Source organism: Puntigrus tetrazona, chromosome 18 (genome assembly GCF_018831695.1).
Source record: "Puntigrus tetrazona isolate hp1 chromosome 18, ASM1883169v1, whole genome shotgun sequence".
Classification (NCBI taxonomy): Eukaryota; Metazoa; Chordata; class Actinopteri; order Cypriniformes; family Cyprinidae; genus Puntigrus; species Puntigrus tetrazona.
This window is the reverse complement of record NC_056716.1, coordinates 15,115,391-15,187,479: the sequence shown is the minus strand read 5'-3', so window position 1 is coordinate 15,187,479 and position 72,089 is coordinate 15,115,391. Positions and strand designations below refer to the sequence as shown.

General features: G+C 38.6%; 1 protein-coding gene across 1 annotated transcript; it reads left to right on the top strand.

The window, feature by feature from the left end:
- The first annotated feature begins 39,239 nt into the window (after nt 1-39,239).
- Nucleotides 39,240-48,733, top strand: si:cabz01090165.1 (uncharacterized protein LOC100333421 homolog). The gene is given in 10 exon segments (XM_043216865.1): nt 39,240-39,303; nt 39,305-39,346; nt 39,348-39,455; nt 39,457-39,555; nt 39,557-39,740; nt 39,743-39,792; nt 39,795-39,816; nt 39,819-40,059; nt 40,061-40,612; nt 48,102-48,733. Coding segments are annotated over 10 exon segments (1,902 nt in total). The 5' UTR covers nt 39,240-39,243; the 3' UTR covers nt 48,646-48,733.
- Nucleotides 48,734-72,089: the final 23,356 nt, after the last annotated feature.

Here is a 72,089-nt window from a genome sequence, read left to right as displayed (position 1 = left end):
AGGTGCTTCAGGCGTCCAGAGGTGCCAGCTGTGTGCAGGAGAACGAGGATGGGAACAGGCGCAGTCGAGGCGCAGCGGTCATTAGGAATTGGACAAACAAAGATAAATGCAGTCGGATTGGATCCTAATGAAATCCCGTCGTGCTCTCATCGTGATGGCCCGTGCATATGCGTTTCGGCCTGTGCCTCTTCCGGCGGCGTCCTTCCTCTCTTTCACCTCCGCCGTTGGCAACAGACTCCATTTGCATGGGCTTATTGCGACCTCCCACCCCAGCTCCCGCTCTGTTGCTCGCTCTCTCTCTCACCCCGTTTTGAAATTCATTTATGCAGTTGCGAGGAAAGTTGGGGATCGAGCCGGCAGGGCAGCCTCGGTTACCGAGCAAGAAGGATAATTCAATGAATTAGCCGTTAGTGTCTGGGAAAGCGAGATAGCCTCTGCGTGTCTTCAGGGCTTCGAGACAGAGACCACAGTCATTCTTTTCAAGCATGCAGCACCGTGAAGACTGTACCTAATGGCTGTAGTTTGGTTCGTTGAGTGTTATAATTATAGCTTTGGTGATTAAAACGCGAGCACGTGTTCACAGGGCCGCTCCAGCCTCGCCTCTATGGGAAAGGGACCTCGTAATGCCTTCATAAAACCGCTTGTTTTGTTTTGTATTTTTTCCTCCGCTCTACATGCAGTATCGCATAATAAAAATGATGCATGCTAGGAACGGGGATTTCACATTGCTGGGTTTATGATAGATGCTTAATCATTGGCTGCAGTGACCCTTTGGGTTTTTCAGTGAGGAAAAAAATAAAATAAATAAAAAACAATAAAGATTGTTGTTTCGCAGCTGTAGAATGTTACGTGTTTGTCTCACAGCGCTTTTGCGTTCAGCACCGCCTTTATCGAACAGATTCAAAATTGCAACAGCATTCAAATCTTTGAAGTGTTTTAATATATTGCTCTCTGTTTTTAAGATGTGAAGTGCGTGTTACAGAATTGAACACAAAAGTAATAAAAAAAACTGTACTACTACTACAATTAATCATTTTAAATGCAAAGAAATTGAACATGTTGGGGAAAATGTTTGATGGGTTAAAAAATAAATTGATATCGCACAAAGAGGAGCTTAGATTATTTGTTAGCGACATTATTAACACACATTCATATCATTTGTCGTTTTTATGTAAAAGCCAACAAAAATATTTATGTACAACATGTTCAAAACTCTGCTTCTTGTAATAGTTGTTTCAGTGTTTTTATGTCCATCCATGTTTATGAATAATTAAAATGAAAACGTGTTGCTGTCACACCGTCACTTCCGCACCTCCATCATGAGCAGAAGCCACCACCTGCTCCCGATCCCAATCACCTGACTTCTAATCAGCCGCACCTGCAGCCACTCACCTGCCAGCCTTCATAACACGCTCACGGATGATCACGAGGTTACAGACCTGAAGCTCTGGCCTGGCCCTGAGGTTTCTCCTAGAAAGGAAAGAACTGATACTTGCCTAATTGCCTAATTTATTATATAGTTTGATCGTCTGGCTATACGCCACTTCCTGAGTTGTTTAATTAAAGGAAGTTTACCTTGGATTTCATCGAGTGTCTGTTTCCTCGACCAGATTGTGACCGTTGATGGCTTTAAGAAGGATATCGTACATGTGCGTGACATACAGTATATGTTCAAAGATGATTTGCATATACAGATGAAACCAGATGGGGTTTTTTTGCTAAATGTTATATAAGAGGGATCATACAACATTCATGCTTTTTTTTTTAATATTTATTACTGACCTGAATAAGATATTTTGCCTAAAAGACATTTACATGCTCTCTAAGAGAGTATTAGTGAGTTTTTGAACTTTTTTTTTATCAATTCAACTGATTCAAAAACAAAATCATTTGTAAATTTCACTTATTTTGTCCTCTGGGAAACATGCAAGTATCTTCTGTAGCTCCTGGAGGGTGGTACTACAAGGAAAAAAAACCAGTGATCCGTCTGAACGAATGGTAAATGAGATTTATTCTAAATAAGAAAAGCGTACACCTCTTCATTCTCTTTCTAAAAAGTTCAAATTGTTTCCTTCTGGAGCATCAGTGAGTTTTTGAAGCTTCTGTAATGGTTGTATATGAGTCCCTCAGCTGTCCTCGGGGGGAAAAGATGGATCTCAAAATCATACAGTCACTGTTGGAATGGGTTCAAATGCAGGAAACGGATGAAAAACTACTTGTGGTAGCTGAAGGATTTTTCAGAAGAACAGCAGGCAGTTTAACTGTTCAGGACAAACGGAGAAACATGAACTATCACTAAACAAAAACACAGCTGTGGATCATTCAGGTAACACAGTAATAAAAAAACAAGGGTGTGTAAACTTTTGAACAGGGTCATTTTTATAAATTCAACTATTATTTTCTATTATGGACTGTATGTAAATTATTATTATTTTTTTAAATATCTTATTCAGGTCAGTACTAAATAAAATGCATGTCTCTTATTTTGGTGAAATAACATTTAGCAAATTCTGTGAGGCGTATGTAAACATCTGGTTTCATCTGTATATGTGTAACATCTTTGAACATATACTGTATGTCACGCGCATGTACAGTGTCCTTCTTAAAGCCGACAACACCTTTTAATATTATTTATAAAGATATCATGGACAGACATAAAAACACTGAAACATGAACTTAAACAGGCGAGAGTCTTGAATATGTTGCAAATAAATAAATAAATAAATAGCTTTTACATAAAATAACGAATAATCATCTAATATAAATCATATGTGTATCATCTTTTATGTGTCTTATAAATGTCTTATATCAGTATTAAATAAAAAATAGAAAAAAATTTAGTAAAATAATGAATATATTTAATGAATATTTAGCTAATTCTGCAAAATTAGCTAAAAACTGTATTCAGGGTAAATTCACGTTGAATTTTTATTTTTTTCAATATCTATTAGGTTGCCACATGTTTTTACTTCACATGACAATCTCATATGCGTAAATGTAAAATATGTACATATATTATATTTGCGTGTGGGTTTGCACGCGCAGCACTGACTTTATTGACTAGCTTCAACGTGGAAAGAAACTGGAACAATGGCAGTCAACGCTTTGATCTGTCACAAACATGGCTGCAGATTCATTATAGAGAACTGTCGCCTGGCCGAAGTTTCTCTTTATTGTTCTCTGACCTTTATGTGTGTAATGAGACCGGACGCGTGGGTGTGCATATTAAACCTCCCCCGTATCACAGGGCTGTTTTATATCCCTCCATCCAATTCCTTGTTCCTCGTTTCTTAATGCATGTTATTGGTCTGGGTCTCTCTCCCGAACACTAATGGGCGCCTCCATTGGATAACAGTTGCATACATGTGTGCTCCCGGGTGCCATCAAAGATCATCACAGCCAGGGGAATAATAGAGGCTCGCTCTATTCCGGCTGTTAGGGACTTTTTTTAAGAGTCTACCAAACCAGTGGGAACAATTACCAAATCTCAACATGCAGCGTTAATAGAGCTGGGCTTTACGTAATGCGATGTTTCCCCCAGAGTTTAGTTTGAAAATGTCCACCAGCGTGACGTCGTCCCCAGGACTTGTTCAAATACGTTCTTCTATCCCAATTTACAAGCATAAGTAAGATTCGGGTGTTTTTTTCTCGTAAGGAGCGTAAACACTGTGGCTCTGTGCCAACCTGATGGCATCGGCTCAACCAATGGCGTGCGTTTGGGGGCGGGGCGTTTCTTTTGGCCGACCAATAACAGAGTGTTCTGGAAGGTTTACTGTAGTTCTTTTTGATGATTCTTGTGGCTCAAAGTGCCTTCCCTTCTAAAGTGATTTTACTAATGATGTGTGTTTATGTGGACCAGGCGCTTGTTTACCAGTGTTTTAACGATGATTAACGATCTTGCGCATCTGCAGATGAAACAGTCGGATATCGACTTCGAGAGGTTGTTTTATACTGAATGATTTGGTCATTTGCTGAACACGCTTCTTTGTAGTTTGCTCTCTCTCTCTCTCTCTCTCTCTGTCTCTCTGTCTCTCTCTCTCTCTCTCTCTCTCTGTCTCTCTCTCTCTCTCTCTCTCTCTGTCTCTCTCTCTCTCTCTCTCTCTCTCTGTCTCTCTCTGTCTCTCTCTCTGTCTCTCTCTCTCTCTCTCTCTCTCTCTCTCTCTCTCTCTCTCTCTCTCTCTCTCTCTCTCTCTCTCTCTCTCTCTCTCTCTCTCTCTCTCTCTCTCTCTCTCTCTCTCTCTCTCTCTCTCTCTCTATCATCATGCTCTCTTTTCAAAACCGTCATTCAGTTTGTTTGTTTCTGTAAGCGCTGAGCTGTTCTTAAACACAGATGGCTTATTAAAAGAAGACTTTTCTCTTGCCATTCATATTCTCTTCCACTTGTTTTTAAACACATCTTTGTTCTCTCTCTCTTTTCTTTCTCACTTGTATAATCGCTTTTTAGATAAATTTTAGGAATAAAGCATGTACATTAAATCAAATCTAATTTTGATATTGTATAATTAGGAGCTTGATGGTTATTTATATATGTGTTGTTCTTCTTGATTTTATTTATTTCCTAATCATAGATAAACTTGACAACCAGTGAGCATCATTTATTAATTTATTTGTTTGTTTGTTGCTTGATTGATCAATTAATCAATCAATCTCTCGATCTCTTCCAATCTATGCATGCATTTATTTATGTACAATGTAACTTGACAACGAGCGAATGCTTTTTCACCCAATTGAGAAAAGTAACGAGTTTTGAGCAATTTGTTTGGAAGTTTCATTCAAAATCCACCTGGACAGCAGTGCCGTTTGAAGACGCTCGACACATCTGTTCACAAATGTCCTTCATCTCCATCAAAGAAGTAATTTCATCATCTACGTTCAGCCTGACAGATTATAAACACTATTATATCTGCGGCGTCTCAGAAAGCAGGGTTCGTGCGGCTGGCGGGGCTCAACCCCTTAATGAAGAACTTGTGTTACACATATTGCATTTGAATAAGAATACCAAGCCCATATGTTTGCATAAAAAAAAAAAAATTGAATCTTACGCTGCAGTAGACAAGACTAAAGAGAGAGCGGGAGGGAGAGATGGATTGAGAAAGGGAAAAAAACCGAAGCGGTTGCTCTCAGCTCCCAGACGCCTCAGCCATCTGCTCCTCGATGGTCCTGCTGGTGGATCCTCCTCAGCCTGCATTCGCACCCGCCGGCTTCTGATTGGCCGCTGCTGCAGGATGACGCCGTGATGTCATGGAATCTGGTGACGAGAGTGGCTGATTCTCACCATGACAACAACCCTAAAAATCACAATCGACTGGATTGAGTAGGAGGACTCCTCGCTGTTAAGCGCTCCGGTCTGACAGACAGCTCGCTTTAAACACGCGTTCGATTCACTCATCTAATACGCTTTCTGACTTGCCCACATTTACACATCACTTTCAAACACTTTTCTTCTTTAACAGAAAAGAAAACCTGATAATCGGTTACATGCTACCCCATAATCAAACACCGTGTGTGTGGTTATTGATATATGTAATCTGAAGTAAAATGGAAATCTTTATATAAAAATGATTTCGGTTAGTTAAGTGAAAACACCGAGCATGCTACACTCAACACTTTTGTTTTTGCCCCAATATTTCATGAGCAGAACAGTTCTTTTTTTTTAATGCATACAAAAGGCCTGTTTCTTTCAAATATCAATCCTTTACCGAGACAATCCATCCACCTCGTATCAAGATGCTGATTAGAGAGCGTGATTGTTGCACAGGTCTCTTCCACCCAGTACAATTAATACAAAATTCCCAAGATTAATCTTTAACGAGCAGAAAAGAACGCATGCAACACTTCGCATAAAATTCAAGGCATCGATGTTTGCCTACAAATCAACCTCCAGCTCTGTACCCGTTTGCCTCAATTCAGTACTTCAGACCTCTGGAAGCTTCGCAAGAGAACGCTTGCTTTATTGTGCGTCCCGGAGAGAAGCAAAATCAGACTTTTTCATTATCTGTTCCCACCTGAACAACTCGGTTGAATCCTTAGCCGTCTTCAAGAAATGGCTAAAAACGTAGAACGTTTTATTTTTTTTACCTATCCATTCTATCTACTCGTTTCTTTCAAAAAGAAAAAGGAAATAAACACTATGTATATTGTTTTTCTATATTCTGCTAGGTTAACTGAGATGTGTCATGCTGTTGCTCTTTTGTTGGTATTGATTGCTTCCATTGTCCTCATTTGTAAGCGTCTAAAAGCGTCTGCTAAATGGTGAAATGTAAGTGTAAATGCATACTGTATGCATCTGATGAGCTCTTTCTGGCTTTAATTTCCCTCTGATAGCCTCAGTCCATTTATCTTACTGAATGCGTTTTATTTTTCGGCCGTGGTTGTGGTGTTAGATGAGAAAGCGTTGAGAGAGAGAGGCAGCTTCTCGAAGAGCACTGAGTGTGTCTGCATGTGTGTGTGTGTGTGTGTGTGTGTGTGTGTGTTTTAAGCAGCCCCACCGTAATCATTCAGGTGTGGTGAGAGCCGAATGCGCACAGCTGCAATCCTACAAGCGGCCTGTCAAGCCCGACAGAGTTTCAGATCCTCCTCCTAATCTGAGCACTAGCGCTGACTGCGTGCGATTCCGCTCCTTTCCCTCTCTGACATTATTCCCGACGCACAAACACGTGCATGTTGCGCTATTATGAATCCGATGAGCTGCTGAGTCAGAGACAATGGAAAACGTGCACGTAGGTGTTAAGTAGGTTTGGCAGGATGCATGCTCGGTTTTAAATGATGTAGTAGCTCAGAAGTGTCTGAAGTTTATTGGCTCTCAGAGAGCGTGTGAGGGTAGCCAGGGGACATCTTGTTTACTCAACTGCGTTATCCAACAACACTGAACTTAATGCAGAAAGCAGCTGGGGCTGATCCAGTGCTCTGGTTTCCATCCACTTCCTCTCCGACTCGCTCTTTCGTTATCTCTTCTGCCAGTGTGTCTCATGTATTTCTGAGGGCATCCTTTCCTCTCTTCCCTGCCATGGCTAGGTGGTGTGTGCATGTGTATCTGTGTTAGACAGAGAGAGAGAGAGTGTGTAACTCTCGGAGCTGGAGGGCCCATCTGTTTAAACACTGCAGAGAGCTAGTGAGAATCTCTCCCACAATCCCCTCTGCCTGGACGGAGAAGAGGATGTATAGACAGATGCTCTCATCCATAAAGCCCCGCAGTCCTAAAGCCTGAGGTTCTCCGTCTGCTTCGTACAGCTCATATCTCTTATGCTGAGAGCTGTGATGTTCAGAATCTCTGTAGCCCTTTGTAGCTAACAGTGAAGATCGGCAGAAGTCTCTGGACGCTGGAGTCCTGCAGCTGCCTCAAAAAAAATCACAGTACTTTCTTGCATAGGATGGGGTCACAAAGGCATGTGCTATATTTGCCTTTGTAGTGCACCTGCCCTGAAAAGTCCCTGGGTAAACTGTAAAGTTCTAATAAGCAGAATGTGTTTTATGGACCTTTTTATAGTCAATGTTTCATAATGAGTTGACGGAGAGAAAATTAGCATCTTATAACTTCAATAAGTGTAGGGATGCACATATCCAAATAACATCGATTATCGGCTGATATTAGTTTGAAATATTTAGATATTAGATAAATACAGCTGATTTTTTTTTTTTTTGTATCTGATAACTTCATTATGTTGACTTAGCTTAAATTGGTTATTTTAACTTTTTTAAAGAGGCTCATATCGGTACCATAGCAGTTATCGGCTTATAATAATTTGAGATAAGTAGATGTTTTAGTAGATATACTTGTATGTTAGAACGTCATTAAGTTTAATTGGTCATTTTGCATTTTTATTTTTTTTAACACCATACTGGTACTATATTGGTTATCGGCCGATTTTAAGTCAAGATATTTAGATATTAGACAATTACAGCTGATGGAGATAATATTTTTATTTCAGAACTTCATTATGTTGACTTAGGGTAAAGTTTGACGTTGTATTTAATCAAATGTAAAAACAATTTTTGGACTACGTGAAAAAAGGGGTTTTAGTCTGCAAGTAATTGCATTTTAAGTTACTGTGCCAAACTCGAACGAGTTCTTTTGATACATAATCCTCATTCGCTCTTCCCGAAGACCTCCAAAAACCCTAAACCACTCGCACAGCCACAAGCTAACCCGTGACTATCGATGTTCTCATTAGCTGCTTAACAGCCCTCCACTCCTGCTGCCATTCAGAGAACACGCCACGAACACCAGACACCATCTTCATTCTCACCTTCCCTGGTTTCCGGCACGGATGTGAATTTACACCTTGCTCTAAGTTGAACCCCTGGGCTCCTTCCTCTCCGCCGGGGCTCTGATAGCGGCCCACATCAGCGGATGGATGCGGGTCATGACTCCGGCGTCTCTGACATGGTTAAAGCTGGACTCAAACTCCTCACGCACCGAGGCTCCAACTGGGCTGAATTTAGGGCAGATCCCAGAGTACTCATCTGCCGCTGAGGGTTTAGTTCTGGTGTCCCACTGAGGGATGAGTACTCATCTACTGCTAAGTGTTGAGAACCGCTCTCCAGCTGCGGGTTCAAAGCTCATCTGCTGCTGAGTGTTTGAGGATAATGAATCAACCCGCATTAGCTGTGTTGAACAGCCTCTATCCATGGATTTTCAATTTGAGGTCCCATGACTTGGAGGACCTTATGTTAATCTTTTTTTTCGCACCTTGTTTTGTGGAAAGGCATTCGTAACCCAGCAGCGGAAGACTGTGGTCTGTCTTCCCCCTTGCACTCAAATCAAATGCTTTTACATGTGGAAATTTAATTTGGTCGAATCTTAGTAACAATGTTTGTGAAATGCATTTTGCATTCAAAATGACAATAGCTATGTTTTTGTCGCATATTTTTATGCAAATTGTGGGGAACTGCATAAAAAAAATGAATAAATAATCACTGGATGGAAATGGCAAGTGTGCATAAAAATCGTAAAATGCACAAAAATGTATTTGTAAACATTGAAAACATGCATAAACTAAGTTTTTATCAAACGGATGCACAAACAGATTCTTTTATAAACAGGAAGTTCAAATTAAAAGTAAAAATAATTTATAATTAATGCAATAAATAATAATAGCACATTTGTTGACTGTTGAATACATTTAATATTTATTTAGATGCAAATAAAAATTCATATGGACTATTGACTAAGAAAATATATTTTCAATTTATTGACTAAGAAAATATATGCGTGAACCTACGACACTACGTTTGCTTTATAAATTCCTGGATGCGCAACAAAAAGCTTTACCACGAAATATCATGTTATTGGATAATTGGACTGACTGGCTTCCAGTCTCATTGCGTCTTAAATGTCGTTTTAGTCATTCTGAAATGCCTGAGCAAAAGTGTGTAATCAAAATGATTCAATATAATCACCTCCCAGAACTCTCACATGTTCCTAAACATCAGGCATTCGGACGCAAGATAACATGACAGCGTTTGTCAGTGCACTTCATCTGAATGTCACTCAATGCATTATCACGACATTCAGGATTTGCTTGTGTTTTCTTGAACGCATTGGATTTATTTACAGATGTCCAATTTTTTGCAAGAAAGCATACGTCGTGTTAAGGTTCCTCCATTATATCATCCATTTACTGCAATCACTACAGTCACAGCCTTAATAATGTGTCTGTCTAACTAAATGCATAGTTTGTACCATCCTAGAGCTGCATATTGTTATGATATTACTTTTGCTAGACAGGGATGGATCCCATAAGACACTGGTTCCTTTCTAAGGTTTTTCAAGATTTAAAGGAAATGTAATGATTTAACGCAAGATTCCTAGTTCATTCCAGCCAAATGTCATTGCGTCATTGAGACATGTCTTTTCTTCGAATCTGCTTTGAAATGACATTCAAGAATTCTGCATTGTGGGAAAAAAAAGTGCTCCACAAATAAACGTGAACAGAATTGAACTGGAAGCTAAATGCTCCACATGTCAAATGGGCCAAGGAAGCAAATAGCATGTTTATTAAATGATTTTGGGAAGAGTTCTGTTTGGGCTATTTGGCTCCAACTGTGGAAATACAACACTTTATGACTTAATGATTTTAAAGAGCTGCCACCAAAAAGAGGCGATGTAAATTATATGTTCTCTGTGAGACGTGTAATCTGCACCCACAGCGCTCGACAGCAGCCAGCAGAAGTGAAAAATAAGAACATATTCCAGCAATAATAATATTTAGCATTGTGTTTTCGAATGCAAGACTCTTAGGTTTCGTTTCATCCTTAATGACTTTTTAGAATCGATATATAATCAGTTTATTAAAAGCAATATGCTCTCTATCGCCTCTGTTATTATTCTGAATGATGCATTAAAGCAGTTTAAATGTGTCTGTCATTAGACTTTAATCTCTTTGATTGCTTTTTTTGTTAATGCAAACTTTCTCTAAGTTTATTTGCCTATACAAGAAATTAAATGCGTTTATTAATATTGAGTAATATCGACTCAATATTCATTTTGATTTAATTAAAATATTATTAGTATTAATCGTATCGCATATATGTGCAATATTGTGATTTTGACTTTGCCAGATGCGTTTAATGCTAAACATCATTCCCAACCCCTCTATAAATATTTTAAACTCATCGTACTCCTCTTCAGTATGAAAGTAATCAGTTTGTGCTTGTTTGTAAATGAGGTCCGTGATACGAAAATGTCTGCTAGCATTTGCTTTGCCTAAAGCAGCCTCAGGCCTGTAAACTACCAGCTGTCAAAAACCTGAGACATCTAAAAAAAATCAATATGAGTGAATCAGTGAGAAGAATGAAAAAGTTTTAAACAGCGCCTTAAACGCGCTGATAAAGAATCGTGTCCTCACTAGTGAAGATTTAATAAATTGCTGGCCTTTTTAGGAAGTGTAGCATGAGGGAGGACATGAAGGAAGATATTGATCCTTTTGCAGTTGCACCATTTTTCAAGTGACTGAAAACCCAGAGAGAGAGAGAGAGAGAGAGAGGGTCTGGAGGGTCTGGAAGGGCTTTATCAGATGGGATGGTGCTCGGTCGGTTATTAGCCAACGGTATTCAGCAGAGAACGTCTGATCTTCATTAAATCTCATGTAAATGGGCTGTCATCAGTCTCTTCTCTCCCTCTCTTTCTCTCACTTACAGTCTTGTATTTGCGAAAGAAGTTTCCCGTTCAGTCGCAGGCTTTGGCTATATTTGAGCAGAGGTGATGATGTTGAGGTGTTGACGGTGTGCTCTGATAACACTTACAGGAGATGAACTGTGTTTCCTCTTCACTTCAGTTCTCGAGGTTTTGCGGTTTCTCCAGATTCGTTCAGAGTGGTTGAAGGATTTGCTTTGTTTGTTGAGAGAGAGAGAGAGAGAGAGAGAGAGAGAGAGAGACTATTGGCAAAAGTTGAGTCACCCTCTTCCAATGAACGTTCAATTAATGTTAAAGTATATAAAGATATTCTAGTGAATTGTGTTTCTAATTTTATAGCAATAGTTTGGACGGGACTCTTTCTATTCTAACAAGACAATGCCTCTGTGTATAAGGCAAGGTTAAAATTAAAATGGATTCAGTGTGTAAGAACATGACTGGTCTGCATCAAGCTAACTCTCAATCCCGGCTGAACACCTCTGCTGTGACTTTAAATGCAGTCCTTGAGCCAAACACCAATGACTTGTACATTCACTATGTGGACAAATGCACTGGGGCTTCTGTAGAACAGAAAAAGCACAACTGTGGCAACAAGATGGAAACATAAAAATGTATATCCATCTCTGTTGCAACAGCTCTGGAAGTGTCTAAAATGACGGCACGCTTATGTACAAGTCATCTGTGTTTAGTTTTTGGCTCAAGGACGTCACACCAGTGTTTAGCCGATTTCAGCTAAATGTTTATTAGCATTAATAAAACATAAAAACCAATCAATCAAAGCATATTTCATGAATATAATAACATTGTTGGCTTTTTTTTCAATGCACCGCTTGTGGATGCCTTTTATGATTTTTTTTTTCCAGCTCAAAAGCACTAATCTGAAACCTCTGTCATGCAGGATGCACAAAGAATCCGCCAGTGTCGTTGTTTGCAAAACACAATTTTATCTGCAACAAATTGCTTGTTCAATTAGCTAAAACAAAGCAGCTCTATCACGTTCCCCAGATATCTTAATGGGCTTGTAGTTCGGCTTTAATTGCGCTGCGAATCCCGGTTTTAAGGCGCATCTCTATCCGCCGTATTTACTGATGTATTTAGCTGTCTCTCTGCTGCTGTGTTCATCCAGCTTTAAGAGGAAATGCATCGGGGTGATGTATAACCTGCCAAGGGCGAGCACATCCCTGCCAATTTATCTTTAACCAAACACCTCGGCTGACTCGGAGAGTTTGACACCGCTATCGCTCTATTGACCACGGATCGTGTCGACTGAAAAAAGAGAAAATGAAAACAAGATTGATGCTCAAAATGGCTTTTTGAAGAGACTGGTGACAATTGCGTGTTTTCCTTTTGTTCTGCCGTCGCCGTCTGCTTCAAAGGCAGTAAACATCATCAACACTGGCCCAGATGGAATAGGGGAGAAGAGCTATTGAATTAACCAGAGCGGCGGGCTGTGTTTTAAGGAGCTGGGGAATGATCCTGCTTAGTCTCCATTAGATGACTGTCATCAGACGAGGAGAAAGGGGCTGGAAGAAAGAGCAGGAGAGAGTGAAGGTGGTCATTACACCGAGTCTATTAGGAGGTAATGATGACTTTACTCACCACCGTCGTTTCTCTGTACATGCGCTGGAATTGATCACGGAGAGACATCGCAATGTTTTCAACCAGCACCTTTCTGACTTCCTTACGATCCGTCAGAGTGGCTTGATGAATTCAGTCCAATAACGGCTTATGAGGCAGTTTTTTTAGACTTGGCCTGACAGCAGCAGGTCATCAAAGGAAAGGCAGGCTTGTTTTTATAGGCGCGCTAGTGCTTGGCACACTATATAGGGCTCGTTTATGGGAAAGGAGTCCCTGCGGTTCGGATGAGCTGGCCAGATATAGTCACGCTTTCATTGTAATTTGAAGCCGTTATTTGAGCCAATGGATGCTCAATTCAGATTGATTTCAGTCTGAATAATTACATTATATGATAATTGCATCATTGTTTTGCATGAGATAAAAAGCAGGTTTAGAAAGACATATGCTCGATTCGAATTATTAGTGCCTCATTCATCCGATTCGTTCAGAATCAGTGACTCATTTGATTCAAAACTCAAGATTCATTCTGTAGCGAGACACACAACAGTTCTGCTGAGCCAAAACAGATGCTACTGACAATAATGTGTCAGTGACACAACATTAACTTCTTGTTTATTGAACTGTTGAATAAAATCAATATCACATTTTCAGGAGGGAAAATCAACAAAAAATGTGATAAATATGATATCGATACTAAATATGATATGACAAAAACCCATACAGAGACTTTTTTTTTTCATATTTTATCACATCTTCCATCCTAATAGGCTACATCATAGAGTCATTCATCATCTTGCATCGTGTTTGTCACCAACTGCATTAATAATCGCATTATTTAATGCATCAAATGCATGAATGAATAAGCATTAATAACTCAAAATGAATGCACTAAATCAACATGTTATTATATAAACATTATGACTTTTTTTTTTTTTTTGCCTTTATTCCAATTTCATTTAATTATTTAGCCGCTGGTTTTGTTCAAAATGCCATATTATGCATTATGCATAATCCTTTCACAGCCTAATGTTTATTTGCATGAAACTGAATATGGCATCTCCTCATTAAGGTATGATACACAAGCTAGCTGACAGAACTGGTGCAACTTGGAGACCAAAATATATCTCTAAATTGATTTATTTGTATAATGAAAAATCTACTTAATGTTTTCGAAGTTAGACTACGTTGCCAAGAGCATGTATACATCCCCATTTCATTTTCAGATTGGGCTAATTCAGCTATACTCATTACCAGCAGGTGCATATAATCAAACATAATGCCATGAAATCTACATGTTTTTGTAGAATGGCAAACATAATTTTGTGAAACCTGTTCTGTTTCAGTGTGATAGTGTCCCTTGTGCACAAAGCAGAGTCCATGAAGAAATGGTTTACCGAGTCCAGCACGGACAAAGCCCATTGAACACCTCTGAGATGAATTGGAACGCTGACTGTGAGTCATTGTGCCTAAATGAGAGTAAATCTCTGCCGCAACTTGAACAATGTTCCAACATCAAGTAGAAATCCTTTCCAGAAGAGCATAAGCTGTTATGGCTGAAAGGCACGGCCGAATCCCTATTGAGGGCCATGGTTTTGAAATTATAAATGTTTAAGAAGCACATACAGGTGCCCATATACTCTTGGTCGGGTAGTGCATTTTCGCTTTTGGAAATTATTCTGTATGTGCAGGACATGCAACATTTGAATGTGATGGAAAAATTTTTTTAATATAATTAATGAGCAAGTCAGACCTGATTACTCAAAGATGATTGAAGACGTTTTACAAGGATTAAATTGAACAATCGCGACAATTCATCACGCCACTTTGAATAATAGTTAACATAACAAATGAGCATGAAATGGGAAATTCATTGGACGGGGACTAAAGGCCCCCTCCTTCCTGTGATCCGAGGCTCGTCGAACGTTGTGCATACCTTGATCTATTAATTAGTTAAAATCATATCCATCTTCTTGGAAGAGGGTTTGAAATTAAGATTTAGGAGGACATTAGATTAATTGTAGAGAGCAGGTGGGAAAGCAGCACCCTTGGAGAGAGACGGTGGGAGAGAGAGAAGAGGAAAAAAATGAGATAGAGAGAGAGAGGCAGACAGAGATGGGGTGATATTTGTCAGCTCTTAAACTGAAATGAGGGAGGTTTCAGCCTGGCGGATGGCTGAAGATCCCCAGCCCTTCTGCGCGCCACTCCCTGAAGAACTGTAGCCGGGACGTGATCCAGTCCTGGCCATCTGTTCCCGCCGCACTGTGCCAAAGAGCCAACACAACCTAACCCACTTCATCTTCCTGGATGGGAAATATACGGCGTATGCGCGAACGAGTGTATTTGCATAGCTGCTTCTATATTTGCTAGCGTGCGTGTTGTGTAAGGAGACCTGCCCGTTTGTCTGACTGCTGTTATTTTATCGCAGTGTTTTGGGATGAAATATGTGTTTCTGCATGTGTGTGTGTGCTCATGTGTGAGGGCGCTAAGGCATGGGGAGCGGATGTCTGCTAACCAGAACAGTCAGGCTAGAGAGATACCTTCTGGCTGTCTTTCCATGTCGCCAGGCACATCAAAAACAACACCGTCGATGAGCGGCAAACTGGGGAAGGGAAGGGAAGGAAGGGAAGGGAAGGGAAGGGAAGGGAAGGGAAGGGAAGGGAAGGGAAGGGAAGGAATATAGTGGAATTGAAAGGAAAGGAAATCAAGGGAAAGGAATATAGTGGGACTGAAAGGAAAGGAAAGGAAAGGAAAGGAAAGGAAAGGAATATAGTGGAATTGAAAGGAAAGGAAAGGAATATAGTGGGACTAAATGGAAAGGAAAGCAAAGGAATATAGTGGGACTAAATGGAAAGGAAAGGAATATAGTGGAACTAAATGGAAAGAAATGGAAAGGAAAGGAAAATCGTGGGACTGAAAAGAAAGGGATATAGTTGGACAAGAAAGGAAAGGAAGGAAATGACTGAACAGGTCATGAAAAAGAAAAGAATATCAAACAAAAATGTCCAAGATGGGAAATTGGCAGAATAGCAATAGAAGTGACAGGAACTAGGGACTGAATTAGACAGGAAAGAGATGAAGAGGACAGAACATTTGGACTGCACGTGACCGGAAAGAAAAGGGAAAGGAAATCAAATAAAATAACATGTCCAGGACGAGAAATGAACAGAACCGCACAGAACAGGGCTAAGACAAAAAGGTAAGGAAAAGATAAGACATGAAGAGGACAGGAAATGGAGACGAGACGAAAGAAAATAATAGAAAAGGAACTAGACAAAATATTCAAGGAAAGGACGGGGACAAGGAATAGACAGGACTGGGAAGGCAAGTATGAGAAAAGGACAAAGAAATTGACAGAAAGCTAAAAAAAAAATAAAACAAATCTGAAACCCTGTGTTTGAGGACAGCATGTGGGATATAGAGGGACCACCAGCTAGGAAATAAGACATGAACAGAGAGGAGCAAAGACTGATGGCGAGCACAAAAACATGAAAACATAGACTCAGAGAAGAGAATGGATAAGTGACCGATATGTCCTGAGAACAAAGGGAGACATCCGAGCAAGAAGTGGAGTGTAGGGAAGAAATGACGGAGGAGGAAAGCAATCACACTTTCCCAGAGAGAGAGGGACCATGATTCAGCAGGTCTGCAGATGTCAGGAGTCCTCCACGCGTATCTCTCTCAATCTCAGATTGATTTCTGCTCTTTGATGCTCACAGGCCCATGGCCTAGTCAGATCCTAATTAAGATTCACCAGCAGGCAACGGGAGAAAACGAGAAGGAGAAATACAGACGGGGCGGAGCAGAGAATACCGTGGGAGGTAATCTCTACAGCGAAGGGCGCTCGTGAACAAAGACGACAAGAAACAAAGATCAATACGCGGCCAAACGGACAGCGGATGCAGCCCGCCGCTGTTCCTGACCCGGATGAGGCCGCCGTTTTAGGAAAATCGCCTGTCATTTCCGATAGAGCACTGTGATTTTCATCTCTACATCCAGAGGGAAGTGGCACTGCAGATTTCTCTCAGAGCCATCAGACGCAGATGAAAGAGCGAGGAGGAGAACAGAGTCGGGCTCTGAGAGCGACAGGCAGAAGGGTGAGGGGAGATGAATCGTGGCATGGAAATCGCTCCCGCAATTTGGCTGGTCAGAAAGGAAACGATAAACAGAAGGGCACACATTCTCACACGCCGCCTCTCTCGCTGGCGGGTGGATGTATTCATTCTCTGCTTTAACTGAATTGATGTGTTCGGGGGAAAGGCGTTTTCTGTGTTTAAGAAAAGCCCTCTGAGCTGAGCCTTTGTGCGGTCTCTCTCTCTCTCCAAGACAAACACACGCTAGCGCTTTACGCTCATAGTCCGCATTAGATGTTTTTCAGCACGCCAGCTTAACATCTGCTGAGAGTTACTGGATTAGGTCATCGCATTCGAAAAAAGTACTGTAATTGGATTAGATCGCATTTTAAAATGCTCTTAATCAGATTATCTTACATTTGTATGGATTACATGATTGCATGCTTTTTTTATTTTATTTATAATGTTTAAGAAACTCACCACTATATATATATATATATATACCAGACTGATAATCAGGCAGCTAAACTGAACACTGCTGATGCATAGCTGCAAAATGATCTTCACTAATTATTGATATTAAAAGTATGGGGAAAACATTTTACTATCTTTATACGATTCCATTCATTTTTAGCTTTTCATCAACACCCTACAGTTCGTGAAACCCTGTGGTGATGCAATGTTTAATGTATTTTATGATACTTGATACTTTTTTTTCTTTCTTTCTTTTCTCTCTCTTTCTTTTGAATCAGTATTGTACACAAAATCCCATTCATATCTATATGATAAACAAATGAGGTCAAAAGTAATCTAAGCCTAATCAAATAGTTGGTAATGGGCTCCAGTTTGTAAGTAGTCTACCCAGTACTGACTGTAAGTAACTCTGCAAGTGCATGTCAACCAATTTCTACTAACCCTAACCATAACCTAACAGTCTACTAATACTCTAGATAGAATTAGTTGCAAAGTAGACAGTAGAATGTCTAAAGTGCATAATTAAGTTATGAAATAAAGTTAAACCTGCTAATTTTACTGTTGCTGAAATACTTGCATGAACTGACCTACATTTGTCAAATAATGCTATATATAATTTTCCAGATTAAAACTAGACACCAATAAACTGAGGCACATGGTCTTGTGCCAATGATGAAAGGGTTGATATAAAACAATACCTATTTTGTCCATGCAATATTACTGCTACATTATTTTGCAGTAAAATTAAATTTTTGACAACTAGTAGGCAGTATAAAGTATAGTATTTAAACTGCTCACGGCTCAGTTAGTAGTATGTTAGTATCCCGTTCTTAGCTTAGAGCCCATAGTCCCTTCTTAGTCTGTAAATGTTTTCTATACACATCACAAGGCTTTTGAAAGATTCAGAATGGATCTAAGGGCTCATATAATTATTAACATCACGTAAATATGGGTGGAATATGGATCATGAGCAGAATGCAGTAGCAGCTTCTGTGTGTGAACATCAGGAGTGAAGTTGAAGAAGCTTTGAAACTGAAAGCTGCTTATAATATGAAGCGGTTCAAGCTCACTCGGGCTACTGCTTAGAAAAAATTAAATAGTGAGCTATACTGTCAGCTAATATATGCATAAAGGGAATCGACTATGCCCCAAATCATTATCAGACTGTAAAAAAAAAATAAGTGAAGCAGCACAACAAAAACCATCAACTTAGGCAAATCATCAATTTAGAATGTAAATAACTGCTCCACTGAAGACTTGAGTAATGATGCTGAAAATCCAACTTTGTATACACTATCTATTTATATATATTATCTATATGTTAGATATACAAAACACTTCTTTTACTGCATTTAATGTATGTTTTAATCAAATATTCACAGACCTAGCAGGTGTGAGACGATCACGAATGTCAAAAGACTCACTGACTTCACACTTTGAGCATGTGTATTCAAAAAGAGGAAGGTTTATTCTGCCACTAATGAACAGCAGATTCTGAACTAAACGGCAGCACATGGTTTTGTGGGTCGTGTTAATGAACATCACTTTGTAGGGGACAGCGGTCGAGGGGTGCCATTACACCTCACTGCCTTCAGCCTGCCTGGGGAAAGCTCATCATCACCATCCCCACAGGACACATACATGCCTTAATTATTATGTAAACCAGCCCACCTTGCATGCATGCGCACACACACACACACGCGCGCAGTCATATTTTTATATGATGGCGCTGACGTCCCCTGCACATCTGCTGTTTTCAGAGATGAAGTGTACCATAGCTGTAACATTGTGTCATTACAGGAAACTACAAATATATTGTCTGACCGTGTCCGGATTACTAACATACTACTTACTGAATACTAAACCGTATAGTGCATACTTACTAGGGTCATTCCACCAAATGTGTGCTATTTCTGTCCCAGGACATTATTTCTACAAATATGCAAGAAAATGTAATAATGTGTCCTGCATTCATTTAATTTCAAAGTTTAATGTTTATTAGTGCTGTTTTGATTTTATACTGTTTTTAACATTTCAAAGAAAAGGATGCTATAACGTCGTCATGTAGAGATCATACTGGAATTAAACTTTTGGCCATTACACTATACCGCTATGTTTACTCGGCAACAACAATAACATAATAATAATAATAATTCTGAATACAGAAACGATAAAACGATTTCTAAAGAATTGTGTAATTGGAGTAATGATGCTGAAAAATTAACAGTCATAAGAATAAATAGCATTTTACGTAAAGCATGTTTAAATAGAAGATTTATTAATATGTTCAAATACTGTGAATTTCATTATCATCCAAATACATATTCATACAGAAAATGTGCATACTTTGCACTGCATACATGCTGCGTGCTGCAATCAGTACATTGTTTCCGAACAGGTTTCCTAGTTCCACTCATCCGGACTCATCACTGGTGATAAAACTGAAACTCCCAAATGTTGGGGTCGACCGCACGCAAACTCTTTCTTCTTTCATTCAGCCAGATCTATGACTCCTTCTATGTATTTCCAGACAGTCACGTCAATGCCTGCATTCATTTCACACTCCATCGGTAGAAATATGCTCAGTAACCTGAGACTAATACACACAGAGGTCATCAAGAAAAAATTGCATTGTAGTCCCAGAATTCAATTAATTTGTCCTGCTGTGTTCCCTCCTGCATCGCGGTGTGTAACGTTCTGACACCTTGAGGAATTTAAACTGCAAGATTAATGTGTAAAAGTCTCCCGGCGGCACATACCTAACCCTCTAACGGCCGAGAGCTCTGTGTGTGCATGTGCATATATATCTATATATCTATAGATTATATATATATATGCATGCACAAACACACACACCTTTGCACATGTCAGCGTGAGTTTTAATTAGCTCTCTGTAATAATTCATTTCACAGGTTGAGCACACAACTCCTCGCTCGCCCCGCTGGAATATTCTTGCCTCCCAAAGACACAGCCCGAATTTTAAAGACTTTCATCTCTTTGTCAGTGCAGTCGACTCTCAGCTTCTAACGGATGAAATCCCGACACTCAAAAGCATCTCCTCGGGGCATCTTCTCACTTCTGCAGCATGATGTGGCACAAAACAAATCAAGCTGTGTGGCAAATCAAATAGCAATCAGCCGCAGTACGACTTCCGCTGAGTTTCACAAAGTCCTAGCCGTTTTAAAGGACACCCCGCCAGGTTCCAACCAGTAACTTAATGATGACATCATTGCATTGTTATTAATCTTTTTTTTTTTGTGATTAACGTTTTGTTTTCTTTCACACTTCCAAGCAATACGTTATCCACACGCTGGCAATGTCTATATGTGTACCGTCTGATTCAAAACAGGGTTATGATTAACTAAAGCTAAACTATATAATGCTGTAACTAAACTTTAACTGAAATCAAATATCAAAAAGTTTAAATTGAAGTACTAAATAACTTTGTCCCACTTTATATTATGTCCCTAGCACCTGTGTACTTACATAGTAACTAATATGTAATCACGGTGTAAGTACACATTGTTACAAAATATAATTACATGGTAAATCCATAGGAATTGTCTACTTAATGTAAAACACTTTCTTCACCAAAAAATGAATATTACTTGAATATTAAAAAAGGGGTCATATGATGTTGCTAAAGAGAACATTGTATTGTGTATTTGGTGTAATGCAATGTGTTTACGTGGTATTCAAAAACACATTATCTTCCAAATACTGTACATTACTGTTTCTCCTCTAAGCCCCGCCTTTTAAACGGGTCGATTTGTACCGAGTGCAAAAAATTATAACCAGAAATCTAAATATGACCAAAAAAGCTATAATAGTATATCAGTGATGCTAAAATAACACTATTTTGAATGTTTTAGATGAATAAATGACCAAAAAAAGCACAATATTGCTTTACAATAGTGGAGTCAGGTTTTAATCAGCATTTCAACACGAGAGCAAAAATAAATTTTGGTTACATTTTTTTCTCTAAAATGACTTTTTACTTAGTGAACCGATAAAGACTAAATATTTTAGTTGACAGGATGGATATCGAACAAACAAACACACAATTAAATGAAATATGTAAATAAAAGCGTGGCATTGTTTTCTGTAGTAAGGAAAACCAGGCTCTCTGAGAGAAAACACCTGATTATTGTTTTGTTGCAGTCGGTCCGACAGGCCAAACATAAAATTCAAAACTCAACTACGGTTCAGTTACATAATATTAGGTTTAGAGGGAATGTTCCCAGACAGGGCTTTTGAGATCACTTCCCAGAAGCGATCGATCCGAGGGCAGGACCGTGCCATTTGTAAAAATGTACCCGAGAAGCACTGAGAACAAAACTGGGCCGCTCGGAGACACAACCTTTTCATCTGGAAAAAGTTTCAGATGTGTGAATTTATAATGGATAATCCATGTGGATTCAAACGGATTATTTTGACGGTTTAGAGATCATGCAAAAGTATCACAAACAAGATACGAAACATCCAGAAATGAACTATATGGCTTTATCTTTAGACATAAGCAATGTGGAGCCAGTTGCATTCAGCAAAACTTGACTGGGCAGTCTTTACTCAGAAAACTTCCTACAATATATATATATGCCATCTAGCATATGGTTATAATTGGTTATAATTGCTATTAATGTGTTTTTTAAAGTCTTATTACCTGCAATTATGCAACAACTGTCTATTATGTAATGATAAACATAGACTATAGCCCATTTCATAAAATACTGGCCAGGTTTCCGAGGTGTCAACTAATGCGGAAAATGTCGAAAGAAAGAAAAAAGAAGTAATTACTTCTATTTCTTCAGCTCTGCTGTAAATATAAACATGAAACTAGGAAAACAATGGGAAAAGAATGCATTGGAATAGAAAAATGCATTCTGTGTAAAAAGACACTTAAACGTCTGCCTATCTTTTATATATGCTTACATAATATCAACATATACTGATGGATTGTAGGATAGTTGTAAATGTGCATATATGTTTTATGTAAATATATACATATATGCATGTGTCATATGAATATATATGAATATTCGATTAATATTAGATATAATATTAGAAATTGAAAAAATGTATATATTACATTTGGGTATGGAAAAGGGCAGTGAACGATGACAACATTTTCATTTGTAGGTAGCTGCTCCTTTAAGAACATTCCAATATTTTATCACATAATTTGTAGAAAATGTATTTTCGTCATGGCGGAATCGTGATATCTGCATAAACAAACTGTAGAATGGTGATGAGAGTCTCCCGCTGCAGAAAAACATCTGATGGTGTTTTTCCAAGCGTATCAGCACACATAACTCTATTAGATGTCCCACCTGCTTGCATCCATCTGATTTAATGCTCTCCACGCTATTATTTAGTCTTTGTTTTCGATGTGTTTTTAGCCCAGCGGTTTAGCGCTCAGATCACAGTGCCCGCTTCTCCACGGCGTGTTTGCATGCCATCCTCCTCGTGTATTATCTCAAACATTCAATTAAAGACGTTACAGAGGCTCCCACACAACACACGCCAACGAGACGGGGGGAAAATAAACCGGCCACAGCGACAGAGAGTAATCGACCGCAAGCAAGAATGCCAATAATTCCTCAGCGAGGGGAAATTAGGCAAGTTTTCCACTTTTATTCGATAAATATTGAACCGAGGCAGAAACAAGGCGCTCGTGAAGTTGTCACTGACAGACTGAAACCAAGAATCACTTTTAATGCCGACAGTGGGAAGACACACAGAAGGTCGTGAAGCTTCTGCAGACTTTGTGCGCCGCTTACAGCAATTTCCATGATTATACTCCAGAAATGACATGTCTTCAGGCCATATTGATTGATTTATTTTCCGCTAGGTTGCATTTATGAGGGTTTTTTTTTTTATCCCACTTCCTTTAGCATTTAATGAAAAATAAGTGGCAGTTACTTGCAGGTAATCATGCTGATCACGTTTGACGCTTGATAATGTTGTAAACTGTTTTCATTAGCGTGACTAGATTTAAAGTGAAGTGTGAAGGACTGTGTAAACACGGGCTTCCTGGCCACTCCCTTTGTCTGCCATTGGTCAGTTAAACCAGCTGGCCACTCCCCCGAGGCATGCCATTGGTTGAATAAAATCTAAGGTGGTTACTGAGCAGGATTAATACAGTTATTAAAAATAAAGGTGAAATAAAACAAGCTTAGTACTAAAATAACATTTAATTCATTTGAAATAAAATTAACGTAAAGCAAAATAAAACCTAATAGTATTTTATTCCAGCTAGCTGCAGCATTTCTCATCTTGATCGACTAAAATGACGTAAAACTCAAATAAAATGTAATAAAATCTATTTAGGCCAAACACACACACACACGCAATTTCTAAAACTGAAAAATAAAAAAGCTAAATATTAATAAATGATACTGTGATTGTGTTTACCGTCCTAAAAAGTCACACACTTCGCCTGTAAATATAAAACGGTTATTGCAGCACATTACGACCTGAACGAATCGTACAGTTGCTCAATAATGGCAGTGCCTCTAAATACTTCAATCATAACCTCAGAGCAATATCACGTTAAGTGATTAAATGACTCAGCAGCTGTCGTTTAAGACGGTTTTCATTAACTTGAACTCTGCCCAAGCGGAGGAAATCTCGACCGGCCGCCGCTGCACAAAAGCAGAAGTGTTTCTTCAACAAAAAAAGCATCTCAGCCTGTCCCGCCGTGAGCGCCTCCACGGATATTTCCAAACGGAGCCATTAAGATTAATGAAGCTCGGCGATTAATTTAAATAATGGCTGCACGGGAAGAGAATAAGCCCGAGGACAATACCTTGGCGAAGCTGTGAAGCTGATGACAAGACAAGAGGCGTCCTTATCGAGAGCGTGACGCTCGGCTGAGCTCTCCCATTCTCTCCCATTCTCTCCCATTCTCTCCCATTCTCTCGGCCCACTTCCCTATCTCTCACCTCCATTTTCTGCGCAGCTCGCGCTTTTCGCCTTTCTCGCCGCCTTTCATTGCAGCCTTTTCCACTCTGTGCCTTTATCGAGCGCCGCTGTGTAACACGGGAGCAAAGGAAGCCATGCCAGACGTTCTGTATCGATTCTAGTTAAGTGAGCATAGGAACATTATTGCTGTTCTGTTATGCATATTCAGCAGTTTTAGGCAATTACATCTGCAGGAACTCATCTGTTTAAACTAACAAAGCTTGGGGTCGTGGGAGATTTCTGAACTGAATATGATTTATAGAGTTTAACTGTAGGTCATGCTTATTGTTAGGATGCGTGATGTGATCCGTCACCATGGATGCTGGATGTTTTCAGTGTTATCAATATAGACTGCTATTAGATATTTATTTATGCAGGTTCATATACTTATTACTTTATTCTTTTTAAAAACACTCAAGCGGTCATGTCATCTTTGCAAGTCTCCAAATGAGTATCTATTTTTTTATAAAGCGTTTAAAATGATTGATTAAACATTTTATTGTCGAGTTTTATTTGTTTTATGCTCTCAGGCAAAATGTTGCAGCAGAAATATCAGCCATTTGTTGGTTTTAAAATAACTGTCAAATATCATTACCGAATATTTGTACTGATGAATCCTTACTGAAATATTAGCTCCAATGCGACCTTGGTGAAAATATGAAATATTGAAAATATGAAAATATTTTTTCATTTAAGTCAATGCTCATAAAAGTGTTTAATCTTATCATTATGCATGACTATCACTCTATTCTCTTATTTAATAGTGTTTTGTGCTCTGGCACAGCGCTAAATATAAATAAAAGTGATTGATTGATAATAAATAATAATCAATAATAATAATATAATAATAATAATAATAATAATAATGAATGAACACTAAAAATATGTTTATTGTACATTTTATTTACTATAAAGGACATCAATTTGATCATCAATGCATAAATAATAATCTAATATCAATTTTAGAACAAAAATAATGAGTAATATGATATTCTAATATAAAATAAAACACATTTTCTAAACATGTATCAATAAAAACAACTGAATATTATTTTAAAATATTAGAAATTAGACAAAATAAAATTTTAAATAATAAATGATCATTTTTTTAATGTAAAAGAATGAATATACAAATGAACAAAGATAGAGATAGAGATAGCAGTCATAAATGACGAAATGTGGAGAAGCCCTATATGAGGTTAGAAATATGGAGCAACAAGAATTAAGGTCAGAAAACACTAAGAGCAAAAGAGGCTTGACTATCTACTGAGAAACAAATAAACAGAATCACAGGAAGTAAATCTAATACATCAACATTTCAAAATAATACAACAAGCCCATAGTCTCTGTTTGTAGTTCCTTTCTTCCTCTCCTTTGGGCGATGATGTAGTTTAAGCAGACGCCCCGGTGGATGAGATATTATTTATGTGTGTTATAAAATAAAGCAGCGCCCGGTGAGAGGGTCCTGTGACAGGGCTTCATTTCTCAGCCTCCCATCTCCTTGTAGCTCGCTCACTTCAGTGCTTGATTTCTGGTGAAGCGAGCTGCATCTGAAGCCAAACGAAGAGACCGCTTCTTCTGAGAAAAGACAATCACAGAAGGTAATCTAGCCAATGCAGATGTGAACTTTACAGAGTTCGGTCCTTTTAAGGCGTAAGTGCGGATTACGCCCTTCTGAGAATCGGATGGATTTGATGCAGCGTTGATACGCCGGGCAAAGCCTCTCTCAATAAAAGCCCTTCTGTGATCTCGCAAGACGCCCGCTTCTGACAACAAGACGACGACGCACGCCGCTACCTGAGCGTAGGGCCCGCCCGCTGGAGGTCTGCGAGGGCCGGACGCAGGCTGATTGGTTGTCCACTGCTGAGAAGACAAGCCACCAATGGAGCTTCTGGGAACAGATAACGGAATATAATCATGCTTTCTGAGTTGAGAAGCACTAACATGGCTCTGAATGCCTTGATCTCTTTGAGATATATATATATATATATATATATATATATATTATAAAATCGTGATCATGTGGAAATTTAATTTTATTAGAATTAATATTACAATTTAAGAGAACAATTTTCTGGGTGAATATATGAGGAGTTTATTAAAATAATAATAATAATAATTATTATTGCATTATTATGTTCTTATTATTTTATTGTGTTATCAAAATAAACCAACTGCAGTTCGATTAAATTTAGATTAATTTGAGATTAACTGAATGTATGATGGAAAAAAATTAAAATTATATATATATATATATATATATATATATATATATATATATATATATATATATATATATATATATATATATATTAATCTCAAATTAATCTAAATTTAATCAAACTGCAGTTGGTTTATTTTGCAAATAATAAACTCTTCATATATTAACCTCTGATTTCAAGCCCTTGAGATGTTTTGACATGACCTAAAAATATTTGTGCTTTATTTATAACACATCCTTCGAAATCATTCTGATTTTCTGCTCAAGAAACATTTCTATTTTACGCTCAAATTAACACTAAAACTGTGTTTTGTAAAAACAACAAGCATTTAAACGGTAAATGTCTTACATTTATATATTTTTTTTTTTTTTTTACTGTTCTTGTCACTTTCAATGTAGCTTATATTTCATAAATTACATTATTAATTCAATGTGTATTCGTTAATTTGATATTAAAAACTCTATTCATTATTCTCCATTGGGAAATATTCAACATTTTCAGCAATAACCGACAAACTTCTTAAAGACAGAAGTGTTGTGAGTTCCAAGGTTGTTAATCAATTGCATACGCTTTTTGTTGAACCCATCTGTTTGCATTAATACAACTCTCATATTTAATAATCGTATTTAACAGTGGAAAAATACATCGCCGCATACACATATTCCCACTAACCAGAAAGTTCACAGCAAAATATGCATATTATGCCATGAACCCGTGATATATTATTTCTATAGATGCATCACTTCAAATGAATAGTTTTAGTTTCTCCATTATTTTTAATGAAATTAATGACATTCCCAATGCCTTGTGGGTTTGTAGTTCTCCCCTCATTAAATTTGCAGGCTTGTACCTGATTTTTTTCCTCGCTCTCTAATGTTACGCTTCTCCTCGAAGCCGGGTTGCTTTGCTTCATGACTTCTACAACTCTTTTTACTTACAACAAAGACTTTTTATCCCTAAAGGAAACGCAAATGCTTATTAGTGGGCAGCTCTAACGCACTCTATATTGTTTATTATACTGTACTGTAGGTAGTATGGCCAGCTTGTTGACAGAATGAGGGGGAAAGTGAAAGCCGCCTCCTTGACCTCGCGTTGTGTGCCATTGCCTCTGGTGTAGGACGAAAGGGATTTATGGCCGTTTCTGTCTCTCTGTCTGTGTGAGTCTGCTACCTGCTTAACACGTGCAGGCATATCATTACTGTCATGCTATTCTGAGCCATATGACTAGCAAGTCAAATCACCGGGCGCGTGTTATACCACCGCTGCACGCACTTATCCACTCACGGTGGAAACATCATGAGATAATCTCAAGAAGAAAAACGCACCATGTGCCTCTATAAATGTCTAATTGCATTGTTTCTTCTTCTTCTTCGCGCTTTTCATTTTGCGCGCTATGCGATGTTATTTATCGCCATGAATCCGATCAAGCGTAGCGATAAGTCGTCGCTTTGTCGTGGTAAAAATAAAAATAATAGCAGTAGTTTTATGTCTGAAAGTAAGGATAACCTTATGCCATTAAACGCAAGGTATATCTTTGAAGCTGTTCTTTTGCATTAATTCTACATTCTCATATGCTGAAATGGTGCTCAATCAGTTATTTTCGGTTAATCTCAATCTTGTTATTTAATAATCATTCTCTATGACATATAGAAATAGTATTCATATTTATGTGAAATAGTATTTTTTTGTAATATTACATTTAATCAATTTAATGCATCAAGTATAAATTTAATTAATTTTTTTTTCCTGTTCTGCCTTTATATTTTCTTTTTTACTCCATGTGTTTAAAAAAATAAAAGTTGCATTATCTTCTCCTGAATTATTTTTAAATTGTTATTATTACTAATATAATCATTCTTATTAAAAGAACAGCTAAATGGGCTTAAAATGCACTACAAAAATAAGTGAATAAAAATAAGTCGATTTTTTTTTCTGATTGAACTGCATACGAATACAACCTTTAAAATGTATTTTGTGTTAGCACGTGATAGATTCTTCTGTTATTTTAATGATTACACTTACGCTTCTCACTTGAGCTTCTTATTGGCTGCAGTATAACAAGCCCTCAGAAGCTATTAAAATGAATTGCGCTTTAAAGTGTTATCGGGTTGCAGAGCAACCACGGCGTTTTCTTTGAATATGGATCACGCGTGACAAAAATGGTGTAATAAATGCCATCAGCTCGGCGAGAATTGTAAACGCTTCCTGGTGACAACGCAGAGCAGGAGCGTGATCAGTGAGTGTCTGTATGTCTCTCGGTTCGGCCTGTTCTCATGCACAATACGTGGGATTTCACAAGCTTAACCACCTGAGGTTCATGTCTCGCCCGGAGTGCTCTCTGTCTGCTTTCTCAAGTGTGTGTGTGTGTGTGTGTGTGTGTAGGTGTGGTGAGGGCGTGTCTTTGAGACGAGGGTAGGCGTGTGGGAGGTTGGTTTGCTGTTTTGTTGCCGTTGTGTGGAGTAGAGATAATGCACTTTTTAGGTCGCGGTAGAATGAATGTGTGGATTCGGTGTGGATTCTAGATCAACGCGGTTAACTGTCAGTGCGCTACAAATGCCATTGTTGTTGAAGAAGAAAACCATTGACTGTTGCATGACTTGGCGGCTAGTGGTGATACAGTATTAGTCTTGGGGTTATGATTATTTATTTCACTTCTCCGTTAAACATCGTCTTCCGTTATCATCTATCCCTAGCTCGCTTAAAGTACTCACCGTACCGCTCCTTAAAAAGGTCACCCGAAAGCATTCTGTCATGATTAACTGGCCTTCTTCTTGTTTCAAGAACAATGACTGGCAGATTTTATCGCGGACGGCAAAAGAAGACATTTAACACAAAGTTCAAAAGTGCTGTTTCCATACTATATGGAAACAACGCCTTAAACCATATTAAAAGCAAGCCGGCGTAACCAGGCTGAAATGAACTCAACAAATTTGCTATTGCAGGACAAATGATCTATTAATAAAGGCTTATTTTATGTCCTTCCTGAAAATAGAAGTATTTAAACACGTCTACCATGGTGAATGATTATGCGTTGTACAACTGATACATTTGACATCTATCACATAACCAGTTCCATATATAAAGCTTGTTCTGGTATCGTAAAGCTTGCTCGTTACGCGCTGTTGCTTGTTGACTTTAGTGATGACAAGCGCTGAATATCAAAAATCTCTCAGGATAGAAAGCTCAAATACCTATAGAAGCAAGATAAAATCACGTTTGCTTCAGCAAATGTGTTTACCTGTCATCTTTTCTTTTATTAACATCGCCGGCTAAGTTTAGCGCAATTAGTGGGGATTTCATTCGAACTGATGTAATACTAATAGATAGACAAAGAGGCGTTACTTAATAATGCATAACCAGATTCACGTTTGTTTTGGATGGAAACTAAACATGGCACACACAAATGATTGTCACTAGATGTTTTGCTTTAGAAGCGATCACGGAAATGTAAAATTACTCTGTTTTTGTCAACGAAGTGTGTTTGAAAAAAATGCATGTCTGCTTATTGGAAAATGCTGCTGAATATTTTAAAAGGTGGTTATCTCTAGTCACAAAACTCCTTCGATGTATTTAAAGCGGCTTAGACCTTTTGCAAAAAATCTCCACTGAAGCAAGAAGGTTATTTTGGTTTTAGCATGAGAGTCGGAAACTGGCCAGAATTTTGAGTTCAGTAATCCTTTAACATTTCTTTGAGCCACTAGCTGTCCTTTCCTCTCCCTTTATATCTTGTCAAATCTTGCTAGACAGACACCAATCATTATCTCTAAACCCTTCTCCTGACCATGGGCTAAGAAAGAGGCGTCAAAAAAACAAGAGAAGAAAAGCGTTTGTTTGATGTTTGCCAAAGAAGAAGAGCCAGTGTCCAACACCTTGTAACATGCTTCATACTCAGCTGAGCAGCAGAATAACCGGAGCGAACTTTACCCGAGCATTAGAATTCTGAATCCCATACTGAGCTCGGGCTCCGGCAGCTCAAGGAACCCAGAGATGCTCGTTTTACCTCATTTTCTTTCTCTGCCCAAGAACAGCACACGCATCCACGCTAGTTAGCGCTTTGAAATTTAATAACAAGACACTCCTGGCGATGATAATTCGTCCCAGTCTCTCTCTCCTCCTACGCTTCTTGAGGGCCTTGACTGAAGCAGCCTTCAGAAAGAAAAGAGGCAGCTGCACTCAAACAGAAAGCTTTCAAGCGGACAGGCCAGAGAGGCGTAGCACAATAGCGTTCATTTCCTCTGTGGACCACTTTGCGAGTCTCGGAGGGTGTAGAGTTGCTGTGTGGATGGTTGAGGTCTGGGAATTGTTTTCACTGCTGCGAGGTGTCGTCTTCTTTCTGAGCGCGCACCTGAGCGTGGCTGGGGTCTGAGTAAATCACCGATCAGGAAGAAGTCTGAGTCGCCAGCGAGGTCTCACGAGTTCGGTTGAGGTGATGTTTAGCTCGAGGCACAACGCTCCATTCTGCAGAGGCAGGCATCTGAAACCGTTATTAACTGCCTTGATGATTTACCGTGTCACTCCATGCCTCCGTCCTCTGGCGGAATAGCACCACGTCCTACAAACGCTTCAAATCCTCGATGATCAGCACTGCTAAACAACTTTCGACAACAGCGCTGGCGTAAAAAGACACAAACACATCAGTCCTCCTGCTGATAGGCACAGCAGATATAAATATACCGAGGAGGCGATGCTGCAACAAATGTCGCCTACAGAAATGACTTAAGTATTGTGTGTTTGCCTGTTTTGGTCATGACCATTCATTCAAAATTGCAGTCAATTAATCACAGCATTTAAAATGAAACTCTGTTCCTCACTAAACTCACTAAAAAGAGTTCAAATATTTTCAAAGAAATAAGTGATAAGTAGTTTTGCGTATTATTTTATAATGCACATGTTAAACTACTAAATAAATCATCAACATAAAAATGGTGTATCTATTACTTTAAAAAGCATTTTTGTAATAAATTGAACAATTATAGCAAAGAAAGGGTAATTAAACAACATTTTGAGGTGTAATGTGCTTTCTTGTAAACCTATTCAATGATTTTTGTGCCTTATAAATGAAAATAAACAGCTAAAATAAATAAATAATCCCCTTTTTAAAGTATTCCGGACATAATTACAATAAAAATTATAATTTTTTTTTTATTTTATGGAAAAAATTAAATGTGTCAAATAGTTTTACAAGAAAGGACTATTTCCAGTCTTTATACCTTAATATTGTTTAATTTTCCCATTTTTACTTTTGAATAAATAAATAAAGTGTAATAAAACTAAATCTGATTGATGATTCGACTAACCCGTTGAAATAAAACAAAAGATTGTGGGACCAACGAGATAAAAATATGACATTTTGCATCGATTTTTAAACTTTTACTTTTCTTATCGTAGGTTATCGTTCTTGTCGCGCTGGTTTTCACGCCTGTCCCTTTTGTTGGCCAAACGGCCCAGACGAAGTTGGGCCCGGAGGAGCTGCTGATGATGGAGATGGCGATGAAGCAATTATGGCGCTAATCGCGCCGCGTTGTGCGGCGGAAGGGTGGCATGACTGCGTCTCAGCGTCTCATCTGGCCAGGTGCCGTGTTTGAAAGCAGCCTCACGGGCGGAGACAGCGAAGAGGGCGGAGAGGATGTTTGCTGTTTGTGTAATGGGGTGACATACAGACCTGGCAGCGGTAGGCTACGAATCTGGCGAAGGCAGCGCTGATGGATCTGTCACTGCCCTCCTCTGCCCACATCCACACTGCCCGGCTTGTTTGGCTAGAGAAGAGAATTGTTTTGCGGGTGATAAGGTGCACCAGAAGCAGCGTGAGCGACTGTGAATGTCAATACGCCTGCTTTCTGCTATACGGATGAAAATTGGCTTCCTTTCAATTCCGTGAGAATGGCCTCACCATCCAGATCTTCAAATGAGTGGATTGGGGCGTGAGGAAGATGCGGAAGTGCGATTCAAGCAAGGCATGATGGGATTTTCGCTCAAATGGTTAGATATTATTTGCTGGACTAATTCAATCAGCGTATTTACAAAAAAGCTTACAATTTTAATTGTGTGTACTGCTGACCTGAACTCTCCACCTACTTTTCTTTGTGCTGTATAAAATTGCCTGGTATACATTCAAATTATGAATATATACATATTGTTGCATGTATAAGTTTCATACTCACATTTACAACCCGTTTATGAATTCATTGAAGTTCTTCTTCCTGAATGAAAAGTCAACTGAAAGACATTCTGCCACATTTGTATAAATGGATCACACGTTGAGATTCTGGTGTGTTTTGAGATCATGATGGTGTGTATCTTCGCTGAGAGGGTGACTTTATAGGCTATTAGATACTCTCCCATAAACATTATGGATCTCCATTGCAGATGAATATCAGCAGAGAGCCATAAACACACTGTGAAATGTGAGAATCTGTCATGTAAAGATTCAGCTCACAGGACGAATAAATCATTGTGTATTTTATAGCATGGCAATATGACTCACAAAACCCTCACGGTGCCATAAACTAGGCTCACTGTAGAATGATAGGAGCCCTACGATATGTACAGTATATACCAGAGTTACTACAGTTAACTGGAACTATAAAGAAAAACAATTAATAAAATTAAATTATAAAAAGCTTTTTAAAAATTCTATATAGATACGATAGACATAAAAAATAACTGCAACTTACTTCACTTAAAGCTTTTATATATGCATTATACATTAATAAACATTATATGTATATAACGGAGGAAATTATAATGCATTATAATTATTTGTATTGCGTGCTGTAACTCATTAGATCTTGTCGCCAAAAAATAATAATTGCAAATTTAAAATGCATGGTAAATCACGATGAATGCTGTTGTTAAAAATATTAGCGTATTTACAGTGTATGGGTGCATTAAGTATGCGTTATAACTACTTGCAATATGCATCATACATCAAGGTAAATTCTATACATATAGGTGAATTTTACTAAAACAAAGAAAAACTCACAAATCTGCTGAAGCTGGTTGCCCTTAATTTCACGATGGCTCAACATTTTTAATGCATAGGAATCCACTAGCTTTCTATGTCTTACTCTATTCTATCCGTTGTCTTTTTATTGACCTATTCTTTCGTACTATGCTATATAAGCTATGGAGACTTGTCGTAACACCATAGTATCATTGCTCTTTAGTTGGTTTTGGTGCTTCTATTGTCCTCATTTAAGTAGCTTTGGATAAAAGCATCTGCTAAAAGACTATATGTAAAGCGTTGAGTGTCTCGTGTTAGTTTCTCAGACATATTGTACATCATAGCGCAGTGCACTCACCTACAAGCGTGTGCTCACTTCGCAAAACATGATCCATGGCGCTGAAGGTTATGGCTGTTTCCTAACAGTAGGAAGCGTTTGCTCAGATTAGCGCAGTTCGTTTTAGCCCGGCTCTGTCTAAACATCGGTCGTGACCCCTCATCTATGAGCTTTAATGTAATGATAATGTGCGAGTCTGGGCCAGTCTGTGTTTAATGCTGTGAGGCTAATTGCCTGCTGAGGTTTTAATGAAACTCGCTCTCCTTTAAAGCCACAACAGCCTGCGTTATTAAACCTCCTAGCGGTCAAAGTACCAGCACATCTCGTTCGGATACAAACCTCCCGTCTGTGTGCATTAAATGTTTTGGCGTCCGCGGGCTGCTGAAGGCGACACGGCCGGTCACGATCAGGAAGCGAATCGTCAGTCGATGCATCTATTCTTCCAGTCGCGTTATTTAGCCAAGTGTCGAAGAGTAACAAAGCGCTCTATGCGGCTGCCTTTTTTGATGGATGGTGAAAGGGCCGGTCCTTTGCGGGACACCAGTCAGCTAGGGTAGCGCAGGAGGTCTCCTTTGTTTTAAATATCACAGCCTACTTCTGCCCGTTCTTTCGGCTGTAAATGAACAAAGAAGGCAGGCGCGGGAGAGGAGGATTAGACAGGGACGAGGAGGAACAGCAGCACCACGGACACAATCATCATGCATCTTTTTGGGCAGGTTAGGGGCCTCAGTGTAATCTGCATGTTTGTGAGAGACCACACACACACACACACACACCTCAGATGAACATTTCATTACTCTTTACGTTTGCTCAACGTCTCTAATACGGTTGCATTGTATCCTGCGGGAGAAATAAAAGAATAGCTTCACGAAACGATGTAAGGCTAGCTCAGATCATTTAGTTTTGGAGAGTTTTGTTAAAGATATTTGACTTCATATTGAAATCTCTTGGCTTTTGGTGTGTTGGCCAAATCTGAGCGCAGTTGTGACATTGCTAAAATCTCCTCGTGAGCGCTGAAGAGGCGAGAACCAAGCGTTGTATTATATAAGTAGTATGGCAAAAACAATTAGGAAAAATAAAAATATATATGGCCTATTTTGGTGTTTGGATCATGTTTGGAAGATCAAACTGGCCCAAATACTCATTTCTAGCAGAATCAGTCGTTTTATAAGATGTTTTGTTGGTGATGGGTGGGATGCCATGTGTCTAAACAGGATGTCTAGAAAAATGCAACCCAGTATATTTAATTGTACACATGTGGTGCTTTTGTATCCCTGTATTCCACCAAAACCATTTTGGGTGTCTGCTGCTATCAAGCTAATTTTTAGCTTCATCTGACCATAAATTTGTCTATGAATTTTCTTGAAACCTTGCTGAAACCACTTTTAAGGTTTTCCTGACCCCAGACACTCAACTCTGCTTTAATTCTCTTGGAAGTCTTTGGTCAATGATGCTGACACATGTCCACACTGCTCTGTCTTCTCTTAAAGCCCCCTTCATTAATTTGTGAAGCTCTCCAATCATCGTTTGCTGCACATCAGAAATATATTTTTCTCATTATGGCGATGATTAAGAATTTAGGCTTTGTTTTCCCCTATTTATATTTATAGAAAATAAGAAGCCATGGCTGGATAATTTCATGTTCATAATCATCAGGAGGCTTCAAATTGTGAATATGAATGGAATATACTTCAGAGAGATAATTTTTAGGAAGCAGCGATAAGTATGTCCAACATCTATTTAGAAAAACATTTTTTAATAATGTCTTCCCGCCCATTTAAACTTCTGTATTATTATTATAAGCGCACTCACATGCAGGAATATAAATATCATATAAACCAAGAAAAAAATGTCTAAAATCCGTTTGCTGTTTCTAAGAAAAGACTGAATATTGCTGACATGTATTTCTTTCTGAGTGATTGAAGATCTGTGGGGTTCAGGCAGTAATTAGTATATGTTTACAGTTAAGCTGATTATTATAGGCCCTCAGAATTGGATTGATGTGTTTAGATTGCATTAAGTACTTACTTCAGAGTCCTGCAACAGCATTTTAATCTCTCAGTCGATTTTTGTCCTGGATTCTTTTAAATAAGGACACGGAGCGAGTGGAACTGAAGTTATCCTACCTAGCAGCTATTTCTCAATGATAATAAATCCTGATGGAAAGAAAAAAAATATGCTGAACCATTGTCATAGGAAACCAAAAAGGACACATTTGAGAGATTTCTTGCACAGCTACATCTGAATGGATTCTCATTGCAGTAGCATTTTACATTTACCTACAGTAATAGCAATGTCCTTTCACACCGTCCTGTCTCCATTTTCTCATGGATGTCTTAAGGTGCGATGCTGATCAGATGCACAGTGCATTGAATCTGACCTTATAGCCTTTAAACATTCTTCAACACTGGTCATCAAATGGTCATTGATCAAGCTACATGTTTTAATTATGCAATGCATTATAAGGTATAAGTAAGGTAAGGTAAAGTAGTTTAGTAAAGTTTTTAGTAGTAGTAGTAGTAATATTTTACATTTGCTAATTGTGAATTAAAGCTTCTTTTTTAGTTCACAAAACTCCAGTGGTGTAATATAATGTGCATTTCAAGATGTTGATATCTTAAGAATTGAATATATTTTCTTTCCTTGATATTTTTATATCAAGTGTGGTACAAAATAACCCTACTCTATCACGATAAAAAGTCGGGTCATGAAGTAATCCAAAAATTGTCCAATTAGATGTGTAGTCTTAAGAGATTGCATTTTTATTCGTAATTTGTAATATACAAGACTGTAAATTGTAAGTAATCTACCCAGCATTGATCATCAGTATTTCTATCTCACATGGATGATTAATTCTAACTTTTATTGCATCCTTTAGCTGAAAAAAAATAGCGGCTTCAGTTCTTGTGTACTCTGTACTCTGAAGTCTTTCAGAGTACAGAGAAGTCTTTCTAAAGTATTCATACGGGTGATTATGTGCATTATGTATGTTTGCTCTTCCTTTGCCGGAGTAGAGTCTCCAGCTCAGTAGGGGTTAATTTTTACACACTGTGTCAAATACCCCACCCAGCAGCCTGTGTCCTCTCTGAAATATTAATGAATCCTGCTGATATTCAGAGACAGAGAGAGAGAGAGAGATGGATGCCAGGGTAAAGCGTTGACCACGATGACATTTCATCTTGGTCTAATTAGAAGCGCTTGAGATGTTCCCACTGTATTTTAACAACGTTTCGCACTCAATTTCATTTATGCTTTGCAACGAAATCAATTGATATCCATTTATACCATGCAAAATAAATCCATTTATTCTCACACTATCATAATGACACAACACGCCTACAGTATCACCTTGTCAGCGTGTTTCTGGGAATTAAACTCGACCACAGGCCATCCTAAGGAGGCGTCTGCGCGCATTTGTTCTCCTGCAATCCTGCTTGCGCTCGCTTTGATCGGGAGAAACTGTCCTGGTGCAACGTTTGGAAGTCTTTCCATTTATTTGTGCTTTTTCCGGGGCGAAAAAGTGCATATATGTGCCTCTGAAAACCAGTGCAAACTAAAGCGAGAGACTGCTTTAGTGCTCTTCTTAGTTAGTTGTCTGGATAATGGCTCTCTCTTGAGGGTTTCCGTGACTCTGTTTTCTGTGTGTAATGGAGAGAGGGGGCTTGCTTGCCTGAATGCATCACACTGCCGCTACCACCTCGCACTCAAGCACTTCTGTGTTTACTCCTGCCAGTCCGGCCCATTCGGGCCCAAAGCGAAGCTCAATGTTTCCCCCTGCCCGCAAGAAGCAAAACAATCCCTTGACGCCCAAGATCCTCGCTGATAAGCACGGGGGCCTGAACCTCTTTGATATTCAGGATGGCGTTGCGAGCAGTGAACAAAAATTGCATTTAGGTGCTTTTACATAAAAGTTATTAAAATGGAATGCTATGCACAAGCAATAAACAAAGAGCCGCGAATCAGATATTAGCATTCGTGATGCGAAAAGCCACGGCATAGAATAATAATTCATATTCCCGCAGCCATTTTTATCGCCACATATGAATTTCCGGGGCAGAGGCGGGTGTCAAATATCCTGACTTTCACACAGCAGAGGGCTATTAAAACCAGCCGGATCCGAAGAGGCGTCCTCCAACTCTTTCTTTGGTTTTGGCGTTCTTGCTCATTGCCTTTGGTGTGAAACTATAGCCGCATCCTCTCTTCCTCTCTCTTTTTGCTCCCGTTGCAGATCCTGCATATGTTATAGAAGGCAGAGGCAGCAGTTTTATATAACCCAGCATTAACACATCCACATAATGCGATAATATCTAGTAATCTTGCGTTCAAACATCAGCTTTGGTGAAATTAAATAAGCAGTTTCTCAGCTGCGATGCACTAGAAACATCATCTTTATCCAAGCATTAAAAGTCCCTGCATGCTTTAAAGATAGAGTTCATCCATAAAGAAAATTGAAATTGTATAGTCATTTACCTACCTTCATGATATTACAAACCCACATGACTTTACTTTTTCACAAAAAGGTGATATGTAGCAGGAGGTCTGAGGTGATGTTTTTTTTCATACAATGGGAGTGGATGGGAACAGGGGCTGTCAAGCTCAATAAGGAGGAAAAAGCTCCATAAAAGTTGTTCACAGGATTTGTGCACTGTATTCCAAGTCTTCTGAAGCCATAGCTTTGTGTGAGGAATTTAATAGAACCTGGATATTAGTCTTCATTGAGAATCTTGCCTTACAGCCATGGTCACCATTCACTTCTATTGTGTGGAAAAAAGAAGCTCTGGCATTTTACTTTAAATTAGTTTTCTGTTCAATGGAAGAAAGAGAGTCAATTTTCAAAGATATGAATATAGAAGCTTTTTTTCTCTTATCTATCTATCTATCTATCTATCTATTATCTATCTATCTATTATCTATCTATAATAAAAATAATATTCATAAGATAAACTTTATCTATATATATAAAGTTTTGAAATGGATATGTGTGTGCATGTGTATACATTTTAGTTTTTTGACAAGTATTTTTTCTTTTCATACATCCATACGTGAGGAAAATTTAATTTTGCAGGAAACTGTCTCTTTAAAAAATAGTCCAGCTAGAGGAACAGTTTCATGCATAATATTCCAGTCTGCAACCAGGGATGTGGGAAACGTAGCCACCATGTTGTTAGAAAATGTTAATGTGCTAATTTGATTAGGGAAATGTGCATAGGATGAATCACGAGTCCAGCTGGGCATTTGCAAATTTTTTTGATACACGCTACTAGGTATAACCTCACCACCGACTGCGATGTCTGCTCAGCTTTACCTTTCACTGATTGTGTCTTAATGTGTCCGACAATCTCTGCATGTTTAATAAAACACTCTCTTGAGCATGCATATGAGAGCGTGGGATACTTAGCGTGTGTGTGTGTTTGGGGAGGTTAAAGTGTGTCGAAAGACACTCGCGCGAGACAGAGGGAAGAGACTCAGCATGAGAGCTAACCCGTTTTCCTCTGTGCTCTGATTCCTGTAGGAGCGCACCCATGGAGCAACTGCTGCTGTGCCTGGCTCTGTTCTCCATGCCGTCCTCCGCCATGCTGTGCCCCCAAACGCTGCACCTGCCAGAACCTGCTGCCCTCGTACACACGTGCTGTGCGCCAAAACCGGCCTGCTCTTCGTGCGCCCGAACATCGATCGGCAGACCGCCGAGCTGCGACTGATGGACAACTTCATCACCACCCTACGCCACCAGGACTTACGCTAACATGAGCAGCCTCATACACCTCACGCTCTCACGCAACACCATCAGCCAGATCCGACCGTGCGCCTTCGCCGACCTGCAGGATCTACACGCCGCTGCACCTGGGCGCCAACCGCCTCACGGTGCTGGGCGACACGCACCTGCAGGGGCTGGTCAATCTGCGCCACCTCATCCTCGCCAACAACCAGCTTCACAGCATCTCCGACGGAGCCTTCCAAGATTTCCTCCGAAACCTCGAGGACCTTGACCTTTCTTACAACAACCTGGTGGACTTGCCGTGGACACCATAGCCATGCTAGCCAGCGTCAACACCCTCAGTTTGGACCACAACCTCTCATCGAGTTCGTCCCCGAAGGATATTTTCAAATCTTCATAAACTGGCTAGACTTGATATGACATCCAACAAGCTGAAGAAGATCCCCCCAGATCCTCTATTCCTACGAATCCCAGTGTACGCCAAAATGAAAGGGTCACCGCTTACCGCGTTGGTGCTCAGCTTCGGCGGGAACCCGTTGCATTGCAATTGCGAGCTGGTGTGGTTGCGCCGCCTGACGCGGAGGACGACCTGAGACGCGTGCGCCCCCGCGCGAGACTTGGCGCAAGTACTTCTGGACGATTCGCGAGGAAGAGTTCGTCTGCGAGCCGCCTATGATCACCAGGCACACTTCCAAGATGTTCGTCATGGAGGGTCAAGAGGTTAGTTTGAGATGCCGCTCTGTGGGTGACCCCGAGCCGACCGTCCACTGGGTCAGTCCGGACGGGAAGCTCATCGGAAACACCTCACGCACTGTGTGCTACGAGAACGGATCTTTGGATATCTTAACGGCTACGGTTAAAGACTCTGGCGTGTTCACTTGCATAGCCTCAAACGCAGCCGGCGAGGCTACTGCTCCTGTGGAATTAGTCGTTAACCCTTCGCCGCATTACGACCCCAAGTTGGAGCCGGAGCCGGGACCCTCAGACATGCCGACTTCTATAAAGTCCAACAGCAGTGGCAGTGGCGGCCATGCTCGAGGTGATCAGCGGGTCAGTGTCTCGGAAATAACCTCCAGCTCTGCAATGATCCGCTGGCCTCCGCAAAGCCACATCCCCGGAGTTCGCATGTACCAGATCCAGTACAACAGCTCCACCGACGACATCCTCATATACAGGTGAGTTTGAGATTTATCTCCAGATAAACACAGGTTGATGTTCATGTTGCTTTCACACTATGCACTGTTTAAAAGCAGCTTTATGGAAAATGCATGTTTTAAGGTTGCTGTATGTTATGGTATCTCTTTAGAACAGGGGACGCTATTTGTAGCTAGCCAGTGTTTCAGATAAATTCATTGGTTTCATTGGTAACTAAGTTTATTTGTTTATTTATTTTATTATTTTGATGGTTTTAGCTTTCTATAAGATCCTGGTTTGCACAGATTTTATTCTTGATTTGACTGTAGACTGTAATCACATTTGTTATTGATACTAGAAATCCATAAGGACATGAGCGGCATGTCAGAGCGCGTCAGTGCTAAATTGCTTTTATTTTAATCAATGAAGCTGTCTACACCGGAGGTTGACAGACGCCCCACTGGTATTTTTGATGAGCTTCTCCAGACATTTTATAATCCCCTTTCAATGACAATAAAATGGTTTTTACCAATATTAATGTGATTATTATTATTATTTTTAATCATAACCAGCTTATGGTTTTCTGCTCTCTGATCTACTAATTCAAATCAACTTTGCTTCTAATTCATTCCCAGTTGCAGTAAAACCGTCGTTATAGTAATGATAATTATTGTATAATTAAAAGCTAAAAATAGTTATTCGCCCATTTTACTTTGTCTGAAGTCGAGCATGGAGCTCACATCTGAATATGTGTTTGCTTTTTGAGCAAACACGTGTTGTGAAATCATTACAGTGCGACACGAAGTTTAATTATATCATTTAGAAGATGCTTATAGCGCTATTTAGTAGCAAAATACAGACTTCTTGAGGGTTGAAATCACCATGAAGTTCATCTGTGCAAAATCACAAACGCCCGATCAGTTGATTCCAAATCTTTGAACGCTTTGTAGTAGAAATCTCTGCAAGGTCTTCTTTCCTAATGCATTATTTGAGAGCGCACTGCGGATGGTCTATCCCCACAAATGGGTTTTGAATCTGGGTAATTCTGCATTAGATAAACAAATTGATTCTGTCTTTGTTCAAAGGCAAAGGCTGGCATCTGAGACTGGGGGTGTTAATGGCTTATGGCGGAATCCTATTCAGATAGGGGATGAAACATTGCAATTCCTCTGATGAATACAAATGGACCTCGATGATTGCCAGCCAACAAAGACACAATAATATCATGAATGCGCTATACGAAACACAAGCATGCGTTTTGTTTATTTTTTTTTTCCTTTTTCTGTGCTAATGAAAGGATCCTTCCCAAAAGGACCGGCTGTTTTAGGGTGCATGTCAGAAAAGCTCTTGAAGGATTTTCATTAGCGCACGGACAGATTGGCTTCCACGGTTTCGGCCTGATGCAATTCAAACCGAATTTCGCAAAGAAGAGCGGCGAGCCCAATACACATTGACACCCTTCAATAAATCACAGAGCTCGAGGTGCAACGAGGAAGACAATAATAACAGAATAACAATAGAAGCTGCGTGTCGAGTGCTTGCCCTCGTTTCAGATGCTCCTGACAGATTACAACCGAGGCGTATTTGCATTGATGTTGAAACACGTCTCGAATTCAAAACCCCGTCTTTTGCTTTGTGAAATATTGAGAGGACAAGCAAGTCTTCGCACGGGTGCCCTATATACCGTCAGTCGACGCCCCTTGCGAAGAAACGACTACATTAATGTTCCTTTTTAGCATTCAGACGTGGCCCCACCGCCCATGATTTCTCATTGAAGGGATCTGTAAGGATGTAATTAACTCTGCAATAATCCCTCTGGATAGATTAAGAGAGAAGAAAAGATACATACAGAAAGCAATTTGCTATTAATTATGGAAAAGGCAAGGGGAGTTCTCTAGTTTATAGAGCTGCAGAGTAATCTAAAGTCTTTCAGAATCAATTAAGAATGCATGCGTCAGACTCCCGCTTGAGTTGGAGATGGTGGCTGAGAAACTGAGACCAGGGCAAGGATATAGAGTGTAAACTTTGAGTCGAAAAGACAGGTTAAATTTGAAGTGATGTCTGGGTGAAAGAGCGCTGGAGGCACAGTGTGCCTGGTGCCAAATGAAGACCTGAATGAAGTGCTAGGTGTGATGTCAGACGGGGTACATTTATATCAGCATGTGTTCTCTTGGCAGGCGCTCTCTTAAAGAGATAGTTCGCCCAAAAGCGAAAATTGGCTGTTAATTTTTTCACCCTCGGGCACGTGCGAAATGTAGATGATTTTTTTTCTTCAATAGACTGGTAAAGACGTTTTTGGCAACGCTTTCTATAAAGCTTGCATTGTAAAGGTACTCGTAAGGCATTATAATCAATGCATAATGCATTATAAAAGCCTTATATTTACGTATTTGTGATTAAAACTAACAAGAGTTTGATTATTAATAACACAATGAACACCATATTTAATTTACTTTACAATATCAAATCTTGACATTGACATCTTGAGTTATTTATCAACAGCTGTCTAAAGGGTACCATCAAAATAACCTAACTGATGTTAAAAAAATAAAGAAAAAACAGTTAAAAGGAAATGCATTATATTACATTATATTGATGTGATATATGATCTTATGGCTGTTTGAAGAAAAAAAAAAAATAAAGTAACATCAGTAAAATGGAAATATATGAGACTTATAATGCATTATAACTATCAGAAATATAATTTACTCATAAATCATATTCATCTTGCGTTGTAAATGATCATACTCTTAAAAGCTATAACCACAAATAGCTGTGACATGTTAAAAATGGTTTTATCAATATTCCTGAGATGATACAAGTTATTTATTATGCATTTTGCATTCTTTACAATGCAATTCTAATGTATTATAAACACGGCCTTCGTAGAAAGTAGTACCAAGATATGCTTTAATGTCATTTCTGTTTGACTTATGTCATGTATTTAAATACATTAGTGAGTGAAATATATTACAAAATATATATTCAAATTAAATGTAATATCAAATAATAAAACAAAAAGAAAATATTTATTTTATGATTATTATTATTATTATTATTATTATTATTATTATTATTATTATTATTATTATTATTATTATTATTATTATTAAAATTAGAAAAATGCAATTATTAATTTATTTCAAAATAATTAATTTGATAATATTTTAAAGTCTACCTATTATCTGCAAATATAATTTCAGGAATTGTTCAGCCAAAATGTAAAATCATGTAATTATTTCTGTTATTCTGAACCTGTGAGATTGTCTTTCTTCTGTTGTAGACGAAAAAGGGTTGATAGGGACCAACAGTGTTGCTATTCCTCCAAATATCTTTCAACAGAAGAAAGAAACTCAAAAAAGGATTAGAAGACCACGAGGGTGAGAAAATAACCACAGTATATTATATTTGGGAGAATAAGACTAGATGTACTTTTTTTTACAGAAGTTAGGTCAAATTGGTTTGAATCACCATCATTTTTTGGTGCTCTGTTTCTTTAAGAAAGCTCTAGGTGCCCAGGGTTTCTGTTTGAGAATGTCACTGTCATCATCCTACCTCATCTTTCTCACGTTATCATCCTCTATCTCTCCTCGTTATTTGCATGTTTTCATCTTTAATTTAAGCCGCTTTTAAGTGGGTAATTAAGCAGCACTAGCTCCTTCAGAAGACAGTGAGATGACAGGGTTTCCGTGCCAAGTGACACATCTTCAGAAGAGCTCGAAGCCCCTTCTCTATTTACAGTGACAGCTCAGAGACACGGGTTCAGCCAGCCTGACCCTCGGCAGCTTAAAAGGACCAATGGATGCCAGAAGTGAGAGGAATTTTCTCAATATATATCCATCAAGTGGCGTGTGAGAGGATCCAGAAGAGCGGACTGGAGGGAGATCCCTGTATCTGCTCATTAGCACATGACACTGCAGCAGCTAGCAAACCCGCCGCTTATTAAAGCTCACTGACAGAGCTCTTAACAGCGCTTAGCAGCACAGCAAACACAACTCAACAATACAAAGAGTCACTGACACATTTACAGCAATGTTATTTTACTTACATTTTATTTAATACATTTATTTCATCCAAAAAGTGTATATGTGTGTGTGTGTTTGTGTGTGTGTGTGTGTGTGTGAATATATATATATATATATATATATATATATATATATATATATATATATATATATAATGCATTCATTTATATGTGTGTGTGTGTGTATAATGTTATTTTCATAATTTTAGATAATATATATAATGTTGTGGTTATTTATTTATTCATTTATAATGCGTTTAGGTAACACTTTACAATAAGGTTGATTAGTTAACATTACTTAACAGCATTAGTTATGCTATTATTTATTTATTAATGTATTTTTGTAATAAAAATATTTCATTTTTGTATTTTTGGTTAAATAATGCAATAAAATAAATGCATTTTATAATAATTTAGATGTCCTTATATAATAATTTAAATATAGTCACGTTACTAAATTTATATTGAATTTGAGAATTGATGATATTCTCATGATAGTTTTTGTTTTATTTTTATATATATATATATATATATATATATATATATATATATATATATTACATAACTGAGTCAAATAACTGTATTTAAATAATGTATTATTATTGTTATTATTATTATTATTACTGTAAATAAATGCTGTTATATATTTTAGAATAATTTAAAATGTCCTTATTATCTGCTGAAATAATAATACAGAGACTGAACTAAAGATTTGACACACTCTGGTTCTTGATTATAACACTCAAACATGGTCACACACACACACACACACACACACACACACACACACAGTATTTGCTAGCTCTGACATGTATTACGATCTCTCATAAATGCGCCGCCCCATCAAAAGAAAACACTGGAGCAATTCACTGCTGACAGTGTAAAGTAATTTCATGTGTGGCTGTTTGTCAATAACAATCACAAACAGCAGCGTGTTCCCCACAGTGTCTGAGCAGCTAGCAGTATGCACACTTACACTCACACACTCACACACCATTACCCTCGCAGTCAACCCGCGCTCGCCAGAGGAGCTCGGCCAATTACCCACGGGGTCAAATGCAAAAATATGCGGCCGTGCTCACGGTCACAAACACGCGAGCGCCGCCGGCGCCACCCGGGCACGACTCGGCCTTCATCTGCTCACCTCAGTGCGGCGCTCAATAATGCATCGCATCAGCAGACCTGCAGAAAACATGATACCGCTGCTCCCGCTTTACAGAGACATCCGGCAAGAATAACATCTGAGAACACTGTGTTAGATGCCATGGAGGCATTGCGTCTCATAAATAACTGTGAACAGAGTTAAATAATATTTGCAACTTACTGCAGATTTTAATGCATTATAAGATTAACTCAAGGAGCAATTCACGTTACCTGGTCTCACGGCATAAACGTACCCGGGTGCACTTACTAGCGAGACGTGAAATACGTACCCATAAGTACATATCGCTGCCGTCTCGATATTTTAGCAACGGTCCACAGATGTTTCAGTTGTGAACCGCTGCAATATCAACGTAATGAAAATGTGTCAGGGTTCACATATTGAACCCGTGTTTTAGCGCGTACGGTAACAGTGTTACAGAGGTATATATGACTGGAAGATGGAGTTTTAATAAAAAAGATAGCTGTCTATGCAGTAGAAAGGCATAATTAGTTATTGAAATTGGTTGTGCATGGCTAGAAATAAAAAAAAAAAACAGCTCTGTGGCAAAAAAGAAGCTGTAGTAAATTTTGCTCCCATAATGCACTGGGCTCGATCAGACTATCTGCAAGCAGTAATTTAGTGCAATTTAGTCCCTTTTGAGAGGGTGCCGTCCCAGTGAAAGCTTTTGTACCTTTTTTTTTTCCAGAGAGTGCACTTACACCACTGTAACTACACAAAGAGAGCATTTAGTGGAAAATTTGCAAACACACCCTTTTATCCATCAAGTATATTTTATAGTGCATTATGCTGTAGATGCGATGTTCAAATAAAATATTTTCCAAATATTTTAATCTTTGAACAAGCTGCACAGGTGCTTGCTTTTGGAAATAAACGCTACATTTCAATAAAATCAGAGCGACTTAAAATATTTAAATCGCCTGCATTATTAAGCAAAAACTAGCGGCAGTCTGGTCACTTGGGTTTTGTTTTCAAACAGTCGGGTCACCGAGCAATCACTTTCCCGTTGGCTATGCAGGTACGTTTTTAACATGAAATGTTATTTTTTATTTATATGCAGTATAATACATTAGGCCCTTTATTTATAATGCACTAAATAAAATAAGTGAAAATTTAAATCCGTGCATGAATGATTTATACACATTTTCTTTAGTATGGAGTTTGACACGAATCTTAAACATCAGGAAATGGAATAATTTAATAGTTTACTCACAATAGCATATTTTTATATTTGCATGGCACTTTCTGTTTGGTGAAGGTTAACGTCACCAAAGGTTAAAGCTAAAATAAAACTACAATCATATAAAAAAAATATTTTTTATACTTTTTCTTTTTGGCTGCTGCACCGGCGTTCAATCATCTGTGAAGTCTCTGATGAACACAGATGAAGTCTCCTAAAACTGTAGCACTTTCTTGCCGTGTCCTGTCCAGAGAAAGGTCAGGAGTGAACCCAGCAGAGAGCTTCTTCTGCAGATGGCACGGGGCACATGTTACGCTTAAATCTGCTCCGAAGCGCGTCTCCCTTCGGACAGCACGGGAGATATCCTAAACTCTGTGTGTTCGTGACAACCATCTGCCCTGAGTTTAAACTAAAGCTTGCACAACATGTGTCCACTAGACTTACGTTTATAGACAGTATGAAGCTTATAGACTATAGGCATCAACTTGCTTTACAGTAAAAACAGTAATACTGTAAAATAGTGCTTTCATTGAAAGATCTCTTTTCAGTCACCTTACCTTAAGTCTATTATTCTCAACAAGGCTTAAAGATTTGTGTTTTCTAAGCACCTTTATTTTGAAGAGTGTAACATAGTAGTACTTTTAGTAGAACAGTACTTTTACATCGAAATCTTTTTGTTCTTACAGTATTGCTGGTTTTACCGTATTTTTACTCTCTGTCTCTCTCTCTGTCTCTCTCTCTCTCTCTCTCTCTCTCTCTCTCTCTCTCTCTCTCTCTCTCTCTCTCTCTCTCTCTCTCTCTCTCTCTCTCTCTCTCTCTCTCTCTCTCTCTCTCTCTCTCTCTCTCTCTCTCTCTCTCTCTCTCTCTCTCTCTCTCTCTCTCTCTCTCTCTCTCTCTCTCTCTCTCTCTCTCTCTCTCTCTCTCTCTCTCTCTCTCTCTCTCTCTCTCTCTCTCTCTCTCTCTCTCTCTCTCTCTCTCTCTCTCTCTCTCTCTCTCTCTCTCTCTCATTCTCTGTCTCTCTCTCTCTCTCTCTCTCTGTCTCTGTCTCTGTCTCTCTCTCTCTCTCTCTCTCTCTCTCTCTCTCTCTCTCTCTCTGTCTCTCTCTCTCTCTCTCTCTCTCTCTCTCTCTCTCTCTCTCTCTCTCTCTCTCTCTCTCTCTCTCAGAATGATCCCCGCCTCTCATAAGCTGTTCTTACTGAGCGACCTGGCCTCGTCTCGAGACTACGAGCTCTGTGTCCTGGCCGTTTACGACGACGGCATCACGTCTCTGACCGCGACGCGGCTGGTGGGCTGCGTCTCCTTCTCCACGGAGCGTGAGTTTCGTCACTGCCGCTCCATCCACGACCAATTCCTCGGCGGCACCATGATCATCATCATCGGCGGCATCATTGTGGCGTCGGTCCTCGTCTTCATCTTCATCCTGCTGATGAAGTACAAGCTTCACAGCCAGCACTACAAGCAGAAGGCGGCTCGCGTCAGTAACGTCTGTTCTCAGACCAACGGTGGCCAGCAGGGGGCGGCATCGGCCCCTCCGCCGCGCTCGTCCTCGGGGGCCTCCAGCAAGCCTTCCGTCCCGCTCGGGCTGGACAGGCAAGAAGGGTCCCATGGCCTGGAGGGGGGCTACGGAGCACTGAAAGGCACCACGGTAGTGGACTTGAACCCGGAGTACGGGAAATCGTTCAAAGAGGACGACTCCATATCGCAATAACAAAGGGTTCGATCCCGCCTCCCTTCCCATTCTCTCCACACCTCAACCCATTCTGTTTCTTTTCTGTTGCCGGGCCCTGCGGCCTTACAGAGGGTTTCTCCTGTCCGAGGTGAGGATGCTTTTCATCTGTTTAAAGAGCTAGTTCACAATTAAATGTAAATTCTATCATTAATTAGTCTCCCGCATGTCGTCCAAACCCGTAGCACCTTAGTTTGTCACAAATTAATCCTTGTGCATCAATAAAAAAAAGTTGCACACAGATCCATAGTGGACAAAAAATGTTTTTTGGTTTCTTTTAAAAGAAGACTGTACTGTATAGCTGCATTATTCATCCAATTGGCTCTTTAATATGCAGAAGCATAAAAGAGGAATAATGTATTTGTTGAAAGGCCAAAACCTGAAAAAATGGCACCATCTAGTAAAAAAAAAAAAATTGTATAAAGTTTTAAAGCCTTGCCAATAGAATGAAAGCCTATTAAGATTTTTTTGTTTGTTTATTTAATTTTTAATTTTTTTTTTACATTTGCAAGTAAAAATTGGTTTTAATGAGTTTCAATTGTTACATTTTTGTCCTAAAGGTCCTGAGAGGAATAGATTTATTAAGGGAAATGGGGAGAAATAGTAAAATTTCAATAAAAATACAGTAACAAAAATTTCAGCTGGCAATACTTACAAATCTTACAATATCCAAAAGGTTGCACAAGATATTTTTGATGAAATCGAGAGCTCTCAGACCCTTCATAGACAAACGTAGGCCTTACAGGTTTGGAACAACACAAGAGTAAGTAATTAATGACAGAATATCTGATTTTTGGGGAAACTATCACTTTAAGGTTTGTTGCTAGGCAGCGGGTTGCCAGCATGAAAGAATCTCCCCACGCTACAGTGCTGCTGATGCAGAGATGTTCCAGTTCTGTTAATTGGGCCTCCTTTAATGGATAAATTACAGGCATAGCGGCTCTGCTGTCTGTCTGTGTCGGGGTAACGGGCCTAAAAAGATTTCCCCAACGGTACGGCACACTTGAGATCGCTATTTAAATTGATAGCCTGACAGTTGTTTCGCTCAATAGAATGCATTTGAATTACAAAAGCGTAAAATTGAAACGCCGTGATGCCCGTTTGGGATGTTTACAACGAAAATGAGAGGAATCCTATGGTTTGCACATTAGTACATTAGGCTTGTGTGTATGTTATGAACATACCTGCTGAGTATGGAATGGCACATATTACTGTTTTCCTTTGCGAGGTGAGGGTCATGCGTCTAAATATCGGTGTTTCGCAGGGCTGTGTTTAAATTGCCACTTCCACACGGTATCATCAATTCAGGAGAGCGTTAAAGAGAGAGTTCACTGGAAATGTTTTATTCTGTCATTTACTCACCCTCATGTCATTACAAACCCCTTTAAGTTTATTACAGTATCTTATGAGTTTACAGTATTTTGAAAAATGCTGGTAACCAAACAGTTAACGGTAGCCAATGACTTCCATGGTATGAAAAAACAAAAAACTATGGAAGCCAGTGGCTACCATCAAATGTACATTTATTCCCATTCTTTAAAATATCTTTTTTGTATTTTATAAGAATTAGGCATCGCACACTACATGACTGAGAATCTGAATTTAATATGCTGATTTATTGCTCAAGGAAGAACATTTACTTTATACTTTGGTTTAAGCATGATACGTTTCCTTTTCAGATTTCTTTGATTATTATAAAGTTCAGTGAGTTTTTTTATTTTTACTTTTAATGCACTTAATGTCTCATTGCTGAATGAGAGTTTTTTTCTACCTAAAACATATAAATAGTATTGTATCACGGTTTTGAAATAATAATAATCGGGACAGCAAATCAGCATATTAGCATATTCTGAAGGACCGCTGAAGAATGGAGTAACGCTGAAAATACAGCTTTGATAACCATTTAATATATATTATATTTGAATGGTAATGATTTTTCACAAAAGTTCTGTTTATCGCTTCCAAACTTTTAAATTGTTCCAAAAACAACAAATTCACACAGAAGCACGCACCTTGTTTCTACGCGACGTTCGAAAAATAAAACAATGTTTGATCCTCTTCTGCATGATGGAATCAAAGTCTCAGTCTGTACCCGTCGAAAACTAAGCCTTTCTGTGAAATCTGTTACCTCTGATTTGCCCAAAATCTACAGACCGACTCTGACTTACCCCTGATACATCCAGGCTTTAATTTGACTGTACAAAGTAGTTTACTTCAGCCTTTAGTGCTCTTTGTTAGCTTGTATGCAAAAGTTAAAGAATCGGAATGAATGTTCATGCTGGTTAGTGTTGGTTATGTCACCCATAAACAACACAACTTTCCATGCTGACGTTATCCAGTATGTCACTAACACACAAAACACACAAAAATGTCTAGAGAGACCTAAATCCGTTAGAATATCTCTACAATTTATCATGAAAGCAAAAATGATCACTGTATGGGTTTGTGTTTTTTGCATTTAAGATAATATCACATCAGTAAACAAAGTCAGAGGCAAACATTTGTGCATTTCATCACCATGAGCTTCATTGCTGCATAAATTTGAATTTGAATGAATCATTTGAGCGAATGATTCAGTGACCCATTCGATCGTTTGCATTGCCAAGGACTGCTGGTTTTAGTGTAATATTTATTTATCTACGAGATGATAAACAATGTGGATAACAGCATCACAGCAGCTTCACAGGAGATAAACAGGAAAATAACAGAATCGGTTCTGGAAACCGTTCGGATTCTGCCGTAAAGCAGATCTAAAAGACATAATGTCATATTCAGCTCAAGTCAGTTCGGCGTTGATTAAGTTCAGATAAATAACAATGAAGCTGTGTCTCTTAGATCGAGACTTTGATCGTTCAAAGATAGTGATCATTACTCATGTAAACAAGCACAGACTGGCCTCAGATGCTGGGCTTTTGTCTGTGATCTCCGTTGACTGTCAGCAAGCACAAAATCAATCCAGCTGCAGCTGATAACCAAAAAATGCTGGATATTCAATTTTACAATTTTATGAGAACATTTAAAAATATATATAAAATCATGCTAAAGTGAATTTAGGCATCACACCTTTATAAATTGCTGGATGAAAATGTATGTATTCGGTAAACATCTTTATCCCAGCTACTTACACTCTACACTCAAATAAAGGTGCTTCACAATGCCATTAAAGAACCTTTCTTGTCAGAAATGGTTCCATAAAGAACCTTCAACATCTGAAGAACCTTTCTGTTTCACAAAAAGCTTCTTTGTGGAAAAAGAAGGCTCTCCGTATTATAAAATGGTAAGAAAGAGACAGTTCTTTAAAGAACCGTGGACTGAATGGTACTTTGTGGAACCAAAAATGGTTCTTCTATGTATTCACTATGAAGTCCCGTTTAAGCACCTTTAGCTTTATTTTATTCGGTGTACATTGCATTCAGTATTTAAATTTGATCAATTAATATTGCTATAATATTTTGAGCTACAGAAAATGGATTTGTGTTTGAAGACTTGCTAAAGGTTACATTTGCATTGCAGTGCATGAGCGTGAACATTTATCGGTTGAAACCGATAAAATAAACATCTCTAATACTGGCCGACATACTGTGCTGATATATCATGCATCCCTATATCGGTCAGCCAGAACAACTGTTATGTCAAGCTATAAACGTTGAGAAAGAAGCACGGGGAGAACCTCAGCACACCAGCATCCAAGGCACAACAGCTCCAAGCTCATTTCAGCAAAAAAACTAACATTTTTAGTCGAACTAGTTCCTGTTATTTCGTTCTTGCTAAAGCATCCAGCAGCGCTGGAGGCGTTGGTTTGTATTCCAGTCAAAGCACGAGCGCCCTTGGAGGCACAATCTAGGTTGGCCAGGTTCCTCGCACTTAGAGCGGTGTGGATAATATCCAGCGGTGGACCACCTCAGCTTTTAGATCTGAGAGGGGAGGCCGTTTAAACATAACCAGGGGAGAGCCATCTCAGGCGATTGGTCACGGCTACCTTCTATTGAGGAGCCTCAGAGGAGCCCTGAATGGGCCAGGATGAAAGCGCAGGTTCGGAGGGAAAGAGCGCCTCCAGCGGACAGAAGTCTGGCTCTGAAGGGCAGAGGGGTCTATCAGGGTCACGGTCAGGAACCACTTCAAAAGGTTTCTGTAGACTCCATGTTCTGCCTGTACAATTAGGTGAACAAAGAGGCAGTGTCTGATCAAGCGAGGGACTTTTGAGTTAAATCACCTTTTCTGACCTGGAAAAATGTCCATCTTTTATTCCAGAGCTCTATTTGATTTTGAAATGCCCCAAAGCTCTTGTCAGCACCTCTAGATCATGCGGTGTGCAGGTGTTTGATGTTTCGCTTTATTTGCCTGTGGCTAGAGTTAGAATTTTTTATTCTACTTTATTTTATGCATTTATTATTTATTCAGATTTTTCTTTATAATATGACTAATATTGATCAACTTGGAATTGATTGAAAATCGTAAGTAAATAGATGTACCTGCATTTGGCGAACTATCATGGATTGTTTTAGTTGTGTCCAACTTACCTTCTTTTGTTTAGATGAATAAAATTTGAAATAAAAATAATTGTGATTTTATAAAACCAATCAATATAATTTCTCCATTCTTAAATATTTGAATTTAAATAAGCACATATATTTAAATAATAATAACAATAATAATAATAATATCAGTCAGTCTACTTTCTATATATATATATATATATATATATATATATATATATATATATATATATATAATTTTTTTTGGTATATATTTGTTGGAGTTGTATGTCCAAGAATGTTTAACTCAAACAATCATAGAAGATTTATGATTTAAGATTTATGTTGTTATTTTGATATTTGGAAAGCCACCCAATTATATCTGTACTGCCCATTTAGAACTACAGAACTACTAATAATTTTTATCATAATTCTTCTTCTCATTAGTAGTAGTACTATTTATTATTTATCAAATTATTTAGTTATTCATTACATGTCTCGTCCATTATGCAAACCTTTGTTTTGCTTTGTTTAGCTAACACTGTTTCTGAATCTTAACCCGTAGAACTGTCTAGTGAGTCTAAATGTGTTATTTTTCCCCCAAAACACCTGAAATGAACCCCAGGTTAGCGGATGCTGATCTCAAACCCTGCCTGTAGCTCAACCGGCTGCTGATTCATGATCTGATGTTTTAACGGACCGCAATGCATTCAGATGCAGGTCCTGTTTCTAAAATTAGTGCACAATTAGAGCTCTTTCTTCTATTAGCTCCAGATGGATTTACATTTCCTTCAGCTCAGCGTGAAATGGGAGAGATTAGGACTCGGGGATAGAGGCAAAGAGCTGCGGAGATAGAGAGAGGCGCTATGATGGAAGAAAAGAGGGCAGATATGAGTATTGTGATGGGGTTTATAGATTGAGATAAAAGGGTAAAGGCCTAGTGTCTCACATATTGAGACAAATGGTCTAATCTGAGGGCTGGGATGTTGTGGAATACCAGCTCATAGTAGAAGGTAATTACTGTTTGTTGTGTGCCACAGAAATGGGCCGCAACCTCTCATCGACAGCCGTTTGGAGCCAGAATCCCTCCAGACTGCAGCAGGACACGCCGCGCTAAAAATAGCCACGTGAATACGGCCTAGCGTTAGCGGCTCTCCACAGATAACTAGCCGCAGCATATCAGGCCTCGTCCTTGCTGCTGCTGCTGCTGAAGGCTTTGTTGTTCGCCATTAAATCTGGGAGGAAAATCTCAGTAAACTGGCGATGCTTGGAGTTAATGAAGTCGTTAAACGTCCAATTAGCACGCGCTATGTATAGTCACCCGCGCTGTCTGTTTGTGCAAACTCAGCTGATGTTGTGAGGAAATTGTTTGTATCCACGGCTGCTGTTTGCTCTGATACGGATGTGAAAGTGTGTGCTGAGACTCGTTATTTTACATGATGCATTTTTTATATTCATGCATTTGGCATTAAACTGCAGTGTATTTGACCAAGCTATACTTTTGATCAGTTTATGCATTCTCTGGGAGTCACGCCAGTATTAGTATTATCATTCATTTATTTAGTTATCCATCCATCCGTTTATCTGTCAGCCAAACCTTACAACCTTTGACCTTTTGAACGAATAAACGAATATTTCCATCAGTTAACAACACATTTGCATAATCGCGGCTCTCTCGTTGTGCAAAATGGTCACGTGACTTGCAGGAAAAAAAAACGAATGCTTAATTATTAGGTTTTAATCAATTCACAAATTCTATTTTTAGTGCTTCTCTCACATCTCTAGGGGTCAGGAGAGACAGATTGCTGTTTATGCATCTCAAGTGCATCTTCTGTGATCAGATTTCAGAAGGAGGAATCGATCCCATGACCTTAGCGTCGCTTGCATTGTGTTACGCTTTTTAGCTTCATGCACGCTCCGTGAAAGTTCTGTTTTGGTTTTACATGAAAAATGCACGAATTTAACATTTGAACGCAATTAAATATTGATTTATTCAATGAAAATGATTTTTTCATTCACATTGCATTACATCATTGGACCGAACTGTTATTTTTATCAACTTAAAGCTCCTGGATTTAGCACAGTGTGTGATTGGTCATCATTGCTGAGACAGGAACATCTTCTGCGTTTGTCAGATTTTTTTGTCCTTTGCATTCGATGATTAAATGCGTGCTCGTTGCCGAATCTGATCTGACGCCTCTGTTGTTTTTCAAGGCAAACTCGCAATCTGGAAGCCAAAAGCAGAACGCCAGATTAAACGGGACTGGATCCAATCTATCAGTAGGACAAGCCGCGGTCGGAAGGCGATCTTCAATCCTTTATGCAAAACTCTCCCCAAGCCCTGGATATCATGTGCCTCTTCGGTGCATTTGAGCAATGTTTTCTATTTTAAACTGGAGGTCATCAAAGCATTCGATGGGAAGAGAGAGGGAAAACTCTGTGGATGTTCTTTGTGGGAAATACTATGACAAAATATCAGTGCGAAGCAGTGCCAAAGGACTGGATTTAACGTTCTCCTGAAGACCCGTGCGAATACGGACTCATCAAAGTTGGATCAGACATTGACCAGGTCGTGTCGAGTTAACATTTGTGGACCTTCTGGAGCACTTCATTATGGATTCCTCGGCTAATGACTCTCTTCATTGGGAAACGAAGGCCCGGATCGATCTTCAGCTGATTAACAAACATGGCGAGTGTGTTCTTGGGATCTGGAGATTAGGTCAAACAGGAGAGAACATCGATTATCACAACGCACTAAAACTTTCCCCATCTCCCGTATCATCACGGATTGAGGGTAAGACGCTCTTGAGAACTCTGGATCTGACAGACACTAAACACTCTCTGACAAATAAGTACTCTTCTTCTTCTTCTTCTTCTTCTTCTTCTTTTTTTTCTCTCTCCAATTGACTGTGGACGTCTTTGTATGTGAGGTACACCTTCAGCCATCTCTGATTTTAATCATTTGATTTCAAGGAGAAAATAATACAAAATAAAAAAATGAAAATACGGGATGGAATTTTATGCTTTCATAGGTACTCTGTGTGGATTTATAAAGAAATAAAGTATTTTTCTTCAAGGCTCGTGGAAATGATTTTTATTAACCCAGAACTGGGCTTTTTCTGCTGTGATTATTTTCTATAATGAAATATATTGAAAGGTTTCTCCGGCAGCTCTTTGGGGCTGAGTGTAATGGAAGTTAAGTCGAGCATACTCCGGATCATGTGCCAGTGATTTTCAGTGCTGTGCATTACTCATAATCTCGATATTCCGCAGAGAATGTTTATCTTGTGTCGACTGCTTTCACATGCATTGGTTATTTGTAGCCTCAGGCTTTTACGAGAGTCGAACGAAGCCGTAATGACTCGTGTCTCCACATGATGTCACTGCTCACATTTTAAACTCTGATCGTGTCTTTTTTTTACACACATCACAGCCGAGCACTCTTATAATCAGCACTAAAATAACAAAATAAATCAATACAGTAAAATACTGTAATTGCGCGCGCTTTCTAGTTAAAATGGCTTCCAAAATATTCATAAATATTTAATAAAATATAAATATTTTGCGTAATGTTTTATTTTATTATTTATACATTTGTTTGTTTGTTTTAGCTTTAAACTTCTTTGAACTAAAACACATTAGGCTCTTTTTGTGTGCTGATATAGGTTATATAAATTAATATATTTAAATTAAACATTTATATTTATATGTCACATTATAAATCATATACATATATAGACAGAGAGACTTATGGTTTTTTTTTTTTTCCTTGTAACACATTATGTAAAAAAAAAAAAAAAAAAGTTACAATTGATTAATTGATTAAAATACTTAAAATATGTATTTATTATAATATGTTAATTCTAGAAATTTCTAGGAAAATTTGGAAATAATTACAAAGAATAAAAAGTAACAAGTTAAATTAAATGTGAAATTTGGAAAGAGTTGAGAATATTAATTAAAATTTAAAATTAAATGCTATCTAGGAGTTTATGTAAATATACATATTTATGTATTTATGTTAATGTTGTAAATGTGTAAACTTATGTTAATTCCTACTAACAATTTTCAGACATTTCTAGTCAAATTTGCAAATAATTTAAGTAACATTAAATGGGAAATTTAGAAAGAGTGATTTTTTTGTCAGTTTTTGCAAACAAATAATGTTTGTTTGATTAACACGTTTATTAGATTAAATGTTAGATTATTAATGCATTTATTATTTAATTCCCTCATTAAATAATATTCAATATTCATTCATCTACTAATTCATACTATATGTAAGTAGTAGAAAGAAATAGTGTGGGTTTCTGTGTTTTATTAGTTTTTTTTTTCAACCACGCGTTGGTTTTTAAATCCTGCTCTGTTTCTGTGAGGATGCCAACAATCATACGAAACCCCTGCTGATGCTAAAATAGTATCAATAAACATCAGCGTGTTTGTGGATTCTTTTGGACGAACACACACAACAGAGGTTAGAAATCAGCATAGCGTGGCTGCTTATTACCCACAATGCCTCGGTTTGTCGTTATAGGGCAGTTCATCAGAGCGAATGTGCGATGCGGATGCCAGAGGCCATAAAAAGGAGAACGATGCCTTCTGATAAACATGCAAATGATTCCTAATGCTGAAATTACACAAATTTCATACAGCTAGAGGGCAGAGCATCTCCTCAAATAATCTTTCAGACGCACAGACAGATGCTGTGGGACCGGAGACTTTGTGTCCTCTGCCGGTGAGTTCAAAGTCTCACCCACATCATCATCTAATGTACAGTAACGTCATCGATGCTGTAATACTATTTGAACTTATTACTTACAAAAGTCTTGTCTGTAATTATATACTCATAGAATATCATTTATGCTATAAGAATTAATATTAATATGTTGTTTTTGTTTTATTACAGTCCTTTTAATAATTCAATTATTTAACAAGCATATTTTAATTGCATAAATCTCCTTCATAATGTCACTTTTTTATTTATTTATTTATTTATTTATTTTAATTACTAAATGCATGTTGGAACAAATGAATAATGTTATTTTATTTTATTCTATTCCATACAAAATATTCTATTCTATTCTATTCTATTCTATTCTATTCTATTCTATTACACATAAAAAAATCCACACAAAATATTCTATTCTATCCTATCCTATCCTATTACATGAAAAAATTCTATTCTATTCTATTCTATTCTATTCTATTCTATTCCATTCCAGGCAAAAGTCCTTTTCCTGCAAACATTTCTGTTCTATTCTATTCCAGGCAAAAAAATTTATTCTATTCTATTCTATTCTATTCTATTCTATTCTATTCTATTCTATTCCAGGCAAAAGTCCTTTTAATCAATAATTTCTTTTACATACATATTTGAAATGCCTGAATGACAAAATTCCCCACTTTATTGTTTTATTTATTTTTTTTATTACTAAATGCATTTTTGGAACAAATTAATATTGCTATTTTATTTTATTTCACGCAAAATGATTTCTAATGCTTAAACCCTTTTACAACTATATTTTAAATGCCTGCATGCAGAATTTCCATCCAAAATGTTCTATTCTATTCTATTCTAGGCAAAAGTTCTTTTAGTTATCAAATTCCTTTGCAAATATAATGCAAATGCCTAAATTAAAAAAAGATATATACAATAAACAACGTTCTTTCACAGGTGATTTTGGTACGGGAGGATCTGGATGTTGAACATCATAACAAACAACACTATTAGTGTTCGGTCATATTTCATATTGGCACACCAAGCACAAGCGGACCCAAATATGCGGCTGTAATCTGGAAAAGCTGTCACTGGCAATATCTGATATGCTGGCAAGCCCCGAAGTCGCTTCTAATAAGCCTCCGTGAGCTAAATGCTGTATACTGTGTTTAAACCGTTGTCTCCGCGTGATTGAGATGACTCCCACACACAGAATCTGACAAGCCTGAATGAAGGCTGAACGTGTCTGATGCGGTCTGATAGAGACATGTCTTCAGGTCTGATGTGACGATGGTGTTTCTCACACACACACACACACTCACACACACACACACACTCACACACACACACACACACACACGTACGTCTCTAATCAAGCCCTGATTAGTGCAGCTTTGTCGAGCAGCTGGCGCAGTGCTGGCTTTTGCTGTTAATTAAACTCCAGACTGTAATTCTGAGGAGCCTAAAGATATTCGGGGAAACACGTTTGACGTCTTCTCGGTTTAACATGCGATCGATGGGAAGCTGCTTTAGATCGGCTGGTTGATTTTAGTTTTGCTGTGCGTGAAGTAAAAATCCCACACGCCTCGAGATACTTCAGAGCGTCTTTAGCTAATGTGGCTCTTCACTTGTTTCTCATACAGAAACAGGTTCTGGTTTTGAAATGCTTCTAAAATCCTGAAACGTCCGGTTCTAAAGCGGCATCTAAAGGTGTTCTACTAACTTCATTTTTTTTCACAAAATGTAACTTCATTGGAACGTGTGTTTTTAATATTCTAAGCCCTGTCTATGAAACCGGGCCGGAGAACGTTCAAATGTTTCAGTTTCCCTTTGATGATTAGAACCTTACAAAAAATGTTTCTTAAATCTTCATCAAGTACAAAGACATTCCAAGAACGCAGATCAAAAAAATTAAATATCATGTTCAATAAACATTCATTTATCAAATATTAAATAAACGAGCGCACATTAAATATCGCAATTCACAAGAATTACTTTAAGAACGTTTTGTCCCATAGCGTTAACTAAGGCAGAATCGAGACGCATGCTCACAATATTTAATGCTCACGCAATTTTTTATTAATTTCAGCAAAGTTTGGGGTTAGCATGCTGCTAAGCTAACAACGCAGACAATTGGTAAAGCACTTTATTTTGAATGTTCTGAACACAGAAGCATGAAATAAATATGATGTTTTGGACACTTGATCGCACGTTAATTACAATTAGATGAAAATGCAGTAGAATGTAGTCGTAGTAGTCTTCTTAGAAGTGCACTTGAGTATAAGAAACAGTTGTTAAAGTGTCTTTAGGTGTCCTTTCATCTGCCGTTTATACTTTCAGTATACTACAGTACAATTAGATGCATTTCTGTTTCACAAAGACATTTAACTATTTATAGTTCCCTATCATCGTCTTAAAACACCGCCTATGTAGGGAGCTTGCTAGTTTTTAGCACGCGCAGTCAGATCTCAGTCTCAGGTAGAAAGGCAGTAAAGAGGTCTTTTCGGTCCAGTGTTCAGTCGCGTGTTGGAGAATTTCATGTGGTCTGAACTGTCTGCTTTTTGGTTTGTTTCTTGCAGACATGTGCCTGGTTTTCCCGCGAGGTTCTCTCTCAGTAATGATCGCTGCGAGGTCTCTCAGAGCCACCGCAGGCTCAAATGAAGTCCTCAGGGAAAACATTATCATGATTGTCTGGTGCTGTGAGTTTCCCCTTTCTGCCCGGGACTTTCCCTTTACTGTCAGCACAGAAATCTCCACCGATGCCCATCAAGCACCGACCCTGACACACACACACACACACACACACACACACACACACACACACACATGTACTTCTAGCATTTTCATTAAAGCTATTAAATGTCCCCAGTAGCATCATAAATCAGTAAAAAATAAATAAACTAAATTTTTATATATATATATATATATATATTTTTTTTTTTTTTTTTTTTAGAAAGTGCATCAGTTGAACTCAAAACTACAAAAATGCAAAGTAATAAGGCAGTAAAGATCAACACAAGAGATAAAATAACATGTTATAATTAACGTGTACAGTATATTCGGTTTGTGATAACGAAAATGTTTAAATGAAAAAATATTGATATGACTGACAGATTGATTATAATGCGTTTTTTAAAGTGCATTTTTTTAGTTTAAAATAGTGTTGATCTGTTGGTGTTTATACTTTTCATTGTGAGATTTTGATTTGCATTAAAAGCAGTTGGGTCAGTTTGACTCCAAAATAGCCCAAAACAGAAAAATGCAACAATAAAATCCTCTGGCACACCAAAATGTATTGTCCCCATATTCGATTAATCAATATTAAAGTGAGACTTCGGTAATACTTTGCCTATTTCATTTCATAAATTCTGCGTATAAAAGGTTAAAGCCCTCTTATGAAAACAAATACCATCCAAAACCTTGAAGAACGTGCTCCACGAGAACCGGAGGAAGATAAACCCCTGTGTAATGGGATGCATTAGATATTCATTTGATTGTTAATTTGTTTAATTCTGCCTTTAGCTCGAATTGATTTCACCGTCTGAAGATCCCAAAGCCTTAGCAAACTCACAGATCACAGATAATATATGGCCAAAACAACATTTAGCAACTACAACAAAAACACTATCATTAAACATTAATTGCGCAATGACCTTTAAAAGGACATCACAGCAAAACAGGATCTTTTCTCCAGTAATAAAAGGAATAGCAGCATCCCATCATTCATTTCTGAGTACTCAAGTCCTGTTCAGCGGGCCTGTTATTGTGAAAGTCAGTGCTCTTTTGGAGCTCTTTTATAAATCACGCAAATGCCAAAGCCATTACAGACCGAGCACAGGTCCGGTGGTGAGCAGAGCCAGAACCTTTATTTTATTCATTTATGTTGCTGTATTTTAGGCCGTTGATTTGTCCTGTCCTTGAAACTAATGACCTGCACTCAGAAATGGCAAAAGGCTATCTTCTGGAGAGCTGTAACGTCATTGATTCTGATTCAGATGAAATGAATCTCTCCCAGTGAAGCGATTCGTTCAGAGACGTGGCACCAGTAGGTCGTGTGAGTGAGGCTCTTTTGGACAAATCGTTGAATTATTCACACAACACAGTTGTTCAAGACAGAAACAAGAACTGCAAGTCTGAAAAAAAGGACATTATTTTTCTTGCATTTTGTCAACTGCAAGGTAGCAAAAAGACACTGTAAGAAATAATAAGTAAATAAATAAAAATAAGTTTTTCATTACTTTAACAAATTCCAATATCATTTTGTAAGTTATACTCATGACTCATCAATCTCAAATCTTTTCAATATATTTTAAGTTGAAATGACTTTTACAACCAATTTGATTATATTTAAAAAAATGTAAAGTTTAGTTAAAGTAGGTGGAAACTGTATTATTTTCACACCGCATCACATTGTTTTAACCAGCATGTATGCTTTGATCTGTTCTTGTTGAAAGTGACTGAACTGAGCCAAAAATATTCTCTTTTTCTTCAGTCACTGTCAGAAAAGCACTGTTTTAGCTCATTCATTGTGCATGGCGTTCATTTGGTATGCGCGTGAATAAGACATCCAGAGCTGTCTTTGAAACTCTATTGTGTTTTTTTTCTGTGTGTGCTGGTGATTTCTTTGATCTGGGCTCCGTCTAAATCCCCTCGGTCGCTCTGAAGGCTTAAGGGTCTCTCATGCTGTGTGGTGACTGACTGACTGACTGCTGGGCGCAAAGCGGATCTTCAGTAATGAGAGAACTGACTCACTTCATTACGATCAGCAAAACACCCATAAAGTCCTTGAGGTCAGACATCTCCAAGAAAAGAGATGCGTGTGTGTGCATTAAAGTTCAAAGTACATCGTGAAGGAGCACAAAATTGTGAGGTAAAGTTGAAATTACGACTATGGTGGAAATGGGCTATATGTGATAACAGGCATCACCAAGCACTAAATGCAGCTAAAAATTGTCTTTGGTGAGTAAAAATGTCAACATTACGATAATGTCAGTTTTTCTTTTTATTATTATTAGACAGATATATATATAAAATGAAATAGGTGCTAAAATAGATCCTGGGGACACCTTATATTTAAGCCTGACTGAAATTCATTTCAAATTTCGTTTTCAGTCAGAAATAGTTTTACTTGGTTCAAATATTTTTGCCGTAACCGGCAATCTTGAAAAGGGCCGATAATTATCTAGTTCAGACAGGTCGCCACCTTTTAACAAAGGGAACGCTATAGATGATTTACACACACAAGAAATAGTATTTGAAGTCAAACTTTCCTGATTCAAGCGTTTAGTAATAAACTCTATATTGCCTCGAACATATCTTTGAAGCCTAATACAGATGTATTTATCAAAAGAGCTGCCTCTTGTGGTGTTTTCCTTTCATCTGATGAACGCGATCGAGAAACACACACACACACACACACACACACACACACACACAGAGCTCTCAAAACACTTTCATGCCGACTGTGTGTTTGTGTGAAAAAAACTAAAGCGACAGCGAAAAGAAGTCCTGAGGCAGACGCTAATTGCTGCATGTTGAGATGCTAAACTGTAAGCATTGTGGGTAATTGTGTCGTGAGGTGCTCTCAGTGTGCGCGCTACCCTTCGTGAGAAATAATTACACCTTACCATACAGAAATGCTCACGAAAATAATAAACTTTAAAGAATGCGCTTCGCTGTGAACTCAATGTAACGTTTCAGACAGTTATTTGCATTTAAATGTCATTTCATAATTATATTTTCTTTGAAATATAGCTACTGTCACTGACACACTTCTAAAAAACTCTTATTTTAATTACTCAAGTCTTTTTTACATCATTACTTTTTTTACAGCATTACTGTAGTAAAACCATTTCTTACTGTGTTTATATGTGTGAAAAATGTCAAGCTAGATTAAACGAGCTAGCTGCGTAATACGTGCATATTAACAACGTAAACATTAACCATGCAACCTTAATAGGGCTCTCATACACTTTCGTTAAAGTGCAATAACATGCAGTTAAGTGTCTCAAAACGTTACATTTATATGTCAGCAAACCAAGTGTCAGAAATCATAAATCAAAGAAGACATTTCTTAGAAATATATCTTTACGTAATAGGTGACGAGAATCGGTCGAGTGTAACGTTAGGCTGTCTCTCTCTCTCTCTCTCGGGTCTCACCTGCCTCAAAAACATCAAATATGAGCCTTCATAAACATTGAATTTCTTGCGTAAAGAAAACGCTGTACTTGTTCAAACATCGAGATTATTTACAGTTCATCTGCTGTGCAGGGTTGCCAGGTTTCCGCAGCAAAACCCTCCCCGTTGCTACTCAAAGCTAGTCCATTTCCAGTCGCATTCGTTTAAAATCTTCCAGTTGAAACATGGAAATCAGATTATGGGGATATAGTTGATCACTGACACTAATTGGAATACTGCCATATTTTTATTAGAATAGCGTCTATTTCTAGCTAGCCTATATAATCACATACTCGGTCCTGTGGTCTATTTCTTCAGTACTCCTCTATAAAGCAGCAGCTCTGACACCAGCGGTATTTTTAGGGGGCATGTGCTGCCAGGGACCGCTCAGGCTAATGACCGCTAACAAGAGCAGATCCCGAGGCCCTTTAATGAGTCAAAGAGGAATGACAGGCACTGTCTGGCCTTCGGACGCATCCAGAGTCGAGTCTTTCCATCCCGATCAAACGGCCTGCATGAAATCAAAGAAAGCGTTTGCGTGTGCGCAGAAGTGAACTTACGGTCAAAGCCCACAGGACTTCATATAACCTGGAGTAAAGCCGACACAGACACCACAGGATTGAGAAACGCCGAAAACAGCGGTAATTGTGTAAACAAATTTTTGTTTTGGTTCTCGTACGCAAGTTAAACGCTTTCCTTTGTGCCGAGGCGCTCGCGAGTGACACGGACCGGCAGTAACGAAGGCTTTTTTTCCCCCTGCGTGTGTGGCTCTTTGTGTGAGGAACGCTCTTTGAGTCGCAGCCACATGCTTTGTGTCCTGAAATAGTGTTTTAATGAATTGAGCGACCATCTAGGAACACGCTGGGATGCACGCCGCCAAAACCCGCTGCTCCGCTCCACATTCGAAGCGGGTCGGAGGTGCCAGGCCTCTCGTATCAGGAATGAAGGAAGTAAACATTACTAGGAAATACACTGAAAACAATGCATCGGTGCGTTACATAAAATATTCAGATATTGGCAGGCGCTTGCTTAGTTGTGTCTTAAAAATGTTTAAAAAGCCAATCTTGAAAAAACAAAATTAAGTGACTTAACAGTGGCTTAAAAGACTTTTAAAAGCGCCCTTTGTAAAGGTGTCAAATTAAAAGTCCCTAAAAGTTTTAGTGATGGTTTAAAAAATACACTTATTTCGATATGTGGGCTATTATTATATCTAAGCACATGTAAAGCACTTGATTATAATATTAACTTTAGTAGTGTATCATCAGATGTTGTATTGAAAGGTGATATATCACTTTAGTTATTACTAAAGGAACTCAGTTACTTATATATATATATGAAATGCATTCCAAAAGTTTCAAAAGAAATAGCATTAAAGCATATTTTATGTTATCATAAATGCTTGTTAGTCCATTCAGCAGTAACTTTAACCATATTTATAGACAATAGGAGTAGTAAAAGTTTAAGTTTAAGTTTAAGTGGGTTTAAAGTTGAACTAACTGCATTTTATATTAACTTAAACTCTTATACACTTTCATTAAATTGCAATAACATGCAATTAAGTGTTTGAAAACATTGCATTTATATCATTACATTCATTTTACTCTTATTTTACAGTTTACTCGTTACACACTATACGCACTGGTAGTATAACAGTAAATGATGCATATACATAACATGCAACTAAACCGAAATCTAACCCTATGGTAAGTGCATGCCGTTAAATGCTATACTATATATAAACTACACTGTAATACAAAAACAAGCTCCACAAATTAGATCCAGCATTGCTGAGAAAAGCCAGAAACTGTTTTAACATCACTATGCGAGCAGCGTTATAACAATACGCCGAGTGTGTTTATGTAATGAAGCTTACGAAGATGAGGGACGCTAGCAGACCTAACACCTGAGAGTGTGGGAATGAGTGAGATGAAGTGTTTACATTAATGTGTAGATACAGTGATGATAGTATTAGCCACACTGGCTCTCGTTACCAACATTATTCATATTTCATCAAGGGATGGTTTGCGAATTAATTATAAAACTACTACAGAGACAGCAGATTTTTGTTTTTGTCGCCATGTTATAAAAACTAAAATCCACCTGGAAATCAAGCGGTGAATGTACAGTTAAGGTACTTGTTGGAATTGCATGCCGTTTATTCCATGATAAAATCACTAATCTTAGGCATAACATTTTCTATTCACTTAATGACAAAATATGTCTTTGATATTTAAAGACGAGGCATTACAGATGCTTGTTTCGTTGGGTACAAAACTTAAAACTCTTGCTATATAGAGTCTTCACACTGGCTCTGGAAATACCCGGGCCAAGAACAGAAGGAGGTTATGGATGTGTGTGTGTGTGTGTGTGTGTGTGTGTGTGTGTGTGTGTGTGTGTGTGTGTGTGTGTGTGTGTGTGTGTGAGCAGCGTGAGAATGCTGTGACCCTGCTTTGTGCTGCAGATGAGACGAGGAGGGGGACGAGAGCCCGGCCGGCTTCTCTGTGACAAGCGCCACTCGGTATTGTGCTGCTCCCGCGAGACGGCGAGGAGGAACCCACAGAAACACAGTTAAAGTCACAGAGATGTTTGACAAAAGAGTGAAGGGATGAAGAGTGAGGGAGAGAGAGAGCACTGAAAGGTCTTCAGAAACTCTCATGAAACACTGTAAGGGAATAAACTCAATGTTACTGTCAGAACGACTGACACGTGAACTTATTTTTCTTGTTTTGTTTGTTTGCAATTCACTCCTCTCTCTCTCTCTCTCTCTCTCTCTGTCTCTCTCTCTCTCTCTCTCTCTCTCTCTGTCTCTCTCTCTGTCTGTCTCTCTCTCTCTCTCTCTCTCTCTCTCTCTCTCTCTCTCTCTCTCTGTCTCTCTCTCTCTCTGTCTCTCTGTCTCTCTCTCTCTCTCTCTCTCTCTCTGTCTCTCTGTCTCTCTCTCTCTCTCTCTCTCTCTCTCTGTCTCTCTCTCTCTCTCTCTCTCTCTCTCTCTCTCTCTCTCTCTCTGTCTCTCTCTCTCTCTCTCTCTCTCTCTCTCTGTCTCTCTCTCTCTCTCTCTCTCTCTCTCTCTCTCTCTCTCTCTCTCTCTCTCTCTCTCTCTCTCTCTCTCTCTCTCTCTCTCTCTCTCTCTCTCTCTCTCTCTGTCTCTCTCTCTCTCTCTCTCTCTCTCTCTCTGTCTCTCTCTCTCTCTCTCTCTCTCTCTCTCTCTCTCTCTCTCTCTCTCTCTCTCTCTCTCTCTCTCTCTCTCTCTCTCTCTCTCTCTCTCTCTCTCTCTCTCTCTCTCTCTCTCTCTCTCTCTCTCTCTCTCTCTCTCTCTCTCTCTCTCTCTCTCTGTCTCTCTCTCTCTCTGTCTCTCTCTCTCTCTCTGTCTCTCTCTCTCTCTCTCTCTCTCTCTCTCTCTCTCTCTCTCTCTCTCTCTCTGTCTCTCTCTCTGTCTCTCTCTCTCTCTCTCTCTCTCTCTCTCTGTCTCTCTCTCTCTCTCTCTCTCTCTCTCTCTCTCTCTCTCTCTCTGTCTCTCTCTCTCTCTCTCTCTCTCTGTCTCTCTCTCTCTCTCTCTCCAACATATTAATGGCATTATGAAGTGATGAAATCTTTTATATAACCTGGCAATTTACTTTTGCTCTTCGGTTAAAGTGAAAATGCCAGATAAAACCCGTTTTGCTTTTATTAACACGCCGGCTAAACGTAGGTGTAGGTGATTTATTACTATAGAGCATTAACTAAAGCTAACTAATGTGAAAAACCATTTCCGGATACATTTTGGAAACTTTAGTGCGTTTCCATTGTTGTACAGTAATATTCCATCACATCACTACATTTCATGGCATATAAACATAGGCCTTTATTAAGTAATTAATTTTTCTCCCAGATTTTTTGAAGATTAGCGGAATAAGATAGAACTACTTAATTAGTTTTTATTATTACTGTACATTTTACTAGTAATTTCAGCTTTTTTAACTTCCAAATTTTGTTTAATTCAATGCATTTATTTATTCGCAATCAATTAATTTATTTAATAGATTGTTCATCCTTTCTTCGCTCCTTCCCATGCTCTCGTCGGACGGACAAACTTATTAACTGCCTTTCGTAAACCCATTGCATAACCCCACCAGACGCTCATAATAACTTAGATCTGCCCTCCAATAAAAGAGCTCCCTTTGTTTGGCCGTGCAATTTACCTCTGCTCTCTTTACGAAGCGGAAATGGCAATTAATCAAGCTCGTTAAAACAATTTGACCCACTTTCCCATCTCTCTCTCTCCGTGCCTGGTGCAGTTCTGCCCTAAATGCTGCAGATTAACCCAGATGCACTATACTTGGATTTCCAGGGTCTTATTTCACGCGGCCTCCCGAATGCTTAATGGGCAAAGCCGTGGGAAAGCAGGTGAACTGATCTAAAGGGGTGAGGCTGAGCAGGATCAATATTAATGACGAGCTCCTTTCTCTCCCTAATTAGCCTTGAAGATGCATCACGTTAGCTGTTCAATCAGACTGGCGGAAAAGTCACATTTCAACACAGGCAGCTGAAATTCATTAGCCGAGAATTAGAGAGACACAAAAGAGGACGATCTAGAGAATTGAATAAATACTGGTTGGGGAACCGTGTTGCTTTCAGAGCTTTGTTCATCAGTTAATGTGGATATAGTGGGCTGTTATCAGCCTGATGAATTACTATTATGGTAAAACAGAGAGCTTGCACGCCGGTTTCTGATTGGATGAGCTGCATTTAAAGCCGCACACACACACTGTGAACCGATGCAGTGTTGTTTAAGAGCCCTGTTTAGCTATAATAGCAACGGTTGGTGTAATAATTGTTTATTTGGAATATTAATAATTACATCTACTGATACACTTTGCAATCAAGTTTAATTGGTTAACTTTTCACCAAAAAAAATTTACAAAAAATAAATATTTTCAAATATAGTGTTAAAAATAGTTGCAAAAAACACTGGAGGATCAAGTAGAAAGACCAAAAGTTACGCATTATTATTGTAAAACTAACTTCAATAGTCTATTTTAAAAAAGTTATTATCATTTATTATTATTCTCAATGGCTAAATCATTTTACAGCATTTATTTTCACATTAATGCAGTGAGTCAGATGTGTTAATAATTGAACAAATGTGAATTATTTATAAATTAACATTAATCTTAAAAAAACTTTTTATAAATGGCATGGAAAAGCTGTTTAACACTTTAACTTGTGTTAACGATTTGCAAAATTTAATTTGTGTCCTTTTTAATCCATTATTTAAGACTATATGTGCTGAGAGTTATTTATTATATGTATTAAGAGTTATTTTGCATTGTGTAACGTCTATAAACACCCATTATTTGTGGAAAAATCACTGTAATGGTCGACCTTTCATGGCTTTGTGTGAAACTGGTAGTAGAAAAAAAACATTTTTATGTATGGGTGGAAAGTGCATTTTTTTTTTTGTTTGTTTTGCATGTAAACGCACACACACACACACACACACACACACACACACACACACACAAGCATGAAATAAAATGTTAAAGTTCACGGCAAGTTTTTAAAGGACAGCGAAGCTCAGAGGGTTTGTCTCGCACTGAAAGCCGGAGCGGGCCGAGAGAGAGAGAGAGACAGAGAGAGAGAGAGAGAGGATTACGGAGCCGGGATGCGTTCGGGGATCCGGAGGGGCAGCTGTCAGAGGTCATGACCTCTTCCTCGGGGTTGCCATGGGCCGCAGGTTTTGTGCCGCCGACTCAGTGTGCCACTGGAGCATGAAACACTCAGACACAAACACCAACAAGGAGTGTGTGTTTTGCCTACGTCATCTCTTTTGTTGTGGCCTGCAGATGTTCTCCAGAAAAGCCAAAGAATGCTACTGACATATTAATGAGAAGTTCATGCGGGACGTGCAGAGGAACCAGATGAAACTGACCCAAATCAGCAAACAGACGATCAGCCCGCCAACGTGAATAACTTGAACTGCAACATTTATGCTACGTCTAACTTTTTCGAAAACAGAGATATGTTGTTACATTAAGATTAAAAGTTTTCAAATCTTTTGAAGTGTGATAATGCCATCGTAAGAGACCTCCTAAAGTGCCAAGACAGATAGGACATCAAATTGTAATAATTAAGCTCTTTGTATGTTTTTGTTAATGCATGGAATTTAATAAATGCATAAATAATACCCTTATTTTACTGGAAATATAAATGTAAAAAAAAAACTCATTTGCTAAATGTTTCTTGAGAAGTAAATCAGTACATCAGAATGACTTCTGAAGGGTCACGTGACACTATATTTTAATAAAATAAAATAAAATCATTTAAGCCTCGCTGAGCAGGAAAGATTTCTTTCAAATGCATTAAACGTGTTATTCCAAAATGTGCACAAATATTGCAATTATTAAAAAATGTAGTTTATCATATTAAGTCATTTTAGATGAATGAAAGATGTCAATATTCTATGCACTACATGCATGTGTGTGTGTGTGTGTTTTTTTAGTTTTTTTGTATTATTTTAATGCACTTTTTTTATCTGAGCGATTTACATGGACCCCATCACACCCCTTGTGGCCCTGAGGCTCCTGTGTTAAAAAAAAAAGAGAGACGGTAGCTACGAATAACACACTAGCATTGACAAGAACCTCCAGAACATGATATAAAGCCTTATTCTTCTTTCAGAATGTCTTGTTTCAGTAAAAAATCTCTTTCACCTCCTCTGTCCATAACAAAGCAGTTGCATCATGGGGTGTGTGTGTGTGTGTATATATATATATATGAGCCAGTTGTAGCAGTAAAATCAATGAGTGAAGTCAGCCGTGGCACGTAACAGAAGAGGCTAAAACAACATCAGGAGAGCATGCACGGAGAAGCTGGGTCCTGCAGGTGCTCTGTGGACAATCCTCACAGAACAAGCGTCCAGTGTGCCTGTGTTTGCATGAGCTCAGGTGGACCCGGGCCGAGGGTTTGGACCGAGAAAGAGGGGAGAGCTGCGTATTCTCTCCCAGCGACGCAAAAGGCATCATTGTGCGCGCTCCCCACAGGACCGGCCTAAATGCCGCTTTTCAGCATTCAGCCGCTCGACGGCGGACAGGCTAACTTGTTTTGGGGGCGGGCGCTTTCAAAGATTTATGTGAAGCCCTCTTTTTTTCCCAGGACACATGGTAATGTCCGAAGGGCCCTTGGGGCAATTAGGCAACAGATAATTAACTTCATTGAAACGAACGTGTGAATGGGAGCTTTCTTCTGCTGCTGTCCTTTTCTCGATTCCTCGGCCGTCATCAGCCCTGCGAGCGGAGAAGGAAATGGGCTTCTCTCGAGTTCACCACCAGTGCCATCTTGAGCTGTCTTATTTACTTAAGTAGTTCAACCAACAATGCTTAAAGGTGATATTTCATAGCTCTTAAATTATGCAGTGGGACAAACACAACTGAGCAAAGCTTTTAATGCCCGCCGCGCCGTTCAAAGCCATTTGATCTCAAGAAAAGAGACTGGCGTTTCCTCGCTGCATAGAGGCTTAATCAACCAACCTACACCCCTGAGCTTTAAAGAAGATCAGACACCAAAGAAAAGTCTGATATCCTCAGACCGGTGATTTATTTAAATACCTGCAGGAGAGGAAGTTGTGATGTGAAAAAGGATGGATTCTGCCCTAACCGACTGTAACTGAAACCACACCACTGTTAAACCACAGGCAGAACATTACATTATTTATTTAGCAATTTAATGCACGTTGGGTTTTTTTCGACCATTTTTGAAAATTATTAGTAGTTTTTCTACATTTAGTAGTATAAAACACACACGTAATAAATGTCGCTTATAGGTCATTGCAAAAATATCTGTAAAAAACGTTATAATGGATATAAAAATGCATTTTAAAAAATAGCTAGTTGCATGGGATAGTTCCTTATTTTGATTTAGTTTAACAAACGTATTCAAACTATATTGTAATAAACAATTTTTAAAAATGAAACAACATTAAAATGCATGTTGTCAAACGAGTTGCTCTTATGTTAAGAAATATGTTGTGTTTGTTTTAATATATATATATATATATATATAACTTATTTTGGATGCGATTAACA